At 45.9% G+C, this 72,089-nt stretch overlaps 1 protein-coding gene across 1 annotated transcript; it reads left to right on the top strand.

The window, feature by feature from the left end:
* The first annotated feature begins 38,466 nt into the window (after nt 1–38,466).
* BLK (BLK proto-oncogene, Src family tyrosine kinase) lies at nt 38,467–59,578 on the top strand. The gene is made up of 12 exons (XM_045799375.2): nt 38,467–38,575; nt 41,317–41,368; nt 43,148–43,241; nt 44,172–44,270; nt 45,434–45,537; nt 50,006–50,152; nt 50,534–50,686; nt 51,380–51,559; nt 52,765–52,841; nt 55,639–55,789; nt 57,006–57,137; nt 57,869–59,578. Exons 1-12 carry the CDS (start codon nt 38,468–38,470, stop codon nt 58,072–58,074), a joined length of 1,503 nt encoding a protein of 500 aa, XP_045655331.1. The 5' UTR covers nt 38,467; the 3' UTR covers nt 58,075–59,578.
* The last annotated feature ends 12,511 nt before the right edge of the window (nt 59,579–72,089 follow it).

Below are 72,089 nucleotides of genomic sequence, written 5' to 3'. Positions count from 1 at the left end.
ACCCAGGCCTACAGTAAGGACAGGAGAGGCTTAGCCCCCGTGTCAGGGCAAACACATGCTGTGAAATCGCAGCTTGCAGTACCACACGCAGCAACAAAGCAGAAATGGACAGCCAAGGAAGGAGGAGCAAAGGGTGGCGCTCGCTTAGCATCCGGGAAACCTCTGGCTGAGGAGGCATCTAGCACCAGCTTGCCTGAAGAAATGGCTCTCCAGAGAATGCCTGTCTTGTCCTGTAGGCTGGGTCAGCACCTGCCAACTTGGCTTTTCCCTCTCTGGATCAGCATCACCTGCGTCTACCCAGCAGCTCAAGCCTCCTTGACATCTTGTTCTTTTCTCTGTTGCTCCCCACATCTGTCCGCCCTTGGGGATAGGCCCTGAGGACACGCATGAGAGTGGCCAAAGTCAGACATGTACAACCATCCTCCTCACCCCAATCTGTCTGTGACCAGGCTGTCCCTGAGGTCCTGCCACACGCTTTGGGGCCATCTGATGAGGGAGCCACTCATTGATCCAGGGGCCAGGAGAGCCACAATGGAGGAGTTTAGGAGGACGGGTTTCTCAGGGCCCAAGAGACCAGCTGAGGGCTTTGAGAAGGAAATGCTGGGTGTGCAGCGTGGGGGCAATGCTCCCACTGCTCACGTCCCCCAACTGCGGGCACCTACAGGACAGGGAGGCAGCTGGCACTTGGCCTGGGAGCAGTGAGCCAAAGCACGTGCTGCCTTTACTTGGGAGGCTTGGTATTGATGAGTAGTGTGCTGACCGTGACCTTTAAGAAGGTCGAGTGGCCTCCTGATGGCTGGAGCTGCTACCCCTTCAGCAAGCTGCACTTCGGGAAGCTTTTCTTTCTTTCCTTTTCTTTTCTTTCTTTTCTTTTTTTAAAGCTTTTCTTTATTTATTGGAGAGAGAGAACGAGAGCACAAGCTGGGGAGGGGAGTTGCAGTGAAGGGATAGAGGCAGAGGGAGAAGCAGACTCCACGATGAGCAGGGAGACTGATGCAAGACTTGATCTCAGGATCCTGGGATCATGACCTGAGCTGAAGGCAGATGCTTAACCCACTGAGCCACCCAGGTGTCCCCAGGAAGCTTTTCCGGAATTGTCTTTTCAGGTCTGTTGTGAGAGCAGCCAACCTCCCAGCACCCATGGGGTCCCCATGTCTGTTTCCAGCGCCAGCAGGCATCAGACAAGTCATTTACCTCGGACTCTGTGGGTCAGCCCACCTGTGCATGGCATGAATCAGAACACCAGAGGCTCACATGGGTTTAGTCACGAATGTCCTCAGGCTGTTTGAATGAACCTGTCTCCCCATTGGCTAGCTCGGATGCCGAGGACCTAAACCGTGGAGGGTGGTGATGGAGGGTGGTAGCAATGAATGTGTTCTCACTGCTCTTTCAGTGGCAGGCTTGGTTTTGTGTTTGGGGGGGGAGTCTGGGGGAACTCTGACCTGGTCTGCCCTGCCTGCCCACCGTCTCACCCTGCTCAGAAGGGAAACCCCAGAACGAGCCACTGCTGGGAGGCAGGACAAGGCCACGGTCATTTGGAAGAACAGGCTGATTTTGTACAGATTTATCATTTCTCTCCTTACTTGACAACTGTAAACATTAGATAATACCCCAAAAATTTGAAAACAGATACAAATCATCAATAATTCTACTAACCTCACATTTTTCTCCAAGAGCTACTTATCTTGTTCATGTGATACAGTTTTTAATAGCTGGAAACATAAGGAGCATAACAGTTTGGATTCTGCTTTTCTTCCTTCCTTCCTTTTTTGCATCATAACATAAGCATCTTTTCCGTGGCAACATGTCTTCACGATGATCATTTTTGTGGCTATGTAACATTTCATCGTGTTAACTCTACTTCACCATTTCAACTGGACATTTGGTTTGCTGCTGCTGCTGCTGCTTCTTCTTCTTCTTCTTCTTCTTCTTCTTCTTCTTCTTCTTCTTCTTCTTCCACATTATAGAGGGCTATGATTAAAAACAAAATAACATGTAGTTTGCAAAGCCATGCTGAGCCCCATGACGCAGCTGAAGGCTATTCTTTCCTAATCCCTCCAAGGAACGCCAATTACCCAGAGCCGAAATGCTCATTTTGAGGGTGGAGTCGGGTGGACTTTGAACTGCATTTTACGTCATGGTGATGGTGGCCTGAGTGCTTCATCCTCTCCCATCCAGCTCCTTGTGGTCGGCAACCCTATTTGTCAGCCACGGAGACCAACGTGGTCTTTGGCCAGAGAACAGGTTTCCTGTCTGTGAAATGACGTGACTCATGAAGAAACAAAACCGGGGTGCCTGGCTGGCTCAGTCGCTTAAGCGTTGGACTCTTGATTTCGGATCAGGTCATGATCTCAAGGTCGTGAGATCGAGCCTCCTCTTGGGAACTCTGTGCTCAGCAGGGAGTCTGCTTCTTTCCCTCTTCCTGTGCCCCCCCAACTCTCTCTCTCTCAAATAAATAAATAAGTCTTTTAAAAAGTTAAGAAATAAAACCCAAGTCTTTGGTCTCATCTGTCCCAAGGTTCTTAATCAGAGGTCTGCGAATTGCTGTGGGGGCTTTTAGAGGGAAGGGTGCCGAAACTGGGCACATGTGTGTACGAAAGTGTATTTTCTGAGGAAAATCTGTATTCACCAGATTCTCAAAGAAGGCTGTGACCCCAAAATTGTTTTAAAAGACATCTGATCTCTCTCTCTCTCTCTCACACACACACACACACACACACACACACACACACACTCCCACCCCACACGCTCCCCACAGCTCCTTTTGGGAGGCTGGGATTAAAATGAAAGAATCCTAAAGATCTGTGTCTATATACAGAGGTCCAGTCATGTGATGGAGAACATATCATCCCCATTTTAAGGATGAGAAAACTGAGGCTCAGAAATACTTCTAAGGGCATACAGCTAGCATGTGGGGACCCTTGGATTTGAACCCATGTCTGTTTCACCAAGCAAGTCTGTATATGCATACCCATTATGCTAAAGTGCCTTATGGTTAAGAGAATTGTTTCTATTTTTAGTTCTTTAACCAAAGTGAATTGCTATGTATTAAAGAGAGAGATTCTGCTATGATTGTGGCCATCCCCAGTGCTTAACTAAAGGAAATATTTTGGCATTTTTTAAAGCCTTGCATTTTTCTCCAGGGAGTCAGGCTGATACAGAAATATTTGTGGTTGGTTAATTGTTCTTTCCTGCTACAAACATTAACCATAGGAGATGCTGTGTTTATCAAACTGAAATGTTGCCGCTCAAGGCTTAAGGAGGTGAAGAAACTTTGAAATTCAAGAGACCAAATCTGACAGTTCAACCCAACGGGTGGGAGATTTTGGCTCATGATTCCCTGAATATAACTGGGCCTTTTTCAAACAGATGTTTTTATTAACAACAAAATATTTGGCACCAGTAAGTGACTCTGGTTTCCTAAATGTGTTTGATTTCCTTTCTCTTAGTATTCCTGTGCTAAATCTCCTTAAACTCCAGTACATACCTGGAGGCAAAGAAGGTGGGCATAATTCCATTTCACTCTCCTTGCTTCCTCTGGGAATCTCTGCTAGATTAGCCACTTATTATTACTGAAAACTGGCAGCCCTTAAAGGGGAAAGACTTCCTCAATGATGTTGTAAGTGTTGCGTGGTGACAGACGGTAGCTACACTTTTCGTGAGCGCAGAACACATAGCGTTGTCGAATCAGTACATTGTACACCTGGAACTAATGTAACATTGTTGTGTCAACTAGACTTCAATTTAAAAAAAAGAAGTGATGGGGAGACTTCCTGAAATATGGGAAACAATTATGCAATAAAAGAAAGGAAATTATAATTTAATTTTGGGCGTCTTAGATGTAATACAACATTAAACATTAGATCAGTGTGCCTTCTTGATCCCAAAGTGTTGGTTAATGATCAATAATCGGTATTTAAAAATAACACTGGCTTTGGTAATAAATGACACCGTTCTATCATTGTCCTGGTAAATTAAACTGTTTGCTCTTCATGGTAATGAAGTACTGGATGGGGGATGGATAAAAAGGCATTTTCTGATGTCTGGGTTTCTCTGATTAATTAATTAATTCATCCATTCATTCAAAACAAGAGAAAGATTTAGTGCATATCTCATATGTTCCAAATACTAAGAATGGCCCTGAAGATACAAAGATTGAAAAAAAAACATTCCCTTCCCTTGAGGCACTCACAAGGAGTCTGATTTAGAAGGCGGGCATTAAACTAAGGGCCAGATATACCGTGGTGGGTGTTGTAAGGAGTGCTGTGTGCACAGGGGAGGGATGACAGGACAGCGTGCCAGGAAAGGCCCCCCAGAGCTGGCCATGCCTGGACTAAGTCTTAAACGAAGACTCGTTCTTCTATCAGATCCAAGGAACGACACCCAAGAAAATCATGTTGGGTGTTCTTTAGCTCTTTTCCAGAACCTATTGTCATTTCTTAACATGGTGTAATCAAGATCATTCACACGAAATCCTCATTCTAAACACTGCACTGAAGTCAGCCTGCCAACACGTCAGTTATCCAACAGCAATATGGAGAGTCTGAAGACTAATGGTTCTGAACTTTTGGGCTTTGAAACTATGGTCTCAACAGAGGTTTTTCTATGGTACTTTAAGGTTTACAAATTAATTAATGATTTAATTTGGTCCTTTAAGGCAAGTGGGAAACCCCATTGTATAGATGGCCCCATTGTATAGATAAAGCAATCTTTGAGGCTCAGAGAGATTTAAAAATCTCTTCCTAGGGGTGCCTGGTTGGCTTGGTTAAGCATCTGACTCTTGATTCATGATCTCAGGGTCGTGAGATTGAGCCCCACGTGGGGCTTGTGCTGGGCATGGAGCCTGCTTAAGATTCTCTCTCTCTCTCTCTCTCTTTGCCCCTCCCCTGCCCCTGCTCATGCTCTCTTAAAAAGAAAAAAATCTTGTCCCAAATCACACAGACTTCTAAATAAATAAATATGATGATTTCTTGCTGGCTTAGAGTCACTACTATTATTGTGCCATGCTATAATATTAATAATAATAATAATAATAGTAACTGACATTTATTTAGTGCTCACTATGTGGTAAGGTACTATTCTAAGTACTTTACATATTTCATCTTATTTAATATACAGCCATTCAGGAACTTCCCTTCATAAAAGCATTTTTGGCTTTCTTTGTCTTTGCCTTATCTTACAAATGAATCCAGATTATTCACTTTCAAGGTTTTTCTGGGCAACATAACATGATTGCTTTTCTAAAAAATTATTTACTCAAGGAAGTCTGAAGTGAGTTTCTCTCAACATTTTTTGGCCCTCGGGAGAATATTTCTTTTTGTGTTTTATCACAACCTACCTCATCCTTCGCCTCCACACCCACCTCCTGGACTAGCTCTGACGTCCACACCCTGGACCTGGCTGAGGCTGCTGATGACACTGTGTGGCTGGTTTAGGAACCAGGACTCCGAATCTTAGAATGAGTGACAACAGGTTGGGCAGTGGAGCTGCCCAAAGCAGGGGAGCAAGCCAGAAGGCAGCAGAAATGAAGACACTGTGATTCATGGACCGTGATGAGGGTAGCGGGAGTTGAGCAAGGAAGAGAAACCAGGAGAACCATTTCCAGTGGGATCTCTGAGTCACTGCCCTGGGCGCTTTTGGGCAATGAGAATTCAGGGGCTGGGCCATCTCTGTATTTCGTACTCGTTCTCAGGAGCCCTCAGCAGAGCCCGGGTTCCCCCCAGGACCCCCTGTTCCTCTGCCCCTCCAGAAATGTGCAGTGGGATTGCGGGCCCACCACACACTAGGGCTGAGGGCTGAGCGGTGATCATCCTTCTAAAGTCCTCGTCATGGGGCGCCTGGGTGGCACAGCAGTTAAGTGTCTGCCTTCGGCTCAGGGCGTGATCCTGGCGTTACGGGATCGAGCCCCACATCAGGCTCCTCCACTATGAGCCTGCTTCTTCCTCTCCCACTCCCCCTGCTTGTGTTCCCTCTCTCGCTGGCTGTCTCTATCTCTGTTGAACAAATAAACAAAATCTTTAAAAAAAAAAATAAAGTCCTCGTCATATGGATGAGGAGGGGGAAGCAGAGAGGGGAGGTGACTGCCCGGAGACCGTGCCATGGGTTGCTAAATGGATACTGAATGACCCAGGGGCACCCTGTAGGCATTATAAGGTGCTAAAGTGCCTTCTGAATACTCAGAAAGAGGTAGGACATGCTTGAAACAGGTTGGGAGCATTTATTAAATTCCATGTTATTTAAACTTGGTCAGTTGGCAGACCACATATCTTATGTTGTATGTGGAGGCCGTGTGAGAGCAAGACTTTGGGTAAACAGCACAACCCACCAGCCAGCCAAGCCGGGTCTCAGAGAAGCCTATGCCTTCGAGGGTGTTTAACCCACTGGTGTTTTGTGAGGGAAATATTTAGGATTTTTAAAAAGATTTTATTCGTGTATTTACATATGTATTTATTCACGTAGAGAGTGCAAGTGGGGGGAGGGGCAGAAGGAGAGAGAGAATCTCAAGCAAACTCCCTGCTGAGCACAGAGCCTGATGTGGGGCTCGATCTCACAACCCTGAGATCATGACCCAAGCCAAAATCAAGAGTTGGACACTTAACCGACTTCACCACCCAGGCGCCCTTAGGATTTTTTTTTTATTGGTCATAATGACTATGACATTTTACTATATTGAACCTGATGAAACCTATAATGACAGCTGGTCTGTTGAGCTATCTGGACTTTTCCCATCTGGTACAAGGGACCATTTTGTTTCAGCAGCTCAGGGATTTTAAGGAAAATCCTCTCTTTACATGAATAGGGTCTGAACACGTTCTCTGTCCCTGATCACCTTCCCCGTGTGCTGCTAATTGCTGACTCAAGGGGTCATTCCAGCTCAACTGAAAAGCACAATTAAATAATAGGGCCACAGTCTGTCCACAGGGTTCTCCCATCACTGCTCAGTTCACTTTGAGAAAAGCCAGTTGTCAAAAGAAAGAAAGAAGAAAGAAAGAAAGAAAGAAAGAAAGAAAGAAAGAAAGAAAGAAAGAAAGAAAGAAAGAAAGAAAGAAAAGGGAAGAGAAGATAAAAGAAAAGAAAAGAAAAAAGAAAAGAGAAAAGAAAAGAAAAGAAAAGAGAAAAGAAAAGAGAAAAAAAAGAAAAGAAAAGAAAAGAAAAGAAAAGAAAAGAAAAGAAAAGAAAAGAAAAGAAAAGAAAAGAAAAGAAAAGAAGAAAAGCCAGTTGTTCTTCTGTGAAGGATGCATTCATGTCTCAGTCTCACTCTTAAGCCATAGTTGTAAGCAGAACTAAATATCGGGACAAAGGTGTCCAGGTGCCACAGGTAAGAGACCTGCAGTGGCCTCCCTCAGGGTGTCCCTAGTTCTTGTAAGTTGAAGAGCAGGTCTGAAGAGCAGAGTGAGGGACCTTTCTGAATTCTGAGCTCTGAGTGGGGGGGAGGTGCGGGGGTGGGGGGGGAAGCAAGGCTGAGCAGATACACTCCTGGCTGCCCTGCCCTGTGGACCTTCTCGGCCTAACCCCCTCCTCCTAACCCCTACAACCTTCCCATCTGCCCACCTCTGGGCTCGAGTAGCCCCTACGCCACTGTCTCCCAGCAGCTTTTCTGGTGTGTGCACAACAGGGCTGGGGTACTGGGTGGGAGGGCTTTAAAAATACAGATTCTTGGCCCCACCTCAGACTTTCTGAATCATGTGGGGAGCCCAGGAATCTGTTATGGCCCCAAATGGCACCTAACACAACAGCCAGGACGCTCTGCCTGCACAGGGATCGGGACCCACTGACCTCACCTCTGCCCCACATGTTCCTGGCCACCTCCCATTCCAGGGTCAGTCACACATGGCTTCAGCCTCCTTTGGAATCCTCCCACCACTCCCGAATCAAGCGTCTTTTCTGGGACTCCTTCCCGTTTGCCCCCTGTGGGTCCGGCGGTCCCCACGAACACCCACAGGCCTCATGCGTGTGTCTTCAGGGTTTTGCTGTCTTGCCAGTAGGCACCACGAGGAAGAGATCCATCCGTGGGCTGGCAGTGGAGGTGGCCAGAGCAGAGGAATGCAGGTGGATAAGCCCCAGTCTGCAGCCCGGCCTGACCCCACACCTGGCTGAGGGGTCGCAGGCAAATTTGCTTGGGTCATCCCCCTTTTTTTAAATATATAAAGTGGCTGCCTATGAGGGGTGGCAGGGGTGGGTGGTGTGGTGTGAGGATTAAATGGAAGCTGGAACATAATGTGAACTCAGGGAGCTTGTCAGTGGCTTAATACCACATCCCCAGGGCCTGACAGAGTGCCCAGAACAAGTAGGTCCCTGGCACTCATGGGTTCTCCCCTTGCTCCTTTTACCTTGGCATATTTCTCACGACATGACTTTCCTCTCTGTTGCTTCTTTGTTTCCTGTTGCCCTAATCTGTGCATTTTGTTTTCTCCTTCCTTCCATTTTCTTTGACTTCATTCTTTTCCTTCTTACCTCGTTCATTTGCAGATCCTTGTCTTTTCTAATAGTAGTGTATGCATTTAAAATATAATTTTTCCTTAGAAGGACAAAATTTTAGCCCTGACACTCCTTTCTACCTTGTACTCTCCACAGCTGTGTTGTAAGAGGCAGGGTGCTGGTGGGACATCGACAACCTGAGCCACTTCCTTCACCTCTCTTTTCTTCAGAGCAGTGGTTTCAAATGAGGAATCATGGCCCGTTAGTTGTTCATAGAATCGATTCAGTGGATTGTCACAAGCCTTTAAAACATGAAATAAACTGAGGGCTTCAGAGGGGAGGGGGGTGGGGGAATGGGATAGACTGGTGATGGGTAGTAAGGAGGGCACATATTGCATGGTGCACTGGGTGTTATACGCAACTAATGAATCATCGAACTTTACATCAGAAACCAGAGATGTACTGTATGGTGACTGACATAATATAATAAAAAAATTAAAATGAAAAAAAACATGAAATAAACAGAGAATAGGAGAAAATATTTGCAAATCATCTTTCTGATAAGGGATTAATATCTAGAGTATATGACAAACTCCTACAACTCAACAACTAAAAAAACAACCTGATTTAAAAATGGGCAAAGGATTTAAATAGACATTTTCCCAAAGAAGATATACAAATGTCCAACCACATTTAAAGATGCTCAACATTACTAATCATTGGGGGACATGAAAATCAACAGCACAATGAGATATCACCTCCCACCCTTTAGGATGGCTACTAACAAAAAAAAATAGAAAACACGTGTAGGCGAGGATGCGGAGAAGGGGAACACTTGCGCACTGTTGGTGGGAATGAAAAGCGGTGCAGCCACTCTGGAGAACAGAATGGCAGCTCCTCAAAAATTAAAAATAGAAAGACCCTATGATGCAGCAATTGCACATGTAGGTATTTCCCACAAAAATTGAACGTGGGGTCTCAAAGAAATGTTTACATATTCATGTTCATAGTGGCATTGTTTATAGTAGCCATGTTTGAAGGGATAAACAACGGGTAAGGAAATTGTTGCATATTCATACAATGGAATATTATTCAGCCTTAAAAGGAAGGAAATTCAAATACATGCCACAACCTGGATTAACCTTGAGAACCTTACGGTAAACGAAATGAGCCAGTCAGGAAAGGACAGATTCTGAATGCTTCCACTTACATGAAGAATCCGCAGTAGTCAAATTCATAAAGACACAAAGTAGAGAGGTGGTTGCTGGGGGCTGGTGGAGGGGGAATGGGGAGTTGTGCTTTAATGGACATAGAGTTTCAATACCGCAAGATGAAAAAGCTCTGGAATTGGTCCCACAGCAATGTGAACCTACTTAACATCGCTGCACTCCACACTTCAAAATTAAGATGGTAAATTGTATGTTATGTGTACTTTACCACAATTAAAACTTGAAAAAAAATGAAGTAGACTAGACTATAGAATATCCTAATGCATTGCTTGAAGTAAGGGTGAAAAAGGTTTCATGAACCTTTGTTTCATGGTGGCAGGGGTGTGTGTGCCTTTGTGCGCCTGGGTACATCCCAGCTCAGAGATGTACAGTATTTCTTACTGATGGCCACAGTGAGAAAGGAAAAGAATTTTGACAAACACTGCTGTGGACAACCTCAGACCACAGAGCGCGGGGAGGGCGCTGGCCATCTGTGTGGGGCGCTCTCCTCTCCCTGTGTGGGGCAGCAGAGAGCAGAAGTGGGGCTGCTGGTGATCTTTTGTCATTTCCCAGGGTCTTCCTGATCTGCTCAAGAAACGCTTATTGATGTCTTTTGAGAAAAGATAATCTCGTAGGTCTTATACATTCTTCATCTTTTTCCATTTGTCCCAAGATCTAAAATCAGAACACTCAATGGGTGTGGAAGGGAAAAGAAATGACAAGTATTTAGCACACTCAGTAACTCTGGAAGGAGGGAGGGAGGGAAGGAGAGGAGGGAGAGAGAAAGGGTAGGAGGAAGGAATCACAGAAGGAAGGAAACAGGTGGGGATAAAGATAGATTGGTCTAGATTTCCCAGGCTTGCAGATTTTATGTAAACCCTCTGTACCCTCAGGAAGCTAAGAGGCTCATTGGAAGCCTTCCCGAGGGGAAGAGGGAACAGAGGTCCGGAAATCTCAGGTGTGGTCTGCAAAAGAGACAGGGAGAAGCACTCCATGCTTCTGGGCCTTCAAGACACTAGGTCTCCTCTTGGGGAAGGAAAAGAGGCTAAAAACTGCCCTAGCAGCATGCCCAGAGGGAGACATTCTCTCTCTCTAGCAATTATGGAGGGGAGCCTATTGAAAGTGAAAGCATGGAGTGTGTGTTTAATAAAGCAGCTATCATCAGCATGTGGTTTATAAAGTCTGTAGAGTGCAGCACACAGAAGATGCCAGAAGCTCTCCGAGTGGCTCCCAGATGAGCAGAGTGCAGACCTGCAAAGAAGACTCAGAGCTGTGGCTGAAATGCATTCACTGTGATTTATAATCCCTACTCTTCCAGCTATGGTGGGGAAAGTGACAGCAGTGGTCTTGGCCATGAGGTGAAGAGAAAAGGCAAGAACTAGAGTGAGGGGGTGGGATTCCTGATGCATCATTGCGTCTCCCCAAGCTCAGCACCCTCCCCTCCAGAACCTCACAAGGCTGCTGCAAAGACCACATTCGATGACATGTGCAATTGCCACCATAGTTGTTAGGACAGGCGCCATGTTAGAAGAGGGGCCATCCATTCATTGACTCAAAAACATCTGTGCACGGCTACTACGTGCAGGCCGTGGAGTTACATCCATGGGCAAAAACAAAGGCCTACCCTCGTGGGGCTCCTCTTCCGGTGGGGGGGAGAGGACACTGAACAAATTAGTAAATACACAGTGTCAAGGGGCAATCGGGGCTACGGAGTAAAATAAATCCAAGTGAAGTGCCTGGGGTGGGAGTGGATGGGGCTTGTGTTATCTTCAGATGGCAGAGATGGTCCTGCTGTTACTCAGGGGACATTTGGGCAGAATCAGAAGGAGGTGAAGGAGCCAGCAATGTCTGGGGAAGGATGCCACAGGCAGAGGAAGAACGAGTGTAAATGCCCCAAGGTGGGAGTGTGTGGGCTTGTTGAACATCCAGGAGGGAAGCCAGTGTGCTGGGAGCAGTGTGGGCACAGAGAAAGCGGGAGGAGACCAGGAGGGAGAAGGGAATGGTGTGGATCACAGGCTTTGTCTTACATAGTAATAAGAACTTTGGTGTGTGTATGTGTGTGTGTGTGTGTATGTGCGTGCACACACATGGTGAAATATACATCATATAAAATTGATCATCTTAAGGGCACAGTTCAGTGACACTAAGTACATTCCCATTGCTGTGTGACCCATGACGATCATGCACCTCCCAGCCTCCAAGCACACCCGGACCTTGCAGACACCTCTAGAGCCCAACCTGCTGTCGCGCTTATGCCTTGCTCCTCTGTGCCTCACCTGCTTTCAGAGCATATTTGAAAGAGAGTTTTCCTTGGGCTTGTGGGAATGAGTGACACCTTGTAAGGGCGGAAGCTCGCCACCCAGCTCCTGAAGACCATGCTCCTTGCCCGGCCGCTCCAGCCACCCAGGAGACCCTGCCTATCACCAGTACAGCCCGGTTCTGCAGTCAGAGCTCTCTTAGCCCTGTGAGATGGTGGGGTTCTGTTCCCCAAGGGCCCAAGAATTGGACCCTGAGTCAGGGGCCCCCCTCTCAGAGCTGAGAGTGACTCTTGGAAAGCCACTTCTCCATAGCAGCCGCAGCTAGAGCAGCCCAGCCCTGTGCCCACAGTGGAGGTTGGGGGGTTGTGGGGGGAGCCCCAGGAAGAGTCATCAGAAAAATGTGAGAGCCAGGCATCCTCGGATGGCTGACGGTCAGTGAATACCATGGTTGCCAGGCTCTCAGAGCTCACTTCCCAGAAGAGGAAACAGAGGCCGGGAGAGGGCAAGGGAATGTGCAGGGTCCACCGCCCTTTGGAGGTTGCATCAGGTCTAGAACCTGGTTCTAGTTGCTGCAGAGCTGGCATCCCCCCACTGAGCAGCCCTGGGGCTTCGCACAGGCACAGGGTTGGGGGGGGGGGCTTCATCCACAAGGCATAGACCAACTTTCAAGTTCAGGCTCCAGCTAAGGCTTTAGATCGGCTTCGCAAATCAAGTACCACTTTCCCGTGTGTTTATTCAGCGCGTTCAATGTTTACAAATGGACCTGTCCAATCCCTGCTGGATACTGGGTTCTACGTCTGAATGCAGATGCCCCACAACAGGGGGCAGGGGTGCAGCAGAAGGTTCTAGTTCTTCACGAGGTTGGAGGGGTATCTCTTTCCTCTCCCCTCCCCACCACATCTGAAAGTCATCCTCACCTTGTCATTGGCACCTCACCGTTTCTATGCCCTTCCCCCACTTCCACTGACAACACCCCTGTCCCACTGCTTGTCACCGTGCCTCCTGGGTGGCCTCCTACCTAGCGACCCTGCTTTCAGGCTCGCACTTCACAATCTCCTCCACACAGCAGCCTCAGTGATCTTTCTAAAAGGTAAGACAGCCTTGCTTAAAATACTTTAATGTGGCATTTTGAAAGAAAGCCCAACTCCTTCTTCCTCTGCGCCCCCTTCTTTGCCTTCACCTCCCTGGCCTCCCTGCTAGCCCTGTTCCAAGCACACAGACCCCCACCCCGCCACCACCACCTTGGCATGCCCTCCTCAGAGCCTTCCCCACTGCTGTTCCCACTGCCCTTCCCAACCTTTGCAGAGCTGCTGCCTCAATTTAAAAATGTCACCCCCTGGCAGAGGTCTTTCCTCGTCATCTGAATAACCTAGCGGTAATTCTATCATACTGTCCTCTACTTTCTGCCCCGCGCTTACCTCTTTTGGAAATGATTGGCCATTTACTTATTTGCTCTCCGGCTTCCCCTTCCCCGGCCACCTGTCAACTAGAAAGCGAACTCTGGAGGGGGAACCTGGGCTGTCTTGTTCCCACTCCGTGTCTGGCACCCACCCCACAGCATGGCCCAGGGTCTGTGCTCAAAGATATTTGCTGGTGGCAGAATGAGGTCCTCACGGGGAGGAATGAGATGGTTCTGGGCTGCCAGAGGCCCCTGCAGCAGTCAGGTGGGGCTCGTTCTTCCATGCAGCTGCTGGAAGCCCACATCGTCATCGTCTTTCTGGAAAGCAGTTTGACAGTTTGGATCAGGAATCCTGAAACAGTTCCACACAGTACTGACCCAAAATAGTTTTCTTTCTGAGAACCTAAACCAAGGGGGGAAAAATCTGAAATGTAGGCAGCAATTTATGCACAAATATTAGATAAAGCTGTATACATATGTGTGTGCACACACATGCAGTAGGGGGAAATTTAAACATTGTGTTTATTGTAAGTTTGAATGATAAAAAAAGCCTACGGTGTAGCATTCAGTGATAAGAGGAATATAAAAGCGTATGTACAGCCCGGTCATAGCTAATATGTATTTAGAGGCTATTTGAGCCAGGCACCGAGGACTTTATTTATATCTCCTGCTTCTTTCCTCTCTCCCCGTGAGGCTGTTATTATTATTTTACTGCCTGGGAAAATGAGATTTCAAAAGATCAAGGATATTGATGATAATGGTGTAGTTTATAAATCATAAAGTCAGGATTTAAGTCCATTCCAAAGATTCCATTTTCAACCATGCTCCACACTGATTTCATCTTTGGAAAAGCCCCCTCCCCCACGCCCAAAAAGGACTAAGACGAAATACACCAAAATATTAACAGAGGTTTTCCTCAGGGTGTTGGGATTATAGAAGATTTTCTTCTTTGGAACTTATTTATATTTAAATTTGTTGCTATAATGAGTACATATTATTTTCATACAAAGTTTTCAGTTTTATTAAAAACTAAGTTGTCACACACAAAACTATAGATAAATTTGGCTTATCAATATAGAAGCAAAAATATTTTTAGAAAAGTGATTTGAGTCAAATATGATACGTAATATAGTGTGACTAAGTAGAGTTCATTTCATCGTGAAAGGAAAATTCAACATTAAGAAAAATATTAATCTGTCACATCAGCAAGTCAAAATAGAAATGTAATTGTTGATAATTGTCCTGATAGATATTTTGAAAGACATTAAACAGAATTCAGTGACTTTCCTGCAAAAGCTTCTTGTAACATAGGGGAAGGGAAAACTTTCCAGATATCTACTGAAAGCCAACAGTCAAATTCAAGATAAATGAGACATGCCTAACGTTGGTATTATTTAACTTTGTTTTGGAAATTTTAGCCTGTGTAATATAACAAGACAAAGCAGTAAAACTACATATTTAAGGAAAAGACATAAAGGATGATATATTTGTCTTCCTAAGAAATCTAAGACAAGTAATTGAAAAACTATCAGAACTAATAAAATAACTCAAATATACAAACACCAAAGCTTTCTTTTTCCAATAATAACATTAGCAAACCCATTTTCCAAAAATAATGTGTGGATTTAAATGTAACACCAAACAAAAATTAGCACGGTCATTTTTAACTTATCAAAATTATTCTTAAATTATATTAGAAAAGTGAGCAAGAAAGAATAATAAAGTCTTAAAAGAAGAAATTGAATTGTATTATTAAACAGGAGTAGTTAATATGTGTGGTTCTCTGCAGGAACAAATAGAGTCCAGAAATAGGCGCATGAATATGTGGAAATTGAATATGTGACAAGCAAGCATTTCAAATCATTGAGAAAAATTGATTTTTAAAAATATTTTGTTTGTTTATTTGGAGAGAGAATGAGAATGCAGGAGCGGGGAGGGTGGTGGGTGCAGAGGGAGAGGTCAAGAGAGAATCCCAAGCAGACTCCGCACCAACCGAACCTGATGTGGGTCTTGATCCCACGACCCTGAGATCATGACCTGAGCCAAAATCAAGAGTCAGGCACTTAACAGACTGAGCACCCAGATGCCCTGAGAAAGATGTATTAAAAATATATATATCATATAATATTTGATTTGTCAACAAAAATATTTCTCTTCATTCTTGAAATAGTCCATATATTTCTCAAAAAATTTTAATTTTTGCCCTTGATGTTTAATTCTTCCATCAATTTGAATTGGACAGTTGAGTGCAATTGTAAGGTAAGGATATACAGTTTTGTGTTTTTTTCTGTATGGAAAACCAGTTGCCCTAGCATCATGCATTGAATAGCTCATCATTTTCTTGGTGATCTTCTGTGTCTCTTCTGGAATGGACTATTTTCCATGTGGGTGAGGGTTCACTTGGGTCCCTCTATCCCATTTCCCTGTTCTATTGGTGCACCTCCACTCTTAATTGCTACAGCTTTTAATAAGCATTGCTATCTCATAGGGTTCTCCTATCTTATTCTTTTTCTTCAGGGATATATTTTCTGTTCTTGGGCACTTGCTCATGGGTAAAATTTTATTTATTTGTTTATTTTAAGATTCTATTTATTTATTTGAGAGAGAGAGAGAACACAAGTAGGGGGAGCAGCAGGGAGGAGGGAAAATCAGGCTCCCCACTGAGCAAGGAGCCCAATGTGGGGACTGACTTCAGTACACAGGGATCATGACCCGAGTCGAAGGCAGAGCCACCGAGGCACCCCGGTCATGGGTAACATTTTAGAACCAGCTTATAAAGTTCCTCAAAAACAACAGTTGGAATATTGACTGAAAACACATTCAATTTTCGAGTGATTCAGGAAGACTGTACATCTTCAAGATATGTGTCTTCCTCATCATGATCAATGTGTAGCTCTCCTGATCTTTAGGATACTTCTTCAATGTCTTCCAATAAAGTTTATATCATCATACAAATTTGCCCATTTTTGTTAGATATATTTCTAGGCAATTAGATTTTTAGTTGTTATTAGAAATGAGTTCTTTTAAAGAAAAAAAAACCTGGCTTTTTCTAAATGGTCAAAGAATATGAAGGCCATACACAAAGGGAAAACTCATGAACAAAAAACATCTCAGAAGTAATCAGGGAAGGGCGCCTGGGTGGCACAGAGGTTAAGCGTCTGCCTTCCACTCAGGGTGTGATCCTGGTGTTATGGGATCGAGCCCCACATCAGGCTCCTCTGCTATGAGCCTGCTTCTTCCTCTCCCACTCCCCCTGCTTGTGTTCCCTCTCTCGCTGGCTGTCTCTATCTCTGTCGAATAAATAAATAAAATCTTTAAAAAAAAAGAAGTAATCAGGGAAAAAGAAGTTAAAACAAAAAGATTCCATTTATCACCCATCCAATTATAAAAAGTAAGGCCTGATAACAAGTTTGGCGAGAATATGGAGGAAATGAGAACTCTTAGGTATTACTGATGGGAATACAAATTGGTACTCTGGAGACCATTTTGGGAATTCATAGTAGAGCTGAAGGAGCTCACCTTACTGCCCTGTAAGTCCATCCACAAAGTCAATTAAAACTACGTTGTTGAGAGAAGTTCTCACAGATGGGCACAAGGGAACACGCTCATCACAGTGCGATTTGTCATTATGAAAAAGAGGCGAGAACAGCTCTTTAGTAAAAAATGAATAAATGTATAAATAAAATGAGGTTTATTCACTTAATGCAATAAGATAAAAAAATATAAGAACTAGAGATCTATGTAGCAAAATGAACAAATCTTAAAATCACAATTTTGGGTAAAAAAAAAGCAAGTTGCAAAAAGGTGACATGCATTATGAAGTCATTTTTTGCAAAACATACCAAGCAAGAGTGTATATTGTTTGTGGCTGTTTATCCATATGTCACAAACATATAAACTTGTACATGGTAAGAACACTCACTAACTTCAAAATAATTATTATTTTTGGAGACAAAGGAAGGGAAAAATAATGATCAAGTTTTAGTTTATCTGTGACATAAAAAGAGAAGGGAGGAAGAAAAGGGAACCAAAGTAAATGTACATAAGTATCTGTTTGATATTAGTGCTATTACATTACTGTCTGTGCTTTTCATATATATAAAATATTCATAATTAATAGTGAAAAAATTTTAAAGTAGTTGTATATTTCTATCATCTTGGGGTTCAGAAGACATTTCTAAGTGTGAATACCAAAGGCCAAAATTGGTAAGAAATATTAATAAATGGACTAGATAAAGACGATACCCTTTTATGTACAATAAATACCATAAATAAAAAAGCAAAAGATAAGTCGAGAAAAATATTTACAATATATATGACAAATTAATGTATGAAATAAATATATAACATCAAAAGGGGTCCTGTATATCATTAAGAATATGATAAACACCTCAATGTAAAAATAAGGAGAGGATATGGACCGCCATTCATCCCATGAAAACTACAACTGGTTGATAAATACAGGATAAATATTATTAGAAAATGAAATTAAAACTGTTATCACTGTGAGTTGAGCAGCTTGACAAAGATTTCTTTAAATTTTGGTAAAAGCCACTGATGAAGGGCTAGACAAACGGGCTTCCTTCATTGCTGTGAGAATGTATATGTGCATTACCTTTGTAGAGATCAATCCAGCATTAGAGATGAAGATGCTTACATCTGTGCGTCTTCTTTGACTTAGTAATTCCACTTATAGAAAAACAGCTTCAAAAGTATTGGACCAACGACTAAACATATATTTTACAGAGACATTTATTACAGGTTTATTTGTAATGGTCAAAGGTTTTAAATAACTTATTTGACCAACAGTGGTTAAATAAATTAATGCTGAGTCTGTACAACAGCATGCAGGTAATAATATTGGCTCCAAAATTGTATTTACTTATATGTAGTTTACTGTATTATTTACTGAAATAACTATAATACTGTATACACAGTTTGGCCCCATTTTTTTTAAAAATTTACTTATTTATTTTAAAGAGAGAGCAAGAAAGAGAGAGCATGAGAGCATGCAAGCAGGGGGAGGAGCAGAGAGAGAGAATCTTCAAGCAGACTTCCCACTGAGCGCAGAGCCCCACAGGGGGCTCCATCTCACGACCCCACAAAATCATGACCTGAGCGGAAACCAAGAGTCGTATGCTTAACTGACAGAGCCACCCAGGTGCCCCTGGCCCCAGTTTTTACGAAGTGTATATACATCTATAAAAACTCTGGAAATTCATCACAAAAGCGTTCGTAGTGATTCTCTGTATGTGGTGGGTTTACAGGTGATTTTTATTTTGTTCTTTGCATGGATCTGAATTTTTCTGACTTTCAACATGTATTACCCACTTATGAAAAAACTAGGTTAAAAAATAAAAGACAACTTTTTAAAAATAAATTAACTTAGTATAAACAGAATAATAACCTTTATCAGAGAAAGTACAGGGAAATACATACTCATATACTGTGGTATGAAATGCCTGAAGGCTGATTTGGCAAAATAGATCAGAAGACTTCAAAGTGTAATGGTCTTCGTCTAGCAATTCCACTTCTAGGACTTTTAACCTCAATCAAGATTAATGGGGACATGAACAAGGATAAGTACATGAGCAAAGGGCATCCTTGCAGCATTCCTTCCGATAGTAAAAGATGGAAACAGCTTGGGTATGTACAAAAGGAATGGGTAAAAAGTATGGTTCCACATTCTGATAAGATGCCTTGCAGCCTTGCAATATATGCTACAGGCAAAATGGGTAAAGCCAGGAACAGATGGCCATGATACACTCTTTTAAAAGCAGGTCACCAAACAGGATGTAGATAATGATCCCAGCTTTGCTTTTTTAAAAAAAATGGCAATGGAAAATTGCATACCAGAATGTTAACAGTGGTTATCTCTCTGGATCATGGTGTTGTATGTAATTTTTGTCTTCCTCTCTACTTTCTGGATTTCCTGTAACAGAAGCAGATTACTTGTGTAAAGAGGAAAGCATTTTTGATGTGATTCATAAAAGGAGGCTGAGTCCTCCAAGCTTGGATGGAGCACAGAAAGGATAGAATTCCTTCTCCTCATTCATTCTTTCCAATGTTGCTCAAGGGCACACATCCCCAGGTATTTTTAGGTAATTGGCTAGTTTCTTTTTTTTTTTTACTTTACATTTTAAAATGATATTTAATGGTAATGTGTATTTAAGCATATTGCTTTGTGTTTAATCCAAACTGCACTGAGGTATGTAAAGCAAAAATGTAAAGTCTGGGGCTCCTGGGTGGTGCCGGCGGTTAAACCCGGGACTCTTGGTTTTGGGTCCTAAAATTGAGCCCCCTCTGAGTCCTGCATTGGGCTCCATGCTTAGCAGTGTCTACTTGAGATTTTCTCTCCCTGTGCCCCTCCCGCTCGTGCTCTCTCTCTCTCTCTAGAATAGATAAATAAACCTTAAAAAAAAGAAAAAGAAAAAAGTAAAGTCCCTCAATCCTTTGGCTTGTGAATTTCATTCTCAAGAAGTGGCTCTGTTAGCAGTTTCATTTACATGAAGGGCTTCCAGACATTTTCTTTTCAATTGCAAATATATTTCTACATTGCCCGCTCCCCCCCAACCCCAACAAGGATCATATTATACAAAGCTCCTGCAATTTACTCTTTCAATTCACATTAATGTATACTGGATGTTTTCCTTTGTCAGTTAGATCTCTTTTATTATTTTACTAATTAATCTACCCATTCATTTACTGAATTCAATTTTATTATTATATAAGTTATCCATGAGTATTGTGTTTCCAAATGCAGAGAGAGCCTCAAAAGGTCTAAACTGAAAAATGAAAGTTTGCCTCCCCTGCCATCACCACAGGAATAAGCAGTAAGAGCAGGTTTTGCAGTGGGCACCTGGGTGGCACAGTCAGTTGAGCATCTGAATTGGTTTTGGCTCAGGTCGTGATCTCAGGGTCGTGAGCTGGAGCCCCCACGTTGGTCTTTGAGCTCAGCATGGAGTCTGCTTCCGACTCTCTCCCCTTCTGCCCGTGCCCACTGTGCGCTCTCTCTCTCTCTCTCAAATAAATAAATAAATCTTTAAAAAAAATAATTAAAGAACCTTAAAAAAGTAATTAAAGAAAAGAATAGATTTTGTGGCCGAATCTCTTTCTCATTTCCTTTTCAACTTTAAAGAATACTAACACTTTTAAATATGTCTCTGGGCTAATTATATTGATTTCCACTCTGAAATATGCAGAGCGCACCTCCTTACCTTCCTTCCACCTCTACCCTCTCCTCTCTCACCCCTCCATTTTTATCAGTTATTTTTCATCCTTCTAATGATTGACTTTATGATTTAAAACAATATATTTAAATCTTTATATCTCAATTTATCAACTTTAGACTATATCTACTGACCTCCCCCACCCCCTATGCATTCTCCTTTCAACTTCATATCCTACTTTTTGTTCTATTACTGTTTTTACATAGGCTCCCAACATTTATATTCTGTTCTGTGCCTTTATTAACTTTACTGTGTCTCATCGACAGGTTCATACTCAAAATTCTTAAAACTGAAAAACAGGCAGTATAATGATTTGGTCACATAAATGTTTTCTGTAAAATCATAGAATAATTGCATACACAGGGAAGGACCTATGACACCCTGTTTCTAAAATTTGTCATTTGAGGTGGAATTTTCCAAATATCAGGGTTTAATGAAGCCTCTTTTATTTTCCCTTATGCATTTGGAGTCACACTCAGTTGCCACTATTTCTCTATTTTTTTAAAGTTTATTTATTTTTTTTAGTAATCTCTACACTCAGTGTGGGGCTCAAACTCATGACCCTGAGATCAAGAGTCACATGCTCTACCAACTGAGCTGGCCAGGTGATCCTCTGCCTCAATTTCTTTTATCTCATATGCCATCCTCTTTCTTGGATACTTTTTTCCCTCCAATTTTTCTGGAGTCATTTATTTCATAACAAAGCATCATTAGTTTTTCCCTGTGGATGTGTGTGCCATGTGCGTGTATGTGAGGGGAGATTTCATTGCTATTAAGGCTTAATTTAAGATGCTGGGACAAGAATAAATCTTTTCCACCATGCTAAGAACTCAACATGCCACGGAATATGCAACTCAACACCCTTCAATGGCTTCCAAATGCTCTTTTTTAAAAAATCAGCTTTAATGAGGTATAAAGCACATTTTATAAAATTCACCCATTTTAAGTGTATAATTATGAGTTTTACAAATATATGCCCTTGGGTAAAGACCACAATCAAAATGGGGAATATTTCCGTCACCCTGAAAAGTTTCCTTAAGCCCCTTTTTGTTCAATCCCCTGACACCATCCCCTTGCCCCTGAGAACCACCGATACGCTTTCTGTTACTGTAGTTTGGTCTCATACAGAGTTTCACATACATGGAAACATAGAGCCTTTTGGTGTGTGTTTGGCTTCTTCCTCTTAGCACAATGCTCTTGAGATTCACCCGTGTTCTTATAGGTATCAGTCGTCTGTTAAAACCATAATTGTTTAAATCCATTGATCAGTTAATGCATGTTTCAGTTGTTTTCAGTTGGCAGCTAATATGAGTAAAGCTCCTATGACCAGATGCGTACAAGTATCTCTGAGGCCATATGCTTGCACTTCTCTTTGAAGAATAACTAGAAATGAAATCCTGGGTCACAGGATAAGAAGTTCCCAGACTGTTTTCCAAAGTTTCCGTTCCGTTTCACCTTACCATCAACGTTGTAAGAAAGTGGCAGTGTCTCCACAGCCTTGCCAACACTTGATGGGGCCAGTCTTTTGATATTAGCCATTCTGGTGGGTGTGTGGGGATATCTCATTGTGATTTCAAACACATTTCCCTAAAATTTGGAACTATTGAGCACCTTTTCGTGTGCTTATTTGCTGCTCATCTATCTTCTCTGTTCAAGAATTTGTTCAATTGAATTTTTGTCTTCTTTTATGAAGTTATAAAATTTAATTATATATTCTTATGTCAGATATATATTTTTTAAATATTTTTTCCTGGTCTGTGGTTTACCTATTCATTTCCATAATAGTGTCTATATATATATATATATATATATATATATATATATATATATATATATATATATATATATATAATTTTTTTTCAGAGAGAGAGCATGTGCACAAGTGGGGTGTGGGGTGGGGGAGCACAGGGGGAGGGAGAGAACCTTAGCAGGTTCCACAAACAGTGTAGAGCCCAACATGGGGCTCCATCTCACCATCCAGAGATCATGACCTGAGCCAAAATCAAGAGTCGGATGCTTTACTGAGTCACCCAGGTGCCCCCATTATAGTGTCTTTTAAAGTGCAGAAGTTTTTAATTTTGAAAAAGTCTATCAGTTTTTCTTTTATAGTGTATGGTTGTGTGTGTGTGTGTGTGTATGTGTGTGTGTGTGTGTGTTTATTGTATTTATTTACTTGTCAGAGAGTGAGAAAGAGAGCACAAGCAGGGGGAGCAGCAGGCAGATGGAGAAGCAGACTCCCTGCTGAGCAAGAAGCCCCATGCAGGACTCTATCCCAGGACCCTGGGATCATAACCTGAGCCGAAGGCAGACACTTAACTGACTGAGCCACCCAAGCATCCCTATAGTGTATGGTTTTATATTCTAAAAGATTTTTTACCTAAGCCAAAATCACAAAGATTTTCTGCTATGATCTTTTTCTGGAAATATAATGTATCTATTTTTTAGCAGCTTTTATGATTTTTTTCTTTTTGACTGGGTTTCAGCAATTTGATTTTGATAAAACAACTTGATGTTGTTTTCTCCATACGTGAGGTTGATTGACTTTCTTGAATCTTTGGGTTTATGCTTTTCAACACATTTGGAATTTCCACCTTTCATATCTTCAAACATTTCTTTTTCTCATCCAGCCCCTTTCTGATAGTCCAATTACTTTTGACCACTTAATACCATCTCATTGCTCACTAGAGCCCTGTTCCTTTTTCCCAGTTTTGTATCTCTCTGTGCTTCACTGTGGATAGTTTCTATTGTTATGTCCACAAGCTCACTGATCTTTCTTCTACAGGGTCTAATGTGCTATTATTCCCTTCTAGAGGCACTTTTTTGTCTGTTTTACAGATCACATTTGCATCTGTAGAAGGTTGATTCAGGTCTTTTTCATCTTTTTTTTCCTCGTCCTGTTCTATTTCATGATTTTCAATTATTTATATAATTTGTATTGACTTGTCTTAAAATTCTTGTTGACTAATTATACAGGCTGTAATTTCTGGTTCTGTTGCTTTTGATTCACATTTCTCCCGGTTACAAGTTATGTTTCTCTGTTTCTTTGTATGCCTAGTAATTTTTTCCTTTTTTTTAATAGTATGATTAAATACAATGTTGTATTAGTTTCAAGTGTACACTATAATGATTCAATAATTCTATACATTACTTAGTGCTCATGAAGATAAGTGTACTCTTAATCCCCATTACCTAGTTCACCCATCCCCCACCCACCTCCCCTTTGGTAACCACCAGTTTGTTCACTGTATTTAAGAGTCTGGTTTTTTGTTTTTTTGGTGTTTTTTTTTTTTTTTTTGCCTCTTTTTCCCTTGGTTCATTTGTTTTGTTTCTTAAGTTCCACATATAAGTGAAATCATATGGTATTTGTCTTTTCCTGACTGACTTATTTCACATAGCATTATACCCTCTAGGTTCAACCAAGTTGTTGCAAATGGCATGCCTACTAATTTTTATTGGATACCAGACACTGAGTTTTTTTAGTGAATGTTGAATATTGTTGTTTCTTTAAAGAGTGTTAGGCTTCATTGTGGCACACTACTAAGTCTCTTGTGGATCAATCTGATCATTTCAAGGTTTGCTTTTTTTAATTCTTGGAAATCATATCCATGTACCTCAATCTGTTTTGGACTCCTCTGCTAGCATTAAAGATAGAAATGAAATCATTAATTTGAACCAAAAAAAAAAAAAGAGTCAACATCAAACCCAGGGTCAACTAGATTTTCTTCTATATTATCTTCTTTGAGTTTATAATTTCATGTTTTATATTTAGGTCATGATCCATTTTTAGTTAATTTTAGTGAAAGGTGTAAGGTTTGTGTATAATTTTTTCTGGCATGTGGGTGTCCATTTATTCCAACACTGTTTGTTGAAGAGAATATACTTTGGTCATTGAATTGCCTGTGTTCCTTTGTCAACGACTAGTTAGCTGTATTTGTGCAGTTTATTTTTTGGCCCTCTGTTCTGTTCCATTGATCTATGTATCTATTTTTCACCAATACCACAGTATCTTGATCACTCTATCTTTATAGAAAGTCTTAAAGTTGAGTAGTGTCAGTCCTCTGACTCTTCTTCTCCTTCAATTTTGTATTGGTTATCCTGGGTCTTTTGCCTCTCTAAATAACCTTTTTTTTTCATCTTTATTTTTAAAATTTTTAAATTTAAATTCAATTAATTAACATATGGTATATTATTCATTTCAGAGGTAGAGGTCAGTGGTTCATCAGTCCTATATAATACCCAGTGCTCATTACATCATGCCTCTCTATAAACTTCAGAATCAGTTTCTAAATATTCACAAAATAACTTGCTGGGATTTTAATTGGGTTTGCTTAAAATCTTTAGGTCAAGTTGGAAAGAACTGCCATGATAATAATATTGTGTCTTCCTGTCATTGTACATGGAACATACCTTTATTTATTTAGGTCCTCTTTGATATTTTTTTATCAGAGTTTTGTCATTTTCCTCATATAAATCTTGTTCATATCTTGCTCAATTTATACTTTAGTCTTTCATTTGTTTGGGGTAAATGGTATTATGTTTTTAATTTCAAATTTCAATGCTTTATTGCTCTTAAATAAGAAAGCAATTGACTTTTGTATATTAACCTTTATCCTGCAAATTTGCTATAATCACTTTTTAGTTTCAGGAGGGTTTTTTGTTGTTGGTTCCCTGGGATTTTCTACATAAACAGTCATATCATCTGTGAACATTTTTCTTTCTTCCTTCCCAATCTATAAACCTTTTATTTCCTTTCCTGTCTTATTGCCTTAGCTCAGACTTACAGTATGGTATTGAATAGGAATGGTGGCAGTGAACATTCTTGACTGTTCCTGATATTACATATTAGTCTTTTAATGCTATTTTCTAGGATATTGCATGACTTTATACTCTGGATCATTAACCTGGAATTCCCACTCTATCCATCTTAATATTTTCCAATCACATTTTTAGTTTACAAGAACTCCTTTTTTCTGATTTTTCTTTTTTCACATCAACATATTCCTTTTAAATTTATACAATATCCTGTATAATCTCTCTGAGGACACTAATTAGGTTTTCTTAAAAGTTATTTCCTGCTCTCTGTCTCTGCTTTCTCCTGAATTATTCTATTCATTTATTTTTAATCCTCTCTTTAATATTGCTCATTTTCTTCCGATTCTTTTGACGCTTGGTTGACTGTTTATATTTATGCATAAAGGACATTTTTCTGTTATTGATAGTTGAAATGGATTTCCTCTACAGCTGTGCGAGACTGTTTCTCCATTGGCCCCTTCCCCGAATAGGATGACAGACTGTGCATTTTGAGTAAGTTGTGTGGGCTCTTTCAAAGGTGTGAAAAATAAGTAAGAAGGAAGTGAGATTGGCTTCCTTAAAAAGCAATACAAGGTTTGTAAAGCTAACTGTAGTTAGTGCCTGACACCAATAATCATGTTAGTTGCTATTATTGGCCATGGTGGCTGTGATGGTGGTTGTATCCAGATTTGTGAACTTAATACCTACTGGCACATCTAAGTCTTTTCCAGGCAAAAATTGCTGCTTTTATGAAACACTATCTACATGCCAACCTCTTATATATACTCTCTTTATTCCTTATAGTAATTATGCAAGGTAAGCATACTATTTCCATTATGCAGATGAGAAAACAGACGTTTGGAGTAAATAATCACCTAGCCTATCAAAACAGCTATTAAGCAGCAAAGACAGGATTTCACACATTTCTATGAGCTCCCAAAGTCAGGAAGTGCTCTCTCCATCACACCTGCTATGTTGTCCCTCACACACTATTACTGAGTCAGGCCTCTCTGCTATGGTGCATCACTGGTTGATTTTTTGGGCCTTAACTGCATGCTTTTTTACTCTTATTTTAATTCAACTTGTTAGTTTCAGGCTCTCATTTCTGAGGGATTTTTAAAAATCTGGCTCTATTAGTTTTTCCTCTCATTTTATATCTTCTGATAATCTAATGAACAAAATTTTTGAGTCTGCATACAAATTACTGACAAAAGATTGACTTTAAAAGGCTGAAGATAGAACCCTGAAGCATGCCACTATAGTCCTTCCTCAATGTGAGATTAATCTATTACTTAGCACCACTCAGTAAGGTGGCTCACTCAGACAAATTTTCTGGCCCTGGAATAACAAAACTCATCCAGAATGAAACTTACAACAGTAATTACAAATAAATGAATAACTTGAAAATCTCCAAGATGCTCATCCTACTCTAAAATTCTACCAAAATCCACCTTTACTTGTCTATCACTCTCACATAATCGAATCAGTTTCACATTCTTCACAGATGTCATCACAAGTGTCTTATTTTCATTACTTCCCATGCTTTAGAACAGAGTAGGATCAGTCAGACTTCAAAGCCAGGTAGAATTGGATTTTAAATATATGGTTCCCTGTATGGTCTTGAGTAAGTCCTTAAACCTCATTGATCCTCAGTTTCTTTGTATGTAAAATGGGAGGGACTATGTCTGCTGTCAGGCCCAGATATACTATGTATGAAGCACACAGCATAGTGTCTGCCTTGAGGAAGAAGGAGTTCTAGGCACTGCGCTAGTAATCGTTAGCATTCATATTTTCATGTAATAGGCAAATCCTACAACAAAGAGTTTTATACATTAATTTTAAATCTCAGTGTCTCTGGACATCTGTGTCTCTAGATCCATTCAATAATTACAATTAACCCAAATATATCAGAGGCCTAAGACTTTTTTTTTCGTTTATTTTTCTATCTTTAATCTTTTCCAGCTTCATCTCTGAAAGTATAAAATAGAGCCAATTTTTCCAGTTCAAGTGTGTGCCCCCTGCCTCTTGAAGCCTGGTGGATAGAAGTGCTTCTCTGCACAAGCCTCCCTTCTGTTTACAAACTCCATCTCTGGGCTGTGTTTAATAAACGTTGGAGAGGCGGTTCGAAAAGACTGAATGATGGATAGTGTCTTTTTTTTAGGGAGAGAGAGTGTGTGTGTGTATGCACACACGCTTGTGAATAGGGAGGGAGAGTGGGAAGGGCAGAGGGAAAGGGAGAGAATCTTAAGCAGATTCTGCGCTGAGCACAGAGCCCAACACAGGGCTCGATATCACAACCCTGAGCTCATGACCTGAGCCGAAATCAAGAGTCAGACACTTAACTGACCGAGCCACCCAGGATGCCCCAGATAGTGTCTTTTTAAAGAAGTCCAAGTCGTGAACAGACTGACCTAGGAAGATAGCTGTGAGCTCAGCAGGAGAGAACAAGGCTTTGAAGACAGAGATGACACTTAAATCCCTGTACCTCAATTCTGTACCTCAGAATTGTACCTCAATTTCTTTACCCCTCTGCCTTCAGTGTCCTGCTGAGGATGAGGAGGATGATGGCGATTCTGTTTAGCTCATAGGGTCATTTTGAGGTTTCTAAGATACAGTGTGTGAAAATGCTTTGCGAGCTGGCAATATCATAAGGATGCTAGCTGGTATTACAGAAAGGGAAGTTATTTCCCTCATGCTAAAAACTTGCAGAAATAGTTTAATACCTAAGGGATATATGTAGGGAAGATAGAAAAAATTCATTTCATTTAAAAACAAGAGGATCACCAGTAGGAAAACTACAAGCATTATTTATGAGGGGCTCATATGAAGAAACACCCAAGGTCTGCAGGCCTGTCTTTTTAATCTTTTCTACAAGCAATACTTCAAAAGTACAGCCAAATTATGAAAGAGTCTTTGTGAAGTGGGGTTGGTGAACCTGTCTGCATCAGTATCGTTGGGGACACTTGTTAAAAATGGAGACCCTGGAGCCCCCCCTGGCCCAGATGTCAGAACTGCTGGGGCTGGGGCTGAGGAATTTGCAAACTCCCGGTTGCTGTATTGCAAACTGAGGTTTGAGAACAACTGTGCTAAGGAAGCATGATTGACTCCATCAGGCAGTAGTGAACTCATGATTTGATCTTCTGTTCCAGTTCTTAAAGTGAAAACAATGCCAAAAAATTTAGAAATTAAAGTAGATTAAGGTCCATAGTCCCTTCAATACGAAGTATAACAGTAGTTGTATTTATGTTTTGACGTATCAGTGGCATGCTTTAATTATCACTACTGTGGGTTTTTTGAAAATATAAATTTGTGTGCTGTCTCCAAATAAATGAATTTTATCCACAGGCTAGTAATTATAACAAGAACTTTGATATCAACACATTGCCATTTTTCCTCATAAATGCCTACCAAATTTCAAGCTTCTCTATGTCAGCAGAATCACATGTGGGTGACTCAGTCAACATGTGTCTATGTTTTACTTAACACAGATTCACAAGAATGCTGTCTTCCTTCCTGAAGCTTGCTCAGCACCCTCAAACATTTTACCACTCAAAAATCTTTTCTATTAACTCTACCATGGTGGGGAATAAATTTCCACTGTGGAAATATTTTCACTCTAAAAGATTGAAATAGCCACATGTGTGTCTCCTCTTCACTGTCCCTAAATTGGCAGCCACTTTGACCAAGAAGCACAACCATGTCACAAGTCATCACTTCCAGCTTGCCCCCTGGCAGGGGTTCGTACGTGCCCCAGGGGTTCCATGTGCTCAGCCAGGAATTATAACTCATATATATGTATATATTCCTTTATCAGTACTGGACAAATACGCTACTAGTATTTAAAAGTATTGCCCAAGGTAACTGAGGTTTCTTGGATAATTCTGTCATATGCTCTACAATCCAGCCAATGGAAAAAAACTCTGTTTCCTGAGCAAAGAAAAACACTATTTCTTTATATCTAAATACTAACCAACCATGGTAGAATTACGCATGGCGTTGTTTGTTTGGTTTTTTTTCCAATCCTTTACTTTCTCAACTCCCCACTAACAAATGTGGAAGGAATGATGAAATTAGAGCATCAGTATTTAGTAATACTTAGTAACCCCTAATGGAAACATTATTTGAAGTGTTGATGGGAAACTTGTCAATGGAGAGATCAGACCGGCATCCCTTGAACCCAGATCTGTTAGCATCACTGAAGTAGTACAGCCGGACAGTGTAAGCCTCCTGATAGTATGTGATGTGGAGCACGTGGTCCTTCCATAAGGCATCCCTGCGAGAAAAAGATGAACCTGGATCTAATGGAGCCCAGAGAGTTAATGCTATGTACCAGGAATACGGGGATAGAGAAACAAAGCATCATAAGGAAGCAAAATCCAAAACGCAGAACATTCTATAGGACCACCAACCTGGTTTTTACAAATGATGGCATGAAACTAACCAAAGTGGGGGGTGTGGGCTACTCCAGTAGAGGGAGAGGTAGAACCATCATATGTGATGTATGAAGCTTGTTTGAATCCCTGATAGGACAAACCAACAGCAAGAAGCCGTTTTTATGACCGTTGGGGAAATCTGAGTACAGATTGGATGTTAGAACATCCATGGAATTATTGCTAGCTTTGTTAGGTATGATAACGACATTGTGGTTATGTGAGGTATGTCTCCACAGTTTAGTGACGCATGTAAAGTATATGGAAGTAACAGGGCATGTTTCAAGCCATTTGTTTTATTTCATTTCAGGAAGTTTCAATCCTTTATTTATAAAATGGTTTGTCTTACTATTGAGAAAGTAATGTACAATTATTGAATGTGGATCATGAGTATATGGGTGTTCATTCTACTCCTTATTTTTTATACCTTGAAATTTTTCATTAAAAATTGTTTTCATCTTAAAAAATTACATCTGAATTGTCCTTTAAGGTCTAGCTAGTGTTTTCTTCCAAGTGGAAGTGATTTCTTCTTGCTGAGCTCACAAAACCTCTTTTCAGCGTGTAATTCTACCTACCTTGGATTGTTGTGACTTGGGTATATGTCTCACCTCTTCATCCTACCACGAGGCAGACTCCTTCCTTGTTTCCTCTCTCCATCTTTCCCTGACACAGTACACAGTTGACAGCGACTGAAGGAACACAAGGATATAGAGCGCCAAAAGCCAACACCACTACTATTTCATGTTCGCATGTGGAGGGAAATATGAGGTAGCCTCATTCAAGTTGAGTTATCTTGAAGTTGGGACTCAAAAAATGGGTTTCAATTCAAGTTCTTTGGCTTCTTCTCTGATTCAGAGTCACAGGGCCATTACTATACTTTTCTCATCTAGGAAATGGGTGAAGCACTAATGACTTCATGGGGCCAGGACTTGGAATGCCTAGATGTCAGCAAACACTCTGTGAGGGAAGAGAGAACTCACTGAAGGAAAGACATTATCTCATCATGGCAGCCAACACCTGGGCTGAGCCCTGGCTTTGCAGATAGGCTAACCTGTTCCACCTTGATGCTGCCTACCCATGCCTGACAGGTCAAATCAGAAAGGTAAAGCAAGACAAGGTCTCCAGATTGCAGACCCAGGAGCCAATCAGAACTGGATGTAAGGCGGGCCCCACAGCTTACTAGCTGCATGACCTGGAAAAACACTCTATGTCCCAAGTTCATCTCTCTGTAGAAGAAAGTAGTAATGCCTATCTCACACTGTTACTGAAGATCTTATCGCTGATAATTTGTATATGTGGAAAAATAGTAAATCATTTATTAAGCACTGACTTCAAGCCAGGCACTGTTCCAAGATGGCCTAATAGCCTGTACTAACTAATTTAATCCTTGCAACACTCTGTTGTAAACAGTTATTATCCCAAAACTAAGAATCAGAAATGTTAAGCAACTTGCCCAAGGATATACAAGTAGAAAATAGTAAAACCAGGATTCAGAGCTCAGTATTTTGTCTCCCGTGCTGCAAGGTCTCTCTCAAACACGACAGTGTATGTGCCATGTCTGGCTTAGTGTCTGGCACACGGGAAACACTGAAGATGTTATAGTACCTGCTATTTAAAAAAAAAAAAAACTAGAGTCAACCTGAGTTTTCTGTTGTGAGAATGTATGTGTTCCACAACTTCATGCATGAGACATTTTTCAACCATCCCCCTGCCTCTAAAATAATGTGCCTGGGCTTCCAGACCAGTGAGGGCAGTGGAGGGACTCAGAGCCATCAACACTTTCCTGAGCTGCACAGCAGCCACCATCTACATTGGCCTTTGTGCCCCTGCCCACCACCCCCAGCAAACGCCCTGGCTTCCAACACCAAGCCCTCAGAAACACCTCCAAAAAAAAAAAAGAGTGGGAATCTCAGAATCCCCGAAAAAAGGCCACCTTTGGGCATCATAAAACTCTGGAGACAGAAAGTATCACCCAAGTTGTTCTGGGTGTCCTCTAGTTAATATTTATTTAGCATTTTCTGTCCTCTGTTCTTTTCCTGCCCTCAGCTTGTTGGTTCGTGTGACAACCATGAGAATTATGTACAAGCTGTTGGTCTTGACCTTTAGAAAACCTACATATTTGTATGTCCCAAAACATTTTCCATATGTTGCATTTGAACTTGAGCACGTCAGCTGGTGAACGAACATTCTCAGCATCAGGGGGGCCTGTGACCGCCTGGCAACCGCTGAGTCTTGGCAGGACAACCATATTCACATAGGTAGTAGCTTTTTGCACAATTGGTTTAATATTTTGGTGCGTTTTTCTCTAATTTATCACAAACAGTCAAATAGTCATTGAAATTACGCCCATAATGATGGTTGAGTGCATAATTTATAAACATCTGTGAGAGGCTGAAAATAGATGGTGAAGATTTGTGAAATAGACAAGACGTAATTGAGAATTTCGTAACATGGCTTAATTCTGCAGAAAACTCCCCTCTTCCCACAAAACAGCAAAGTCAATTGTTTGATTTTTTCCAGTGTTCACCATTGAGTATGCTTTTTCAGGAAGGCTTTATGTATGAAACAAAGAAAAGTTTCATACCTCCCCATTTTATAGTTAAGGAGACTGAGACTTGGAGAGATTAAGGGATTTGTCCATGTTCACAAGGCCAATACGTAGCTTGCTTTTGAGTCCAGGTTCCTTGAACCCCCGACTCCCCACACCACACCAGGGAGTAGGGAGAAATGAAGTTATCCCTTATTTGGGATATGGTAGGCCTGAGTGTGCCCGAACTCCAGAGGGGCACACAATCCCCAAGACCTCCCCATTCCAGCAACAACCCCGGAGGTTTGTCCTCCAGATGGAGGGCTTCCGAGGCAGGTGGCAGCCCCCACGGATGAGAGAACAGCGTATCTGAACCTGAACTTGAACTGTGGGTCAAAGGGGATGGAGCCCCAAATGAAGCATGAGAGACTATGGACTATGAGAAACAAACTGAGGGCCTCAGAGGGGAGGGGGGTGGGGGAATGGGATAGACTGGCGATGGGTAGTAAGGAGGGCATGTATTGCATGGTGCACTGGGTGTTATACGCAACTAATGAATCATCGAACTTTGCATCAGAAACCAGGGATGTACTATATGGTGACTAACATAATATAATAAAAAAAATTAAAATAAACTTTTTAAAAAAGGGGGGGATGGAGCCCCAGGTGGGGCCACCTGTGCACCTGCTTTGAGCAGCGAGTTCCAGGCAGTACTGGGCAGAGAACACGCTCCAGCTCCTGGCTCTACCACCTCAGTGTGACCTTAGCAAGCCACTTTGCCACTCTTATCTTCAGCCATAAAATGAGGATAATTGTAACCAACCTATTGATGCTTTCCTGAATATCAAATAAATCATATATGCCAAGTGCTTTTCTACCTGTGAACTGCTGGGCAACTGTAAATAAAGGGTTTCTAGTTTCTCTATTTTTAGTCGCTGCCTCCACCACATCCCCTGTCAGGCTGCGGCTGTGTGGCAGGCTTTGAGTGGCTCCCCTGGGGCAAACACTGACCTCCCTGCTCTGGTCAAAGTCTGCAGAGGGGGGTTGAATCCATTCCAAATAAATAAGGAGAAGTCCCTTGCCTCACCTTCCTGTCCCCTTGCTAGCTGCCCCCCACTACACATACACACACACACAAGCACACATGACATGGATACATGCACACACTTGCTCTGTCACACACACACACACAGGTGCACATCTGTACACCCTGCCTTCTTCCCTCCCTACTCCGTCTCTCTCTCTCTCTCTTTCACGTACAAACACACACAGACTCACACCCTTCTCCCATCTGTCCTTCCGTCCTTCATCACTGGAAAGGAGGCCAGTGACTTCTCGGTGCAGCAAAGCCACCTGGAGCCACCCAGGGCCTGAACGTGTTATACTTTGGTTTTGCATGGACTTCTGCATTTCCTGGCTCCACGCAGCCTGAAACTGTTAAAATATCACAGCAGGGTGGCAGCTCCAGCACCCAGACACAGCTCGAGTCGTCACATGGCCTCCTGAGTAGCTCTGGTCTCCAGTCAGAGCCATTGGGGTGGAGGCACCCATAGAGAACCTATGTATGTATAAAAACCATGGAAAGTCATCTGTATATACACTATTAAGGAGTCGAAGTACAACAAAGTGTAAGTATGGGTGATTTGATTTTAGGAATTTTACTTTTTGTCAAGTTATTTAAACATTCAATTATGTTTTTGAAGAGGACATAAACGTTTGCTCAGGAAGTGTAGTATTGGTGGCAATATGGCTGACTGGATATGGCTGATCATTTGGGCAGTGGCAGAAGCAGGAGTCCAAGTTGGGAAAATTCTAGAAGCTGCTGCCTGCTGATCCTTCATTGCACCAAGAGGTTGTGAGAGGTCAGGAAAGGCATGAGGCTCAGGCAGCCCTGGTGGCTGCTCAGTGGCTGTTCTTAAGAACCGGGGCTGGCCCTGGCTCCAGGCCTTATGCCTCTCTGGTGCTGGACAAGTCATGGCATTCTCTTTTTCTGCTTGTACTAATAATATATGCTTCCTATTAAAGAATTCAAGGAACTATAAAATTATATGAAAGAAGGTAGACATCTTATGAAGTCCTATCACCTGAGATAAGCAACATTAACATTTTAGGAAATATCTTTTTGGGGCACTGCTTCACAGGAACACCCACAATACACACACACACACACACACACACACACACACACGCACGATTTTTATAATTTGGTTTTGTTTTGTTTTTGTTTTCTACCTCCCTTGTCTATCTCTACCTCCCCCACCAATAATGAAAGTCAACAACTTTGTGTTCAGCCTCCCAAACCACTCTTCATGTAACATAAAAATGTGTTTCTTTTCTTATTCTTTGATATTTCCAAATATGGGATAACTTCATGCACCTCTGTGCACCTTGCTTTTCTCACGTAACAGCATGTTCTCGAAATTCCTCTTAGCTTCACTTGTAAAGATCTAGTACATTTTTTTAAGAGTTGTGTAATATATTAGAGACCGTTAGAGTGCACATTTATTCAACAATTCCCCAAATGGTGAGCAGTTACGAAGTTTTTTTGTTTTGCTTTTTGCAGCTACAAACATTGCTGCAATAAACAATTTTATATCTCATATATTTCTATATAATGATGCTCGATTAGTCTCTGAGATTCCCAGAAGTGAGATTGTAAATTTAAAGGTATAAGTATTTTTAATTTTAATAAAACTGGAAAATTTTTCTATACTGTCAGTAATATTTCATATTTTATTTGTCCGATAAATATTTATTAAGCCCTTACAACTTTCCAGGTACTGTTTTAGCAATTTGGATTCAACAATGAGTAAGACAAAGATCCCAGCCTTCATTGAGGGTTCATCCTAGAAATACAATGGGGAAGAAGAGATGAAAGAAAAGTAGCTATAATAAATACTTCCATACCAGAAATGCATGAAAACACAATTCTCCCTTGCTTTACCATCAACAATTGGTATTATCATTCCTTTTATTTTTTCCCCAGTCTTATTGATGAAACATGATATTTTATTATCTTAATTTGCATTTTCCCATCAGTAAGTAATTTTAACATTTTTCACATGTTTATTTAGCTACTGGGATTTGTGTTGGATAAACTGCCATTTACAATCTTTACTCATTTTTCTATTGAGTGGGTTGTAGGCTAGATTCATATTCTTGCTAATTTTCATGAGCTCTGTGTATATTATAAATACACATTTACCTGCAGTATGCCTTGCAAATCTTTTCCCCAGTCTATTGCTTATGTAATTACTTCATAATGGTTCCTTTTACCATATAATACCTTTTGTGTTTATAAATTTGACTTTTTGCTATCAATATGTCTTTTTGTTTTTTCAGCCTCTGGCTATTCTATCATTGTTCATTGTTATCTCCAAACTCTGGGTCATACATATAGTCACGTAAATTTTCTTTCAAGTAAATTTTTAGAAGCGTTTTATATTTTTTTAAGTACACATGAAATTTATTTTTTAATATGGTGTGAGGTAGGGGTCCAATTTCTTTTCTTCTAGGTAGACAACCATCTTCTAATACCATTTATTAAAATCAACCATCAGTTCTCCATTGAAGTAAAATGCAACCTTTTTTATATATGCGGTTCCAAATGCACTGGAATCTGTTTGCATGTTTATTATTCTGCTCCACTGATTATATGTCTAGATTAAAACTTTATTTGGCCAGAGAAAACTTCAGATAATTTTATCCAATTAAAAAATGTAATTATTATTGGAAGTTCATTTAATTTATATTAGGAATAAGAAAGAGGACATAATAAAGAAAGAGAAGAGGTTAAAATAATTATAAGACAATACTACATAAAACTTTATGACAACAAACTGGAAAATGTGAGGGAAAAAATCTCCTAATAAATCATGTAAATCATCAAAATGGTGCAAGGAGGAGGAAAAATGGGAACTGGCAAATTCCTGTAGAAGAAATTGGAAATTTACTTAAAGTTCTACTTTTTTTTAAAAGGACCCCATGAACAGATGACTTACTGGTGAGTTCTAACTAGCCTTTAAAGAGCAAAGAGTCCCAGGGTTATTAATTCAAGGCCATAGGAAAAAAGGTGGACAGCTCCTTTGTATGTTATGAAGCCAGCACATCTTAGTGTTAACTCCTCATACACAGAACCCATTTGGAAATATTGATTCTCATTTGAAACTAAATATTGGCAAATAGGATCCATCCATGTACCAAAAGACTAAAGAACTATAATCAAACAGCTTTTATTTCAGAATGGAAGGAAGTTTCAGTAGCAGAAAATTTATCAACATAATTCATCACATCAACAAATTAAATTATCATATGAAGAGATACTCAATAGGTACCTGATAAAATCCAATATCAATTCTTTTTTTTTTAAAGATTTTATTTTTTTGAGAAAGAGAGAGGGGGGAGAGAAAGAGGGAGAGTGAGAGGGAGAAGCAGACCATCCGCTGAGCAGAGAGTCCAATGTGACACAGGGCTCAGTATCAATTCTTCATAGAAACCCATAATCCGGGACACCTGGGTGGCTCAGTTGGTTAGGCGTCTGCCTTCGGCTCGGGTTGTGATCCCAGGGTCCTGGGATCGAATACCACATCAGGCTCCTTGCTCAACAGGAAGCCTGCCTCTCCCTCTTCCTGCAGCTCCCCCTGCTTGTGCTCTCTCTCTTTCTCTGACAAATAAATAAATAAAATATTTAAAAATAAGAAAAGAAACCCATAGCCCCTTATGCAAAATTCTGATACCAAAAAATCTCTGAAAACTGAAATGTTGGCCTGTAACTTTAGCACCAGATTTCATTTTCTGCTCAGGTTTATCTGAACTGACATAAAGAAACTACTTAAAAACGAAAAAGTCCTGTTCTTTACAAATATGAAGTGTTGCATGCTCTATATGCAAGGCATACTCCAACAAAGTATTTATGGATTATTTGTTATTGTGTCTGTCTGTCCTATATTTAAAATTATTATAGTCTTTCTTTTTTTCAAGGTGAGTTTAAGGAGAAGTAGTATGAGACATGTGCTCTCAGCTTTCTGGAAGAAAAACATCACTGCATTTTCATTAAATCTAAGACACCACTGTTTGGAGGGCTAGTGTTTAGCACAGGGAAAAAGATGCTGCTAATTACTTTATGAATCATCAATTGTAAAACACATCACGGTTTCAGAGATAGTGAAATGTGAAAAAAGGTGCATCTTGGAATCAAAGAAATGCTGTGAACACATTTGAAAGCAGTCAGGAGCTCTCCACCAACCGCATGGCCCTTAAGACAAGAGCAGGAACTCAAGGTCCTTTCCTCCAAATAACTGCATCTTGGGGATGGGCCAGGTGTGAGGTGGAGTGTGGTGGTATGGGGTCAGCCAGGACTCCAGAGTTGGCTCTTCAATGGTGAGGTGACCGTGAACCAGCTATTAAACATGTCAAACCTCAGTCTGGGACAGTGGTAATGCCTACTCACACTAACTTTAGAGTGAAAAGGGTGAGGAGAAACAGGGTTTGTGAAGTTCCTGGTCAAGTGTAAGGCCTTCCTGAATAACCAACCCTGGAATGGAGGCAATGCTGATGTGGTGGTGATGTTGGCTGTGGTCTCTAGCATCCTTCCCACTTCTGTCATTCTATGATCCTTTACCCAAGAAAAATCTTGGCCATATTTCTCTCACCTCTAAGGAAGTTAACCTGAGATTACTGAGAAGAGGCAGTTAGCTTCAGATATCTGAACTATTACTGTGCCCTGAATTTACAGCATCTCACCCGAAAATCTAAGTGGGGAAGAACCTCAGACATGTTCTTACATGGGCTGAGAGAGGAACATGACCTTCCCATGTACTGCAGCCCGTGGCAAAATGAAGACTAGAACCCAGACCACCAGACACGTTGTCAGACTCTTTCTGGATGCCAGGGCTCCTGTCCCCAGGGCACAGGGATCCACCCCAGCAGGTTGTGGCAGTTTGCTCAGATGATCTCTGTGTCCTAAATACAGTCATTCCTCCTCTCTGGACCACTTCTTCCTGCTCTGGGGGGAAAAAATGATGCAAGCTTAGCCTGCCAGACCCCTACTGACTCCATGTTCTGATTTTGACCTTCATTGCCCCCCCTCCTTCCCTCCTCCCCCCCACCTTTCTAATTGGCCATCCGGAAGGGGTTGGGGGAGCTCTTCTGTACTGAGGCTCTGAAGACCTACTCACATCACCACTCTGTGGTGTGCTCTCCGACAGGATGGGAGTGGTGAGCAGCAAAAAGCAGGTGAAGGAGAAGAGTAAGGGCCGATGGAGTCCTGTGAAGGTCAGCACCCAGAGCAAAGACCCCCCACCACTGCCACCCCTGGTGAGTGACAGCTGTTCCCAGCTGGAGAGGGAGGGGGAGGAAAAGAGCAGAGAACATATGCAACTCCCTGGAGGCTGCTGCTTCTCCAGCCAGCGCCAGGGCCATTTCTAGATAATTCAGGGCTCTGACAAATCGGCCCCTTGCCCCTGCCACCAAATGTGGCACCCACCTCATGTTGGTGTGACAGAACATTTAGCAGCCAATTGCCGGTGTTTACATCGATTAGCTGTGTGCTTTGAAGCAGGTTACTCAACTCCCCTAAGCCTCAGTTTCTGCATCTGTAAAATGGGTATAGTGAAAGTGCCTTTCTGATAGGGTTGTAACAATATGTGATGTATATACAGCCATGCAATTCCATAACATACTACCTTTAGCACAAGATCGGGCATGGGTAGTCCCCAGTGATTCTTAGGCAGTTTTCATTTCACAAGGGCAGCCTTGAAGAGAAAAAGAAATCAAAAAGGTCAGCTTGAGAAGAGGGTGTGGTGGGAAAGGGTCTGAGGCATTTAGCAACATCTGCTGCCCCCACCCTTACCCAGAAGCCCCTGGAGATCAGTGTCCCCTTCATGGCGCTGCTGCGGGCATTCTAAGGAGCTTACTCTCTGGGGATAAGGAATCCTAAGACTATCCACACCTCCCCAGCAAACCCTCAGGGCCCTGAGATGCAATTCTGGCTGGTTCACAGAGCAATTAGAGCCCTTCACGGAGGCTGCTGCATTCCAATGATGCATTTTTAGATGATTGTTTGTGACACCCCCACCCCCACCCAGCCACCTATCTTTGGGGCAGTTGGGAGTCATGCCTGGAACCTGTTCTCTCACTCTCTACCTCCAGGGGCACATTCAACTGGTCATACTTTAGTCCAACAGTGACCTAATAGGATATGGGAATGGCTAATCCCATTTCTTAGACAAACGAGGCATTTTATCTACGTCCCAACTTAGTTTAGGGCTTGGCACAGAACAATGAGATGTTTGTTGAATCAGTGAATGATGGCCAGAGCACACTCAGACTTAGACTAATTTCTCCAAAGTTACATGCTAATAAGTTATAGAGCCTGGAATGTTTTTAACTTTATTTTTTTTTTAAGATTTTTTATTTATATATTTGAGAGAGAGAGAGAGCATGAGCAGGGTGAGGGGCAGAGGGAGAGGGAGAAGCAGAGTCCCCATTGAGCAGGGAGCCCAACTCGGGACTCGATCCCAGGACCCTGGGATCATGACCAGAGCCGAAGGCAGACGCTCAACTGACTGAGCCACCGAGGCCCCCCAACGTTTTTCACTTTTAAAAAATTCACATCATATATACTAATTATGGGGAAAAATTATAAATACTCATTATCCCACTAACCAGCGATACCCAGAGTTAGCACTGCGGGGCTCCTGCCCCCAGACCCTTATTCTCGATGTTATTTATATGATGTGTTTATATTTTCAATGGAGCCATACTGTACATACCATTTTGCAAAATGCAACTTCAAAATTGTTTTCAATAAATATGGAGTACAAAAAAAGAATATTCATAACACAACCGTCAAATTAAAAGAATAATGAACACCCAATGCAGCCCCTCTGATCTTAAAGGGGAGAAGGGACCATCATCCCCCTTGTCCATCCCTCACCCCAGGCTCCTATCCTGAATGTGTTCATCATTCCTTAGCTTTGCTTTTCTGTATCATCACATGTGTGTATACTCCTAAAGACTGCTTAGTTTAATTTTGCCCATTACGTACTTTCAATCAAATCAAGCAGCATGTATTCTTCTGAGACTTGGTTGTCAGATCTCCGTTATGTCTGTGACCTTCAACCACATCGACGCACGTAGCTAGAGCTCAGTAGCTCCCACAGTGGTGTAGCATTTCCTTGCATGACTGAGCCCCAGTTTGCCTATTTTTCTGTCATTCGTTGTAAGGATGATTTCCACCCTTTACAATTCTTATGTATTGTTGTAAGTTTTGCTGAGATCATTCTCATACAAGGTTCCTAGCACACACATGCAAAAGCTTCTTTACAGGGTATATACCTAGGGATAGATTGGTTGAGTTTTAGGGAAATACGTTTTTATTTTTTTATTTTTTAAAGATTTTTAAAATTTATTTCAGAAAAAGAGAGGCAAAGACAGCATGAGCAGGGGGAAGGGGCAGAGGGAGAGGGAAGGGAGAAGCGGTCTCCCCACTGAGCAGGGAGCCCAATGCAGGGCTCGATCCCAGGACCCGGAGATCATGACCTGAGCAGAAGGCAGACGCTTAACTGATTGAGCCACCCAGGTGCCCCGGGAAATATGCTTTTAAAATAATTTTCCCTGAGAACCAATACCCTTTTGCAGCTTCATCATTTAATGGCAGAGCCAGCATATGAATCCAGGTGATCTGACTTTCCCCCCATCCCCTCCTCCCCCCCCCCCCGCCATTCCACAGCTGCCTCTTACAATGCTGGGGCATCCCTACACCCTCCTCCTCTGACCCCGTGTATGGTCCAGGGGCTGTGTGAGATGACGCTGGTACCTAAGGAGTTGTGGCACCCAGTGAACAATTTACCGTGCAACCTCCTGTTGACAGAGCAGCTCCCTACAGAGCACCCAGCTGACAGGTGCAGCAGCCTTCCTGCCCAGGCCTTAGGGGTTTGAACTAACACAGCACGTGTGTGTGTGTGTGTGTGTGTGTGTGTGTCTGTGTGTGTGTGTGTGTGTCTGTGTGTGTGTCTGTGTCTGTGTGTCTGTGTGTCTGTGTGTTTCTGCTCCAGGTCCTGTTTAACCACCTGGCCCCTGCACCTCCGGACACATGCCCAGACCAAGGTAAGAAGGGGCTGCTTTTGAAGCCGAGGCTCTACAGGCCATCTGCCCTGGGCCAGGGCTGCATGCAGGCAGAACAGGGGCCCAGTTGAGAGCAGCTTCCTGGAGAGAACAGGGAAGCCCTCTAGGGTCAGAGAGGAGGCGTCTGTGTGGGGAGGGGCCTAAACAAGGCACAGCGAGGGGTGTGGCCCAGCTCTGCCCCAGGCTTCACCTGCCCGTGGGGGCCCCTCCAAGAACCAAGCCCCAGTTCCTGTATCTGAGCCTGGGTGGTTTTTTGTTTTTTTGTTTTTCAAAAAAGGACTACAAACTGCAACTACGACAAAAAGAAAAACGTTACAACAAATACAAACAGCATAAAAACGAACCCAAGTTTTCAAAGATTCTAACCCCAGCCTCAAAGGGTGAGGGCTGATGGGTCTGCATCTTCCCTCCTGCCCTGAGTCTGCTCCGTGTATGGAAGCACCATCTTTCTCCCCACTTGCCCACTTTCAAAGTCGCTTCCCACCTCTGACTACTCACACCACCCTCCCTCACCCCCAGTCTCTACTGCCACTCTGGTGAGTAGGACAGTGGGGGGTCACATAATGAGTGACCTTGGCCCTCCTGGGTCAGGGGTTTGGACCTTGGGGGGCCTCACAGGATGGTAGCTTCCTTCGGAATTGGCTTGCGGGAGAGCAGCCCCTCCACACAGCACCAGGAGCTCTGCCAGAGCCTCCGTCCCTCATTCCCCCACCAGGTATGCACTGAGTGAACAGTACCCAGAGCCTGGCTCTGTCCGAGTACTGGAGAGGCTGCAAAATTGGGTAAGACATGGCTCCTCAACCTGAGAGAGCTCAGAGCCTGTCAAACGCCTGAGCAACAGGCTGAAACCAGATGAGTTATCTTACCTGGTATTTCTCACCCTGCTGGAGATCACCATTAGTTACCACAGGGCTTGTCCTTCACTTCCTACCAAGGGGAAGCCCTGGGGAAAAAATAAACTAACTGCCTTTGGTGCAATGACTTGAATCTCAGAACTGGAGGGGGGGTGCTGTCATCTATTCCAATCCCCTCTACCCCCTATAGGGAGGTGACTAGCTCATCACACCACACTTCAGTGACGAAGCTGAGTCATCTGCTCCCAGGTGAGCTAGGTGGTCTCCAAGTGACCTTTTCCAGCGGCTCTTGGCTCCCCAGAGCTGTGCAGGAAAGTCCTCCTCACCAGCAGTGGCCGTTCAGACGTCCATTCCCAGGACCAGCAGCAAATCAGGGGTACTGCCTGCCAGGAGCACTGTGATAGGGCCTTGGGCACGGTGACAGGTCAAGGTTACAGCGGCCATGTTCCAAGACCACTACCCCCTTTGGAATAGAGGTGGGAAGGGGAAGAGAAGGGAAGCTCATGTGCCTTTAAGGCAATAAGGAATCAGCCTATGCTCATTCCCAAACTTGGGACAGCAACCATCAGCCCAATGAAGCCCATCTCCCTAGATCTTTGGGCTAGCCACTCCCTGAGAGGGTAGCCCTGGCCAGAGCTTTTGATGTGGAGACCAGAAGGGAAGACAGGACAGGCCCTGAGGGGCAGCCCGTCCTTGTTCCCAGCAGCAAAGTCAGGAGGTCAGTCTGCCAGACAAGAGTTTCCTCTGCTGTGTCAGTGAGCGAGAAAGCACACCACAGCTTCCCCTCTGTCCCTGTGTCATCCTGACCTCATGGCAGCCAGAGATGGCCCACAGCACAGACTTATCCAGCCCCTGCCCTCACTCCACTGGGCCTGAGCAGTGCCCATCTCTTCCTTGTTCACTCTAGAGGAGCATTTCGTGGTGGCCCTGTACGACTACAGCTCAGTGAATGACAGGGACCTGCAGATGCTGAAGGGGGAGAAGCTGCAGATACTGAAGGAGTAAGTTTCTGGAATGCGGTCCTATGGTCAGAGGCCTCTGTGCCTCCCTATCACAGCAGGATGGCCACCCAACCGTCCACCGCCTCACTCCACCCCACTCCCACCCTCCATGAGTATCTCTTCCATCACTCCACCCCCAGCCCAATCAGCTACCATTTCTTTTTACCTTGACCCAGTCGTCTTCCTTCTACTTATCGTTCCAAAGTCTTTCTCACAAGGTGGTTTCCATTCACTATCAACTGCCCCACTGTCAAAATCCTACTCCTCCTTCAAAACCCACCTGGAACGTCACCTCTTCCGTGAAGCCCTCCTGATGGGCACAGCACTTGCCTGGCTGTGTCTCCCTTGCCAGACAAGACCTCGCACAGGATTCTACTCGTGAAATCAACTTTACTTGATTTCCAGGTCTCCCACTCAGAAACTCCTCCAAAGTCTGCTCTCTCTCAAAGGTCTGGCTTGTTCTGTGGACCCCTGAGGTTCTGCTTTTGTTCTTGAAGTTCTGAAATGGTCTTGAGACAAAAGTTTGAAAGCCCCAACCTTCTGGGCATACGTGGGCTGCCCGGCTCCTCCTTTGGGCAGCAGCTCTCCTCCTGCATTTGTCTTTCCTGTCTGGTCCCAACTCACTCACTAAACTCTCAATCTGTCCCATTAATCAAGAGGAAGGCTACTCACGGAAGAGAGGGGCCCTCTGGGGTGGTCAGGCTGTCTGGGCAAACTCTTCCCCTAGAGGCTTCATCAACCCCTTCCTGTGAGATGCTTGGCAAGTTAGCATCCCCCTCACTGAGCAACTCGTCCAAGCTCCCTCTCGCCTGCACTCTGTGAATCCTCTGCCTCAGGGACAAGATCAGAGTGGAGGGAGGGCTGTGAGTGGCCCCTGGGAGAGGCCCACAGGGGCTACTATCCCATTCTGGTTTCCCTCCTCCTCCGTAGAGTTGGAGACTGGTGGTTGGCCAGGTCTCTCATCACCGGAAGAGAAGGCTACGTGCCCAGCAACTTTGTGGCCCAAGTGGAGACCCTGGAAGTGGAAAAGTAGGTGGACACAGGGAAGGCCTTCAAAGCGGAGGCTCACTTGCTGCTTCTGCTCTGGGGGCCGCTGGGCAGGGAGTGGTCAGAAAGTGGCTGGAAGGTGAGCCTCTGTGAGCCCAGCATGGAGGGAGCAGAAAAGGGGCAAAAACTGGAACTGCTGGGGGAAAGCTTATCCACCGTCCCTGGTCCCTGACAACCTGGTGCTCAGGGAGACACCCCTCCCTGCTCACTTCACTCCTCCCCTCTGTGAAATGGAGCTGCCCCTCCCCTGGCTCATTTGGATAGAAACAGCCCTATTGGCCCATGGCCTTGCAAGCTAACATCGAGGCATGGTGATCAGCTCCCTCTCTTCCCAGTGCCTCCAGTGGGCAGGCCTCAGGGGGACTCACAGCGTGGTGGCCTCATCCAGAATTGGCCTCCAGAGAGCAGTACTCCCCAGCAGCCTCATAACCCACTTCCACACAGCACCAGTCACTCATTCCCTCCCACAGCATGCGCTGGGCAAACAGTACCTGGACTCTGACTCTGTCCAAGTACTGAGAAAGCAGTAAAAATGGGTAGGATGTGGCTTTTCCCCTGAAAGAGCTCGGACTCTGTCAAACTCTTGAGCAAAGTGCAGGAACCGGGTTAGTGGCCTTACCAGGTGTCCCTCATCCAGCGATGGTCGCCCCTGGGAAGGTTCTCTGTCTGGCACTCCCAGCCCTGCGCCTTTCCCTGGAACAGTGTGTGGGGCCATGGGCCCACTTACTTCCACACTGACTGGTCCATGCTTGAGAGGAACATGGCAGGAATATGTGCTCTGAGAGTCTCAGCACTTGGTGGAATTCAGACTTGACCTCAAGGAGGGGGTGCTTTGAGAGAAGGAGGTCGGGTGCCCTTTCCCAGAGTAGAATTAACAAAGGGCACCCAAAATATGTTCTCAGTTCAAGAAAGCAGTAAGTCTATCCTTTGATGGGAAGTGAAAAGAAAAGGGAGCGCAGGGACCAAAGGGCATTTCATGAATCAAGATGTGAGGAGTATTGTTAGCTCAGGTTAACCTGAAAACAGGAAAACACTATTTTATTTTTTGGGGTGGGGAGGCGTACAACTGAGAAGGGAGGTACGGATAAGAATATCTGAGGAGCATGGCCGGCCTCTGATGTTTGCCTGCCTTTGCTCTTTTCCAGATGGTTCTTTAGATCAATTAGCCGGAAGGATGCTGAGAGGCAGCTTCTGGCTCCAATCAATAAAGCGGGCTCCTTTCTTATCAGAGAGAGTGAAACCAACAAAGGTAAGCATGGTGCCCAGCACGCCCTCCTGTGCAGTCCCCAGGAAGCCCCCCCGAGGCTGCTTCTGGGAGGGGATGGTGGGTGGGGAATGCCAGCCAGGGGAACCCGGCGGCTTCTGGGGCTCCCGTCTCCCTCTCAAGTCAGGCCCTGCCCGGACAGCCTGTCTAGTGCCTAGTCACTGAGTGTGAGACCGTGGTGCCAACAGGTCTCCACTGGCCAGGCTGGAAATGTACAGGGAGCAAGTAGGAGAGGCAGTTGGAGAGCCGCTCCCGCCCTGGCCACTGTGCATCATCTCTGGCTCAGTGGGGGCACTGAGGCTGGCAGGGTCGGAAGAGGGGGCACGACCCAAAGCCATGTTTTGGAATCAAAGGATTTGGGAGCTGATAGACTTCTTAGAGGTCATCTCAGCCAGAGGCTGTGACCTCAGACACTTACAGGATCCTGGAAGGTGACAGAAGTTTGGAGAACGGCCCATGCCTGGCTATGAAAGAGGAATGTGGCTATTGTGGAGAAGTGGGAGCACTCATGGATTCAAACCCCCGAAACATTTCTCCTGCCACCCGCAGGCCACCGGGCTTTCTCTTTCTCTTTCATTTGGTTTTCTCTCCTTCTTTCCTTCTTAAAATTCCTTTTGTTATGACATGTAAAACATATAAAAGTTGCATAAATTATAAGTGAGGGTACAATTATAGAGTCATAATAGGTAAACACCTGTGTAGACACAAGAGAGGGAACATTCCAGATGTCCACAGCCCCTCTCACTGCTCCACTTGTGCTCCTCTCTGACTCAACCTACCCACCCCCACCCCCAGAGAAGTCACTGCTATCTCAAGTTTTAGGGAAATCCTTTTTTCTTTTTTTTTCTTTTTTTTAAGATTTTATTTATTTATTTATTTGAGAAAGAGAGAAAGAGCATGTGCACAAGCAGGGGGAGGGGTAGAGAGAGAAGCAGGCTCCCCGCTGCACAGGGAGCCCAATGCAGGACTCCATCCCAGGACCCTGGGATCATGACCTGAGCTGAAGGCAGATGCTTAACGCACTGAGCCACCCAGGCATCCCAACTTTTAGGGAAATCCTTCCTTGCTTTTCCTTACGGTTTTGCCACCCATGTTTCGTATATTCAACGTTATGCAGGTGGAATCGTACTATTTTTACTTTTGTATGTCTTGTCCCTTCCACTTGACATTGCATGTGATGTTTTATATTAATTTGCTAGGCCTGCTGTAATAAAGTACCAGAAACCAGGGGCTTCACAGAAATGTACTGTGCCACGGTGCTGGAGGCTGGCAGTCCAAGGTCGAGGTGGTGGCAGGGTTGGTTTCTTCTGAGGCTTCTCTCCATGGCTTACAGATGGCCACCTTCTCCCTGTGTCTTTCCTCAGTCTGCGTCCTAATCTCCTCTTCTAACAAGGACACCAGTCATATTGAATTAGGGATTCCCCTCCCCAGTGACCTTAGTAGTTTCCTTTATAAACCTCTCCTCTCCAAATAGAGTCACATTCTGAGGTACTGGAGGTAAGGACTTATACATAGGAATTGGGGAGGGACACAGTTCTGCCCCTAACAGGTCCCCTCATTTTGTCGAGGAGGGCAGTAGTCTGTTCACTTTCACTGCTATACAGAACCCAGTATATGAACATTCTTAAGCTGTTTCTCCTTTCTGATGTTGGGAGACATGTGCTGTTTCCAGTTTGGGGCAGTTATGAATGTGCTGCTCTGAACCTTATCATATCTGCTTCCTGGTATATGTTTGCCATCTTTGGGATGCTAAGTCAATACCCCCATTTGAAAGGTGAGGAAACTGAGTCCCTAAGGGAGGAAGTGACTCCCATGAGGCCAACAGTGAGCAGGGGTTGGAGGTTCAGAGCCCAAATCATCTAAGAGGCTTTACAAGCTCTACAGTGTGTCCAGCTGGCCTGTCGTGGGCTGATGGAGGGAAATTTCCAGAACAGTGTGAAGAAAGCCTCTGTTCATCAGGACATGGCACATAAGGACCTCTTACATCCTTGTGGCCAATTTTTTACTGGAGAGGAGGTGGTGACAGTGACATCAGAGGATGAAGGGGAGAAACGGTGGCTGAGCTGCAAGTTGGTTCCCTGTGGTTGGGGCAATGAGAGGAGACAGATGTTCTGCTTAGTGGGAGCTCTCTGCTGCCTTGTCCCTCAGCACCATCATGGCTTGAGAATGGCAGTGAGTGGGAACATCAGAGCAGCTAATGTGGGACGAGGAGAGCTGCTCGTTATACCCTGGGAGGCTCGGGGGAGATCCCGACCCCTCCCTGCCGTTCAAAGGGTCAAGGCCAAGTTGAGGAACAGGAGGGGTGCATTGGTAAGTTGGGTGCTCTACAGAATTTCTGGAAATGCACCAATAGATTAAATCTATATATGGATATATATATATATATATATATAGCCATATTGCCACTAGTCCATTTTAACAGCAAAGCACCTTTGACCAAGAAACCATATGGGAATCACTGGAGATGACATGCCTGTTTTGTTTTTATAGAAAATTTCAAATATGTACAGAAGTAGAAAGAATAGTATAATGGAACTCCTGGTACCCAACACTCCGCTTTGGCAATGATCGCTCAACCCATCTCCTTTCCTATGTATCCCCACCCACCCCTATTAGGCTGACACAAAGTCCCAGAATCATGTGATTTCCCCCTGGACATGACGTCTTAGTCATGGTCTATTGCTAAGGTGCCCTCTGGAGAGAAAGGAACCCCCGACCTCAGGATGGAGGAAGGGGTTCTCTAAAGGTGGGGGTATTCCCTCCTGTCCTTGCCCACCCTGGGGAAGCTAGTCCAAGCTGGGAATTGGCCAGATGTAGCCAGGGCTGCAGGACTGCCCCAGCATCATCAAGCCCACACACATGTCTACTCACATGTCTACTCACATAGACACTTGTGCACACGTGCTCCTCAGAACTCCGAAGCAAGTGCTCTCCGTCTGCATCTGAAAACCACAGGCAGTGAATGTGAGACAGGGAAGGAACGCTGCCCTCAGAAGCAGGGGAAATGAATTCCCACCCCCTATTGCCTCCAGGACGTCCCATAGCCTCTCAAGCCTCTGTTTATGGGTATCTGTGTGAGGACCAACTAGTTTCCCAGTCTGAAGGCAGACAGTTCTGCGGTGTTAAGTCTCAGTCTCTGGGAGCCCTGAACCAGCAGCGGATAGGATTTGGAGGTCCCCTCTAAGAAGAATATTAAACTGTGAAAAGAAATCGGGGACAGGCTCTTGGATGAACCCAGGCAAGCGGGAGCCCCTAAATCATGAGCTCCTGGAGCAGCATCGTGGGGAGGAGAGCAGGGTGTCCTAGGCCTCTTATGATGCAGCCTACACAGGGTACAGTTGAAAAAAAAGGTGGAGGGAGAAAGGCCCTCTTCCTCACTACGGGCTGGTGCGAGGTTGAATGGACTCACTAAAGCCACTCTCTGGTTTCTTAGCGCTGGAACACGGACGGTTGCACTTACCCGGGCGAGGCGGGGGAGACAGTTTGCAGCGCACAGGGTGGAGCTGGGGTCGCGGCTTTGGGATGGGCCTGGCGGCGGCGAGGTGCACACACAGCTTGCATCCTTTTGCAAGTAGGTGATGAGAGGCGCAATAACTAAGGCAGACGAGAGGGAAAGGTGGTTTTCGATGGAGACAAACAGCACGGCGGGAAAACCAGGCGTGCACACCCAAAGAAGAGGCGTCCGAGCCTGACACCTAGCGGGAGAGCGTGGTATCGCTTACCGCAAAAGCGTCCTCAAGGAGGATGGGGAGCCCTCAAGCCAGCCAGGGTGTTCCCCTTCCTGGCCTCAGTTTCCTCATCTTCCTATAAAGAGTGGCGGTCGTGGTACCCAGAGAGCTGGACAGAGGCATTTTATAAAAACATCAAGTTTGTGGAAAGACATTTCTCCAGTGGAAACGCTTGCCTTTAGCTCTTAACCTTTAGCATCTGCCACCCTTTGTCTGCGGGCAGACAGTAATATACAGGACAAGGTGCATAAATGTGTATGAATTGGGGAAATAAGTTATTCTGCTCTCCTCCACGGACATGAGGGCTTAAGTTTGGGATTTGCTATTCCTTGTGGGGTCGGGGCCAGCCTTTTCAGCTAGAATGAATGAGTGAATGAATCCATGAATCAATCCATCCCCTAGTTCCTCCAATAACTCTACATTTCTCAATAGTCCATGGCAAAGGGGGTCCCCTGAATGACCACGTGCCCATGCGGGGACAGCATGTTTGCTAAGTGAACATCCTGCCTGCTCCAGAGTGAGTCTGAGAAACTGGGGAAGAAACATCAAGGTCTGAGTTTAGTGGAGAGGATAGGGAAGGCTTTCTAGAGGGTTAAGGTTGAGATGAAAGAAAGGTAACTTATGGTGGAAAGGGTCAAAATAGGGAGCAGAATTTGGGGAGGCTTTGAAATGAAGCCCAATTCTGATTTTCCCTCTGTATGCCTATGTCTTTATTCCTCCTCTAGGTGCCTTTTCCTTGACTGTGAAGGACGTGACCACCCAGGGGGAGATGATCAAACACTACAAGATCCGCTCCCTGGATGAAGGGGGCTATTACATCTCTCCCCGCATCACCTTCCCTACTCTCCAAGCTCTGGTGCAGCATTATTCTCGTAAGAGGGGAGGATGTGATGGGGGGGGTGTCGGGTGGAGGAGCCCTTGGATCTATCCCTGAGATCTCAAGATAATGGGAATCACTGGTGCTATCTTGGGGTGGGGGATTCTCCCAAGGCTGGGCAAATATCAACGTAATGATTCAAAGTCTATGTCCCTAACCCCTTCTCCTGGCTGGCTCAGCATATGATCTCTTGGAGAATAACAAGGATTTTCAATCTTAGAGAGAGCAGATCAGTGCAAATAGCAGAGTGTGTGTAGTGTATGTGTACTTGGACATGGGAGTGTGGTTGACAAAAACAAGGATTTGGTTCCCAAGGGAGAGCTGTGATCTGGCTGCTCTTGTAATCTCCAGCCCCATCTCTTCTTCCCTAATGCAGAGAAAGGGGACGGTTTATGCCAGAGGCTGACCCAACCCTGTGTGAGCCTGGCTCCTCAAAACCCCTGGGCCCAGGATGAGTGGGAAATCCCCCGGCAGTCTCTCAAGCTGGTCAGGAAACTTGGGTCTGGGCAGTTTGGCGAAGTCTGGATGGGTGAGTATGTGGCAGCCAGGAGCCTCACTCTCCCTGCCCTGTGTCCAGGAGGCTCGGGATAATACGCAGTGCATTGTGCTTCCCCAGAAAGCTTGTTCGAGAGAAAGGATGGAGGTGATGGTACCCATTTTACAGATGAGGTAATGAATGCAAGCCTGGAACATGAAGGGACTTGCCCTCAGTTGTCAGGACACCACAGTGGGGCAGTAGGAATAGACTCCAGCTCTCCCAGCACCTAGCTGGTTCCCTCCCTCAGTCTTCACTGCCCAGGGCTAGCCTGCCATGGACTGATGTGTGAACTTGAACATTTGGCTCACTCCTCTTAGCTTTGGTTTGCCAGATGGAATTACCTCTTACCTTTCAGTGTGGGTGGGGGGCTTGATGGAGGGGAGGGAGAATGTGGAGGTACAGTGGGAAAGGAACGTCACAGGCACAGAAAGGAGGGGAGGAGGCCTACAAGCCACCTCTGCCTCCCAGACAATGTTGCCACGGCTGGGACGCTCATTTCCATACTGAAGCTATGGTGTGGTAGAAAAGACTCAAGTAGGGAAAGGGCAGCTTGGGCCTCAGTCCTCCACCTATAGAATTAGGATGGCTTCTGGAAGCTTATATACATTTTAGTGAAGGGATCACCTCCCACAGTGTCTGAGTCTTCTGAATGGCTTCTTTATTCTCTCCCCGACCCGGGCTCAGGTTATTACAAGAACAACGTGAAAGTGGCCATCAAGACCTTAAAGGAGGGAACCATGTCTCCGGAGGCCTTCCTGGCGGAGGCCAACCTGATGAAAACTCTCCAGCATGAGAGGCTAGTTCGTCTCTACGCTGTGGTTACCAAGGAACCCATTTACATCGTGACCGAGTACATGGCCAGAGGTGGTACCCTGCATGGGGCTGCATCCCTCAGATGGGGCAGGGAGGGGTGGGGGTCCAGGCTTGGGGGGCCCAGAAGGCTGAGACTCATCTGCTGCAGTGGGTCTCCCGGTCAGGGGACCTCCGTGGGGCATCCCTGGGCTATGGGCAGGATCCTAAGGTCTCAGGTATTCCACGTGCCTGGGGGCAGAAAGGAAGGATGGTGAGAAACAAGATGGGTCAGTGGTTCTCACAGAGCTGTGTCCCCCACTCAGGAGTACTTCACCCACCACTTTTGGAGGACAACTTCTGTGCCCAGCACTGTTTGATGCCCACTAGGGAGGGCAGGCTTTGCCAAGAGTGGTCGACTGGGCATCCAGATGTGGGTTGTGGTCCCAATTCTGCCACTCACTAGCCATGGACCTTTGACAACTATAATTGACAACATGGATGAAAAGAGAATTTGGGCCAGCTGGCCATGGAGGTCCATGGGGAGGAGGGGACGAGGTTTCATGGGGCAGTGGGCCAGGGGGTCGGGCCTCAGCCTGTGACATTCCTCCCACCCCTCCTGTGACCCTGATTGCCCACTGCTTCCTGTAGGATCCTAACCTGCCACATTAACCTAGCTCCTTAGAAATCATCCTGCAGGGGCCGCCATTGAGCTGGGAGCACAACGGCTACCCACCCCACCCCACCCCCCCACCTCAGCCCCACCTCAAGTGACCACCCTCCCAGCTCTTAGATGCCATGATGGAGCAGTATTTGCCCCCTGCACCAAACCCTGGGAGGCAGGTCTCTCTGTTCTGGCATTTTCTTGCACCTTTGGTCTTCAAAGGCAGAATTTCTGCCAATAAAGGGTGAAGGGGACAAGAAGACACTTTGGAACGTCATGCCAGGAATAGGCACTAAACTTAAGAGTCGGAAGAGCAGGTTCTGCTCCTGGCTTCCCGGCTGGGTGGCTCTGAACCTGGTTGAAACCGAACGTCCTCTGAGCCCCTGGAAGCAGAGTAGCTGCCCCCTGGGATGCTCTGACGACCGAGACTCGAATTTCTGTAAAGCAGAAAGCACTCCGCCGCTGTGGGTGGTTTGATTCTTTGTGGATGAGCGATCTGACCAGGTGCCCCGTGCTTCCTGACGCCAGGCGGGGAGCAGCCCACACCTGGGAGAGGCTGGCACAGCTGGGCTTGGATCCTTTTGCAGAAGAGCAGATGCAGCTTCTCTTTCCTTAGGATGCTTACTGGATTTCCTGAAGACGGATGAAGGTAGCAGATTGTCCCTCCCACGACTGATCGACATGTCAGCCCAGGTTTGTGAGCTATCCAGCACAGGGGAGCCCAAAACGAATAATGCCTTAAGGCACCCAGGCTCTCTCCTCTGTGCCCTGTGGCTTCACGAAATTGGCTATTCAGAGATTGTATCCATTCAATTTAGGCTGAGCTGGGAAGGACAGAAAACCCAAAGTAATCATGGTTTAAATTTGTAAACATCCAGAGGTGGGCTGTCTGGGGGCAGTCAGGTGGGTGTGCCCCTCAAAGACACAGGGACCCACGTTTCTTCACCTGCTGGGCACTTAGCCTGTTGTCTTCTCACCCAAGATGGCTGCTCACACTTAACTATCTTGTCCTCTTCTCAACTGGTGGAAGAAGTAAGGAGAAAGAAAGCCCACCCTCTTCCCTCCAGAGACATCTCCCTGAAGTCACCTACTATCCTTGCTTTCACATTTCTCCACCCCCCCCCCCAACCCCCAGCCCTGTCACCTGGCCACACCTAAGCTGCAAGGGAGATCGGGAAATGTAGTCTTTATTCTGGGCCATCAGGATGGAATGAGGTGAGTCCTATTACTCACGAAGAGAGGGAGAACGGATAGTGTGGGAAACCCAGAGAGTTCACATGAATTCCACGTAAGGGTGCAGGCAGGTGTTCTGTTGTGACCACCTTTCTTCCTCAGATCGTGCCCACAAATGCCTTCTCTAGCAGGTGAATCACAATCCAGACTTCAAGAGCAAAATGGAGAGGAGGAATCTTTCCTCCCCAGGGATGTTAGCTGAGAGTTGTAACTGGCAGGAAAACACATCTGGTGGCCCTGAGTGTGTGTGTCTGTTAAAACTGGAACTCTCAGCAGAAAAGCTCTGGTCTGTGGTCAGCCGGTGAGACACAGAAACACACACACATCCGCCTCCAGAGAGGAAACCTCCCCCTCACCCACACCACCCCATCCCCACCTTGTCTGGTATTATCTGTTATTAGTATCAGTGCAGGAACTGATGTCACGATGCCCTTTTTCCACTGAGGTAAGCTCAGATGGGTTTGAGTAGGCTGCTGAGTGGTCTCGGAAAATTAACGCGGGTAACCCGTTTCAAACCACATAACAGTGGTAAGCGTGTCCACCTCTTCTTTCTTTCTTTCTTTGCCTTTTCTCACTCTCCTCTGTCTCTTTATCAGTCCCTGGGGAAATCTTAGGTCCCCCAGGGGCAAACGATGTGAAAAGCCACCTGCATTTATGCCTAGGTGTGGCCAAGTATCGAAGGGTTAGGAAACCAGAAAATCAGAACCTTCTAGGTGAACAGCTTCTAAACCACATTCTAATCATGCTAGCGCCTCGCCATGCAAGCGTGTGGACACACACACCCCCTACCCTTCTGGGCGCTCCCTTTCCTGCTTGCAGGTTGAAATGCAAATCTCCCCTACAACCATAACCCATGTGCCCTACTTTGCAGCCCCACAGCAGCCCCCAAATGTCCTGTCACACCCGTGAGCCCTCGCTCAGGCTGCTGCCTCCGCTCAGAATGCCTGGGCAAAATCCTAATCGATGTTTAAGACCCAAGTTAAATTCAATTCAAATTCCCCTGGACAGGAAAGTGGCAGAGAGCACTTAGTGCACGAGTTTCTGTTAGCTTTGCGCATGGCGTGGTCTTCTTGAAAGCAGGTCTGGATCCCACGCAATCTTTTTTTTTTTTTTTTTTTGGTAGTATTTCTAGTACTGCTCAGTACATATTTGTTAATGGGAGAAGTACTGGTAAATGCTGTCCAGATACAAGATATTTGGTATTCAGCTTTTTAGTCCCCACAGTAGCACACCAATAAATGTATATTGATGCAATGATTTATAAAGGAAAAATAAATGAATGACTAAGTGAACGGAGTGCAGATGGACACATACGGAGACGTGGGATGAATTCCAGCGCTGCCTTCTTGCCATCGCTGGTCTGACGAGGTACACTGGCATTCTATTCTCTGCCTTGATTTCTTCATCCATTAACTGGGAGTGCAGTGAATAAAGCCTGAGTGAGTTTCCTCAACTACAAGACACAAGCGACACACAAGCAGCTATTCCTGGCCCGGTGCTGGTGATCGGGGACCGAAACAGAAACAGCCCCTGGTCCGTTGGGATTCTGCGCGTGCCCTCCGAGTGCCTGCCTCAGGCGGTGCTGGGTTAGGCCCTTGGCCACATGTCTTGTGTAGTGCCCACCTCCACTCCACACCCTGGAGACCCCTTTCCTCATGTTCCAGGTCAGGATGGGGACCCCTCAGGGAGCTTAAGCAACTCCAGTCCAAGGCTCCCTGATCCAGAACCGTGCTTCCGACTTGGCGAGGAGATAAAATCCTTTCCTTCCCTCCTTCCCTGCCCTTTTCTTCCCCTGCCGCTTGAGAGACCTTCTCCTGCTTTCATTCTGCTGTCTTCTGCCCCTGCAGACACTTGGAAGGAGACAGAAGTGGGGGAGGGGTTCAGGCTGCTCTGGCTCTGACGCCAGTGTCTCTGCCTTTCTGGGCTTTTTGAGGGCTGGGGATTATGGCTTGGTCAGCTGAGGAGCAGTTGAGGGCAGCATTCTTCTCCACTCAGGAACCTGCTCCTTCTCCTTCTCCTTCTCCAGCAGCACCCGCCACCCCCTATGCACCTGCCAGCAAACACGAGCACGAACACAAACACAGACCCCCGAGTGTTCCTGCCCCTTCCAGGCTGTGAGGGGGTGAAGGCTGGCCCTCCAGATAGGTGGGCAGGGTCCTTCCTCTCCTGATAGGGGCTGTGCAGGGGACGCTGGGTGGGCTCCATCCTTGCTTGGAGGTCCCTACGCTGTCCTTCACTGTGTGGCCTGTTCCCTCAGATTGCCGAAGGAATGGCATATATCGAGCAAATGAATTCAATCCACCGTGACCTGAGGGCAGCCAACATCCTGGTGTCTGAGACCCTGTGCTGCAAGATCGCTGACTTTGGCTTGGCCCGCATCATTGACAATGAATACACCGCCCAAGAAGGTGAGCGGAGCCTCCACCTACGAGGGAGACCTTGGGCCTTACCTTCCCCAACTCCCTAAACCCCCTTGGGCTTCTCCTTGCCACTCCAGAGCAGAGCCCTATGTGAAGAGATCTGAGAGCTTTGTGGTTTTCCCAATTCTGGCCTTACTCCCGGGTATATCAGCATTTCCTTAAAGGTGCTCTGCAGAGCACTAGGGCCCAATGACGAATGGCTTTGTGATGATGCAGGTTTGGAGATGCTGCATAGTCTGTCCAGACCCCCTTTGGAGATCCCTGGTGCACACCAACGTATTAAAGGCACTGAGAGGTCCTGCAGCAAAGAAACAGTGTACATTGGCTTCACCTGGTCTCTCCCAAACTAATTGGAGCCCAAGATACTTTTTCCACTTAGCCTCTATTAACCTCCAACAGAGCTAGGGTTTCACAGAACACACTTAGGAAAATACTTTTCTGAAGCATGAGGAGCAAAAGCTTATACCTGAATTAGGGTTTCCACAGAGCACTCTGCTTTCCTTTGTTTGGTATAACTGAGGTAAAAAAAAAAAAAAGCCTCTCCCCTAGAGGATTTGAAATGGTCAAACCCATTTATCAAGTTAGTTAGCAAGCCCTATTAGCTGACGATATGAATCAGTTGGTACAGGACAAGGATCAGCAGGGCTTGTTCCCTGAGGAAGCTTCAGGCTGGCTGGGGAGACCAAGAAAGCAGGGCAAGGAAGGAGGTAATCCAGTGCTGAGCTACATGCCGTCTACTCTGCATGCTGACCAGGCTGCAGCCAACCACAGGGCTTCATGGGACAGCAGGATTGGAGTTCCCTCCTCACTGTGACCCGAGGTGGTACATGAGTCGTCTGACATTTTGCAGGTAGGAATTAACTGAGGCAGGGACAAGTTAAGGTGACTTGCCCAAGCCGTGGATTCCTGTTATTAAACACGTGAAGTGGAAAATGACTCTTCTGTCCCAGGTGGAAACACATGTGGGCAGCTCTGTGTAGCCCACTGAGTCAAGACCCAAACAGGGTGACAGAGCTCATCTTTTGTGCTGTGGACCCCAGTGTCTGCACATGCCTGCTCCTGTGTCCTAGGGTCTTAGTGGTTCTCTGCAAGCATCTCTGTACAAGTTGTGTACAGTGGTCCAAGCCCTGCGAAAGGGAGGGAGGGACAGGGGCATAGGGAGTCAGTCATGGCCTCACAAAGATGCTCGTGGCTTTTCTCACAGGGGCCAAGTTCCCCATCAAGTGGACTGCCCCAGAGGCCATCCATTTTGGGGTGTTCACCATCAAAGCAGACGTGTGGTCATTTGGAGTCCTCCTGATGGAAATCGTCACTTATGGGCGTGTACCCTACCCAGGTAGGTGGCTTGGTCCCTCAGTGACTAGGTGGGCTCCCTGCCTTCCAGAAATGGCTGCAATGACAGATACCCCCCGCCTTGGTGCCTGGGGTTGCCCACATCCACACCAGAATGGGGTCCCCGCAGGCGGAACAGAGACCCATGCATGTGACTCTGGGGACAGAGGTTCCGCCCCTTTCCTCAACATGGCTCTTGGCAACAGGGCTGTTTCCCCTTCATTCAGCAGAGGTCAGTAAACCCCAAACCTGGAATTAAGTGACATTCAGTGTCTGAACTCAAGTTTACTCCAAATTGGTTTGTTCTCAGTTGAGGACAAATTGTCTCTCCCTTGGCCTTCCACCCTGGGTGCAGTCCCGAAAGCCCTATCCTGACTGTACAATCTGCCAGCCCCAAAGGGCTTGGGCCGCTCAGCAACCTGCCGGGGGGCAGTCTCCCTCAGCCGGCTGGTGCAACTTCACAGAGCACCTGCCCAGTGAGGGGTGGGCTTGGGGGGCGTCGCCATGGCAGATCAGCAGGACAGGGTCCCACACACGGAGGAATTGCCCTCGCACTAAGGAGACCATCCACAGCCTCACGTCCAGCTGTTGTCCAAGCAATGACAGTGGATAAAGGAATGTTTCTCAGTGCCACCAGCCAGGCAGCCAGGTGACCTGCAAGGGATGAGGCGGTGGTCTGTGCCTCACAGGCCCCTGCCGCCCCTCAGCCGCGCTCTGTGTCCCCTCCGCCTGCAGGAATGAGCAACCCCGAGGTCATCCGCAGCCTGGAGCGGGGCTACCGCATGCCGCGCCCCGACTCGTGCCCGCCCGAGCTGTACCGCGGTGTCATCGCCGAGTGCTGGCGGAGCCGGCCGGAGGAGCGGCCCACCTTTGAGTTCCTGCAATCTGTGCTCGAGGACTTCCACACGGCCACCGAGGAGCAGTATGAGCTACAGCCCTAGGCCCTGGCGCGGGGACATGGGTCCGGCGCCCGCGGGGCCGGGGGATGGCTCGCACCTGCGGCCCAGCCTGTAGAACTGACCAGGCATGTTCACCTCGCAGCTTTTATGACAGCGCCAGCCAGCCTGGAAAGGCAAGGAGGATGGTACGCCCATTTCTCAGATGAGGAAAGTAGAGGTAGGGGCGGCCTGACCGGTGGATCACACAGCATGGACTCGGGACATCCAATCGCAGTCCCACCCTTCCTGGCTGTGTGACCTTGGGTGAGTCACAGCCTCTCTGTACCTCCGATGTCTCATTTGTACAGTGGGGAAGAACCATAATAGTACCTACTTCGTATGTTCCTCAAGACGATTACATTAGTTAACTGCAGTAGATGGTCAGAATAGCGCCTGGCACGCCTGGCATGACGCAAGACTCCTCTGTGCTGGCGCCAAAATCGAGAAGTCGGCTACAGGTGGCTGGGACACCTGCTGCTCCCACCTGCGCCATCCGCGCCCCTGTGCTGCTCCCTCTCTGCTACCCCAGAAGCAGGACTGGGTCGTCCGAGATGTCCGCTCAGGGAAGCGTCCTCCTGCCCTGATCTAGATTGCGCTACGTGACACAGGTGGTTTACATGCGTGGCACAGCGAGGGACTCGCGGAGCCCTGGAAACCGAGACCCCAGCCCCAAGGACAACACCGCAGACCCAACGGTCATTGCCTTTTAGGGGAGGCTTGAGCAGGACCAGCAGGTGGCGCCCTCACCTCAGAAATCCTTGGGCTCCAGGTCCGAGTCGGGGATCCTTTGCTGAGCAAAAACACCAGAGCTGACAGTGGGAGCCACGCCTCTTGGGGGTACGCGCACAGAGGGGCATCAACGATGTGCAGATGATGATGGGATGGTAACACCAAAAACGTTCAAGGCTTCGCACTGTTCAGGAGGCTCGCTATTTGTCTTTTTTTTTTTTTGGTTTTATTTATAATAGATTTATTATAATAGATTATTATTAAATAGGTGTATTATAATAGATTCTTTTGAGCATTTAGGTTCACAAAAAATAAGTGGAAAGAACAAATAATGTCCATTTACCCCTCACCCCCACCCCTCAATTTCCCCTATTATTAATATCTTGCAACAGTGTGGTACGTTTGTTACAATTGATGAGCCAAATTAGCACATTATTATTAACTAAAGCATTCACATGAGGCTTCACTCTTTGTGTTATGTTGTATGGGTTTGGACAAATGTGTGATGACGTGCCTCCAGCATTACACAATCCTACAGAACAGTTTCGATGCCCTAAAATTCCCTTGTGCTTCTATGCATCCCTCCCTCCCCCCCTCCCTCTGAACCCCTGGCCATCAACCTGCCATGTTTTGACTCCTCTTTGACCCAAGGAGATAGGAATATTACAATGCCGTGTACAGAGGAAGAAAGCCAGGCACAAAGACTTTGGGTAGTATTCCCAAGTCGCACTGCTCGTTAGTGGTGGGAGGGGGATGTGGACCCCAAGCACAGCCGCTGAGTATCAGCCGGGTGCTGCTGGGCTAGGAGAACCTCACAGCAGGGCTGCCTCTGCAGGGGAACAGAGGAGACAGCGCAAAGAAGAACACACGTCTGGGGGTGCCTGGGTAGCTCAGTCATTAAGCATATGCCTTCAGCTCAGGGTGTGATCCCAGGGTCCTGGGATTGAGCCCCGCATCAGACTCCCTTCTCCGCTAGGAGCCTGCTTCTTCCCCTCCCACTCCGCCTGCTTGTGTTCCCTCCGTCTCTGGCTGTCTCTCTCTATGTGAAAGAAAGAAAGAAGAAAGAGAAAGAAGAGAAAGAAGAGAAAGAAGAGAAAGAAAGAAAGAGAAAGAAAGAAAGAAAGGAGGGAGGAAGGAAGGAAGGAAGGAAGGGAGGAAGGAAGGAAGAACACATGTCTGTAGAGCCTTTGTGGTTTCCGGGATACGTTCCCACACTGTCTGTAGATTCTCAAACAGCTCCGGAAAGGCATCACCATTGTTATCATGCCTATACTCCTTTCCACACAAGCAGTACATGGCAGAGACCCCACACCACGAAGCTTGTCCAGAGGCTTAGCTGACCAGGGCTGGACCCCAGATTTGAACCCATTCTTTGTTCCCAGCCCCTTGCCATAAACTACTACGTAGGCGAACGCGACCCTCTCAGGAACAGGGCTGCTGGTACAGGTAGGTCAGGCAAGGGTAGGTCAGGCAGGCTCCCTGAGCAAGTCTCAGGTGGAGCGTAGTGCATGTGTGTGGAGCCGGCAACGTGGTCAGACTGGGGCTTGGACACATCTCCCCCAGGCAGTCCAGGATTTGGGAGGTAGAGGGCTCCAGGGACAGGGAGCCTACAGGAGGCCTAGTGCCCACACCCCATCTCCCCAGAATCTCTGGGAACTGGGGCTGTCCGGCCCAGACCCTGGGATAAAGGCATGACTGGAGGGAACTAAGCTGGAATTCAGGGCACCAGAGAGCGGACTGCCCCTGTGGAGGGTGGGAGAGGGCACCAGATGGAAACAGATCTGAGCCCATAGGACTCAGAAATGAGCGGGGCTTTGAGAGGACCTAAGGGTGCCTTTGGAGGTAGGACTGGAAGGAGCTTGTATCAGCAGGATAGGAAATGAGTATCTCCTTCCAGCTTGGCGCCTGACCTATGGCCTGGGCACCACCTCCCTGCCTCTCATGGCCCCTCTGAAGTAGTTTCCAGCAACTTGGGCCCCAGCTTTCCACGAGCTGCAAGGCCTGGGGCTGGCTCATCATCTCCCTGGACCCCACCACCTTCCCATAAAGATGAAGGGGGTCTCCCAGCGCTTTGTAACTGCACTACTTCTAAAAATCACTTCAGCTCCTTGTTTTGAAAGACTGGTTTCTTGGGGCACCCGAATGGCTCAATCGGTTAAGCGCCCGACTCTTCGTTTCAGCTCAAGTCATGATCTCATGGGCTGTGGGATCCAGCGCGGCCTTGAGCTCCGTGCTTAGCAGGGAGTCTGCTTGAGATTCTCTCTCCCCCTGCCTCCTTCCCACATGTGCGTGCTCTCTTTCTCTCTAAAATAAATAAAACTTTGAAAAAAAAAAAAAACAAATAAAAGACAGGCTTCTAGTCTCTCTCTGAGATTCCGATCCAGCAGGTCTAAGGTAGGATCTGGAAACCTCATCTTTCCTAAGCACTTTAAGTGATTCTCTAGCTCTCAACCCTGGCTGCCGTTTAGATGACAGTGGGGCAGAGGTCAGGCCATGACATGGGGGTGGGCACATCTAAAAATACCAGTGCCAGGATTCCAGGCGGGGCCAACCATCGGCACATTTTAGATGTCCCTAGCTGGTACTAGAGTTCAGCCAGGATTGGGAACCACTGGGCTTGGCTGTGTGGGGTTTGGAAGTACTCTTCCCAGGAGGGCAGGCTGCAAGGCACCTGGGGTTCCAAGTCTGATGCTCAGGTCCTGCAATTACAGGACCAGCTCACGTCTGTGGCTTTGCCAGTTCTCTAGCAAGATCTAACCTGCAGAAACTAGAAAAGAAACCCACAAGCCCGGTACCTTCTTAGACGCACATTGTCAGGCACACAGAGGTTCCTGGGGGTGAGGCTGGAGGACCTTGAAGAACCAGGGAGACTTTCTCCCACCAGGAGGTGCACTTGCCTCAGGGGTGCCTGGAACCGAACCTGAGGGCGGGGGCAGTTAGGACGAGAAATCCGTTTATAAAGGACAAGAAGCCTTTCAATTCCCAGCCAGAAAGTGAAGTGTGAGAGGATGTGGAGAGAGATACAGCATGACAGAGAAATACAGAGATAAAGACGAGAGCGAGACAAGACGGAGAGAAACAGAGACGCAGAGAGAGCATGAATGGGCCAAGGCGACATTTCCTGCTCTGGCAATTTGTCTTCCGAGTGGGAGGGCAGCTTACTCAGGCCTGGGGAGGCCATATTCTCCCGCCAGGATCCGGACGTGGGAGGAGATCACAGGGAGCGCCTGGGCCTGAGAGTTTGATCGCTGCCCTTCACCCTGAGCTCTGGTGAGGAGCACACGCGGCCTTGGACCCAGACGTCTTCCTGCCTGTGAAGTAGACCATGCCTTCCCTTCCCTCTCCCACCACAGAGCCAGGGCACGCGTGCAGTGCTGTTGAAAAACGAAGGACGGCAAGATCTTTGGGGTTAGACAGACCTGGGTGCAAATCCAAGCACTTCCTTTCCTGGGATGTGTGACCTTGGACACTTGGCTTGATTTCTCCGAGCCTCAGTTTCTTCATCTACAAAATGGACATAAGATTAAAACACCCAAAATAGGGGCGCCTGGGTGGTTCCGTGGACTGAGCGTTGGACTCTTGATTTTGGCTCAATCGTGATCTTGGGGTCGTGGGATGGAGCTTGGCATTGGGCTCCACAAGCTGAGCCCAGAATCTGCTTGAGATTTGCCTTCCCTCTCTCCCTCTCCCTCCCCGCCCCCGCTCACACTGTAAATAAACAAACAAACTTTTTTAAAAAAACACCTAAAATATAGGCTTGTTTCAAGGTTTAGACAAAATAGTACATGCGAGGCATTTATCCCAGTGCCTGTGTTCTGGTGAAAGCTCGGAAATGTTAGCTCTTATTATTATTAGGATAGCCCCCGAAGAAAGGCCCACAAGGATGCTGACCCACAACCTCCAACACCTTCCCTAGGTTTCCCTGAACTCTGTGGTCTGTCTCCAGGCTTGGGCTTCTGATACCGCTAATGTTTTGTTCTCCATCTGTTGCTGTGATTTTTCTTTGTCTACTTTCATACCCTCCCATCCTCGAGGAAGCACTTCAAAAACAGCACGGGGAATTTGAAGTCAAGGACCTGGGTTTAGCTGGCACTTCCCAGCTGTGCAACCTTGGGTAAACAACTCAGGTTCTCTGAGCCTCAACTTCCTTGTCTGTGAATGGGGGAAGAACAAGGATTCCCTTGCAGGGTTGTCTTAAGGATTCCCTTGCAGGGTTGTCTTAAGAGTACTTTAAACATGGAATGGTATATCCGGCTGCTGTAACAAGTACCACGGGCCGGGGGACTGCAAGCACAGAAATGGATGTTCTCATGGCTTTGGTGACAGAAACTCCAAGACCAAGGTGTCAGCAGGATGGTTTCTCCTGAGGCCTCTCTCCTCGGCTCCCAGACGGCCACCTTCTCCCTGTGTCTTCACATGGCCTTCCCTGTGTGCGTCTGTGTCCTAATCTCCCCTTCTTCTAAGGACAACTGTCAGATGAGGGCCCGCCCCGACGATCTGGTTTAATTTCATTGCTTCTTTAAAGGCCCCATCTCCAAATACAGTCCTAAAGTACCGGGGGTTCGGGCTTCCACATAGGAACTAAGGGCAATGCAATCCAACCCATCACAAATAGTAACATATAAAGATAATAATTATTTCTTCTTTCAAATCTGCTATCTCCACCCAGAAGTGGGCACACAGTAGGTGTCAGTGTATTTTCGTGGCTGACTAGTTTCAGAAAAAGAATATTTGATGTGCTACAAATAATTAAGATCCACAGCTGAGCTGGAAGAGGAGTTGACCGGTTTCTTTTTCTTTTTTTTTTTTTTTTTAAGGTTTTATTTTTCAGTCATCTCTCCATCCAACATGGGGCTCGAACTCATAATCCGAGATCGAGAGTCTCTGGCTCTACTGGCTGAGCCAGCGACGTGTCCCAGCAGAGCACCAGCTTCCAGCAAACCCATCTGGGACAGTCCAGATTTACACAAAAGATAAAGCTGTCCGTAATGATTTATTTTATAAAAGGTTCCATTTCATATTCCTTTAGGTACTTTACAAGTAGTATTCGAGTTTCCTCAGACCTTGATTTGGGCTTTGGTTTTAACTGTGGGGAAATACACACAGCATAGGATGTGCCTCCCACCCTAGGCACTTCTTTTTTTTTTTTAATGATTTTTTATTATATTATGTTAGTCACCATACAGTACATCCCTGGTTTCCGATGTAGGGCTCGATGATTCATTAGTTGCGTATAACACCCAGTGCACCATGCAATACGTGCCCTCCTTACTAGCCATCACCAGTCTATCCCATTCCCCCATCCCCCTCCCCTCTGAGGCCCTCAGTTTGTTTCTCATAGGCCATAGTCTCCCATGTTTCATTCCCCCTTCTGATTATCCCCCTTTCTTTATCCCTTTCTTCTCCTACCGATCTTCCTAGTTCTTATGTTCCATAGATGAGAGAAATCATATGATAGTTGTCTTTCTCTGCTTGACTTATTTCACTTAGCATTATCTCCTCCAGTGCCGTCCATGTTGCAGCAAATGTTGAGAACTCGTTCTTTCTGATAGCTGAGTAATATTCCATTGTATATATGGACCACAACTTCTTAATCCAGTCATCTGTTGAAGGGCATCTCGGCTCCTTCCACGATTTAGCTATTGTGGACATTGCTGCTATGAACATTGGGGTGCATATGGCCCTTCTCTTTACTATGTCTGTATCTTTGGGGTAAACACCCAGTAGTGCAATGGCTGGATCATAGGGTAGCTCAATTTTTAACTTTTTAAGGGACCTCCACACTATTTTCCAGAGTGGCTGTACCAACTTGCATTCCCACCAACAATGTAGGAGGGATCCCCTTTCTCCACATCCTCTCCAACAATTGTTGTCTCTTGCCTTGTCTATTTTTGCCATTCTAACTGGCGTAAAGTGGTATCTCAGTGTGGTTTTGATTTGAATTTCCCTGATGGCTAATGATTTTGAACATTTTTTCATGTGTCTGTTAGCCATTTGTATGTCTTCATTGGAAAAGTGTCTGTTCATATCTTCTGCCCATTTTTTTATTTGTTTATTTGTTTCTCGTGTATTGAGTTTGAGAAGTTCTTTGTAGATCTTGGATACCAGTCCTTTATCTGTAGTGTCATTTGCAAATATATTCTCCCATTCCGTGGGCTGCCTCTTAGTTTTTCTGACTGTTTCCTTGGCTGTGCAGAAACTTTTAATCTTGATGAAGTCCCATAAATTCATTTTATCTTTTGTTTCTCTTGCCTTTGGGGATGTGTCATTAAAAAGGTTGCTTTGGCCGATGTCGTAGAGGTTGCTGCCTATGTTCTCCTCTAGAATTTTGATGGATTCCTGTCTCACATCGAGGTCTTTTATCCATTTGGAGTTTATTTTTGTGTATGGTGTGAGAGAGTGGTCAAGTTTCATTCTTTTGCATGTAGCTGTCCAATTTTCCCAGCACTATTTATTGAAGAGACTGTCTTTTTCCCACCAGATATTTTTTCCTGCTTTATCAAATATTAGTTGCCCAAAGAGCCGAGGGTCCATTTCCACCCTAGGCACCTCTTAAGTGTACCATCCAGCAGTTTCCTTGCTGTGCAGCCATCGGCTCGTCCATTTCCAGAACTCGTTCGTCTTCCCAAACTGAAACTCTGTCCCCACTGAACGCCAACTCCCCACTCCCCTCCCGCAGTGCCCGGCCGCCCCCATTCTACTTCCTGTCTCTGGGGATTTGAGTGCTCCGAGGACCTCGTGTAAGTGGACTCCTACAGCATGTGTCCTTTTGTGTCCGCTTATGTCACCTCGCACGATGTCCTCCAGGTGCATCCGTATCGTGGCATGTGTCAGAATTCCCTCCTTTTTAAAGGCTGGATACGATTCCACTGTGTGTTGTCTATATTGTATTTTGTTTGTCCATTCACCTGTTGAGGGACACTTGGGTTGTTTCTACCTTTCGGCTGTTATGAACAATGCTGTTATGAACATGGGTGTACAAATAGCTCCTCAAGATTCAAGCCTGGGAGCGCCTGGGGGGCTCAGTCGGTTAAGTGTCTGCCTTTGGCTCAGGTCATGACTCTGGAGTCCCAGGATTGAACCCCACATCGGATTCCTTGTTCAGTGGGGTATCTGCTTCTCTCTCTGGCCTTCCCCCATCTCATGCTATCTCTCACTCTTTCTCTGAAATAAATAAATAAAATCTTTAAAAAAAATAAAGATACAAGCATAGAAGCTTGGATCATTGAGTAGTTCCATTTGCTTTTTTTTTTTTTTTTTTTTGATAGAGCACATGTGCACGAGCCATGAGAGGGAGGGGACTGGGCAGAGGGAGAGGGAGAGGGAGTCTTAAGAAGACTCCCCGCTGAGTCTTGGACCTGCGATCCTGAGATCATGACCTGAGCCAAAATCAAGAGTCAGATGCTTAACCGACTGAGCCACCCAGGGTCCCCTTTTTTAAATTTTTTAAGGAAGTGCCGTGGTGTTTTGCACAGCAGCTGCCCTGTTGTGCACTCCTAGCCACAGCCCACAGGGGCACCAGTCCCTCCACACTGATATCTTCTGCTCGTTTTGACCTCACCCTCCTACTGGGTGTGAGGTGGACAGTGTCGTTTAACAGCAATAACCCAGCTTCCTTCAAATATGGGCCCCACAGAACCTCAGCCCTCTCTGGCATACCCTCAGGTGACCCAGGGGACTCTGAGTTTCTTAGGGGTGGGTTGTTCCCTCATGTGTGCTCGTGACAAACCGCTTCAGGCCAATACCTCTGCTGTCTCCCATGGGCGCTGGGGCTGAGGGGCTTTCGTGGGCCTGGCTGAGAGGTCCCAGGTGGGTGGAGGTCCCGAGGCAGGGAACACCATTCTATTCTGAGGAAAGAGCCTCTCGGCTTCCCCCACCCAGGGGAGTTGGCCCCAGCTCCGCCTCAGGGTGGCCTGGACTTGCCCAGGGCTCTCACCAGCCGTTCCCCAGTGGGCCTGCACCCTGCTGGACACGCGCTCAGGTGTTCACGAGGATTTGTGTGACACAGAGCACCTCTGCCATCACAGGGAAGAACCATGTCCAGTTTGGGGCCCTCGGCCATAGGGGAGAGAGCAGAAGGCAGCGGCCACAAGGCAGATCAGGGAAGACTACAGACCCCTGGACCTCCAACAGGCTTGCAGTGAACGCTGTGGCCAAGCTGAGCTCTTCATTCTTCTGGAAAAGACAGCCAACCTTGATACCATGTTTAGAATCTTAGAGAGCTGAGGGGTACCTGGGTGGTTCAGTCACCCAGGGCGTGATCCCAGGGTCCTGGGATTGAGCCCCGCATCGGGCTCCCTGCTCCACTGGGAGCCTGCTTCTTCCTCTTCCACTCCCTCTGCTTGTGTTCCCTCTCTCGCTGGCTGTCTCTCTTTCTGTCAAATAAATAAATAAATAAAAATCTTAAAAAAAAAAAGAATCTTAAAGAGCTGAACAACACCTTCACGATCAGTCACATTTATTGAGTTTAAAGTGCCATCACAACCTGGAAATGTAGGTCCTGTGATCCTCATTTTATACATGAGGGAACTGGGGCACAGAGAGGGAAGTAACTGGCCCAAGGACACACAGCTGATAAATGGTGGAGTGAGGACTCACAACTTAACCATTCTTCCAGAAAGAATCTGGTTAAGATGCTCCAAGCTGGGCTCCTGGGAGCTTTGGGGCTCTATGGTGGGGTGTCAGGCGTAGGGAGCTCACAATAGGACTGAGGTGGGAGTCAAGCAGGCCCCGCCCACCCACCTCAGGCCCTGAGGCCCTTCTTAACATCTCTTTCCTACATTCAGCTGCTCCACAAGGGTTATTCGAACAGCAGCGTGGCTTTAAAATTGTTTGGCAAACCGTCACCTAGTCCAACGCTCTGTCCACCCTCTCCATCTCACAGATGGAAAACCGAGGCCACATGGGGCCCACACACTAGGGCCCAGCCCTCCAGTCACTTGGCCAGGTCCTTTCTCTATCTACCCCAGCACACTCAGTTTCCTGGTGGACCGATGTTCGTTGACTGCAGGTTTTTCTGAATACAGACATCCTTATACCTGAACACTCCCCAAATCCGGTTCGTAGATTCCCTAGACAACCGCGTTCCGTAGCCGCGCCAGAAGAGCTAGTGATTTCTTGGAACACAGCAGCGTCTTTAACGGTTACTCCTCACATTGGATTCAGCGCTTGCCACTTACAAAAGGGTGTCCTCGCTTTGTGCCTCCTGGTGTGTTTGCTTCGGTTTCTCTTCATTCAGGCCAGGAGGAAGGCCGTGATGCTGGCACGTCCCCTGCCATCACATCATAGAGAGTGGAGGGGCCAGAACGCAAATCCTGGGCTCCTGGCTCTGTGCCCAGCACTTGAAGGACCCAGCAAGTGCACTGAGATTACATGTGCTCTTGAGAAGTGAGGAAGAGGGCGGACACAGCCTGCACAGGTCCCGTTGAGTGGCCCTCGCAGGGCAATCCTTTTAAAAAGGTTATTAAAACTGTTCCAAGAGGATGACAGGGGGGTTTTGTGAATGCCTAGTGGAAAAGAAGGAGGGAAGAGAAACATCTGGCACCGAGGAGGCCACCAGGCTTAACGGATTCTCATCCTTGAGACGGTAATGCAGCCCCTGGAGAGGTGAGGTGGCCAGAGTCCCCAGGCATGAGGTCAGGAACTGTGCTGATGATTCATAGAGTAACAACTCTGCCTGACATCAGCTGGAGACCTAAAAATAGCCACCAGGGAATGTCCAGAAGATAATGGGGGAAAGTTAAAATTTGTGGGCAGAATGGTGGGTGCACATGGCAAATGTCTCACTGGCACATGTTGGGACCTCTCAGGTCCTCTCTTGACCCTGAAGGGATACAGCAATGGGTAGGACGAGAACCTACACCCAAAGAACTCTTAGGTATGCCCTCAGCCATGGAAGCTTAAATCTCACATCACGCATGCTCAGAATCAGAGGATGCTGGTAGCAATGCCATCTACCGACATTATGTGTCAGACACTTTCCTTAAGTTGTATGCACACAAACTCACTTAACCCGCAGGACGACCCTTAGAGGTAGGTCCTGTTACTAGTCCCCTTTTGTAGATGAGAAAACCAAGGCTCTCAGGCTCTCAGGGGTGAGGTCATCTGCCAAACTCATGCAGCTAAGACTCAAGCCCAGATCAGCCTCGTGCAGAGCCTCCCCCAGTGAGAATTCCCTAGGAGGGGGAGGGAGCTGAGGCTTTGAGGCTGCCCACCGCACAGCAAGCTGGACGCAGAGCTGGAGCTGGCCCCAGAACCCACTGGTTGGGGCTTTACCCGTACCCCTTTGGCCTCTCTCCCTTGACCATCCCAAATCATGTTGCGGACAGAGAGGCTTTGCAGGAATCGGGCAGAGTGCTCACTTCACCTCTTGGCTCTGCCTCTTAACTGGCTATGGAATCCCTGACAAATTATTTAAACTCTCTGAAACTCACTTTCGTCATCTTTAAAATGGGCACAAACATACCTCAAAGGGAAGCTGGGGATGAACTAAACTGAGGTAATGTACATGAAGCTTTGGGTATAGGGTAGTGCTTGCAGTTGGATGTCAACACATGCATACTCCCTTCCCCCAGTCAGAGCTCAGGCCAGACAGCATCTTCCCTGGGGTCACCTGGGAGCCAGTGTGGGAGACCAGCCTGCCTACGCCCATCCCATCTGCCTCCGTCTCCAATCAGCAGTTCGTACCCTAGGCTACCACGTCCCTGCTGGCAGCAGAGGGTGACAGGGGTTGATGGGAGCCAGTCCCAAGGGGTCTGAAGGCAGATTACTGAGGACTGATGAGGTGAAGAGGGACAGCTGCCATGAGCTGACAGCATTGCCTGGGAAGATGGGAAGGCAAGATGGTAAGGGGGTTCCCTAATCTCAGCCTGATGTCTTCTGGGAGGGTGAGGGTACATTCTGGGGGCATCTTTCCTTCGTGCCAAGGTCACTCTGCATCTCTTGGTTAAAATTAGCTTCCTGCTCATTGCTCTGGACAGAATGGCTTTTTCCCATGAACCACCAGGACTTGGCCCGGCACAGACAGGGGCTGGGCTGTGCCCTCTGCTCTCCAGGGAGCAAACAGGATATGTGCTTCCATTCAGGAGACTGGACAAGAGGGCGGGGTGCAAGCATGAGAGTGTTCACACATGTGTGCATATGTCTGCACACATAACCAACCAAACCAGGGCACCCAGGAAGAAGTTTAAATTACAGAGTTGTGCAAGCTTCTCATCGTTGGCATCATTCTTTTTTTTTTTTTTTAAAGAAAGAGAGTGAGGGGAGGGGCAGAAGGAGAGGGAGAGAGAGAATCCTCAAGCAGATTCCCCACTGAGTGCAGAGCCCTCAGGACCTCAATCTCAGGACCCTGAGATCATGACCTGAGCTGAAATCAAGAGTTGGATGCTTAACCCATTGAGCCACCCAGGTGCCCCTATCATTCTTTAATTGTATTCTTTCTTTCTTACTTCCAAGGCTCCCATGTGATGTCTGGTGACATCATCTTACTCCTGCCTAGTTCCTAACATTAAACAGTAGGCCAGACCCATCCCCATGCAACACACTTGAATCCCAGGAGATTCACAGATACTTGTTAAGTGAGTGAACAAATGACAAAGCAAAATGAAGAATGGTTTGGCCAGACTGTACCCTCTGTTGAGGTGGGCTGTGTCTTTACCCACCATGTCCCCAGCTCCTGGCACAGGAAAGTGCGTGGGGGACATGGGAAGTGGATATTTGTCAAATATATGAATGAATTGGGACAAGCTGCAATTTTGCTGTTTGCCCACATCCCATAGATAGTAACATACAAGCCAACACATGTTCCATGAGGGCCAGGCAAGGATGGTTTGAGCCACATTCGAGATGGAGGCTGAGACTGGGAAGAAAGGATCACAGGGGTTGAGGCTTTGGAGGTTCAAGTGCTGCTCAGCTGAGTGGCTAATTCCTCACCAGTCAAGTGCATCCACCAGTCAGGGGCCCATACCTGGAGCGGACGAGACAGTGCCTCTCCAGCCCTCTGCACAATGGACAGTCAACATAAGGGTAACTGTTAATATTTTTATCAGATTTCCATCAGAGAAATGTGGGTTAAACATCCAGAAACATAAGATGCAAAGGAGAACCTCATGAAGGCCTTGTGAACAAGTTAAAAGCAAATATTAGACTGGAGAAAACATTTGTGGTAGTTATATCAAAAGCATTACTACAAAGAAAACCTAAGGAGCTCTTCCCATTCTCAAAAACCTGAAACAAATGGACGTATGATAAGACACAGAAACTGCACAGAAAGAGAGCTCCAAACAGCTAATAAACGTAGGAAAATGTGCCCAACCACAGCAATAAATGGAAAAATGCGAATTAAATACCAATGCAATATTTTTTTGCCCTCAGAATGGCGAAATGGCAATACTGCTAATATCCATTCATATTGGGGAAGGTGTGGGAGAATTTGCCCTCATCAAGTGTTGCTGGAAATGTAATTTGATAAAGTCTTTTGGGGGAGCATTTTTGGCAGCACCACCCCAAATTGGAGATGCATATACTCAGCGATAGAGCAGTTGCCCTTCTAGGTTATCTTGCCCGAAAACATGCCCTTGTTCCTAAAGATACATGTGCAATACCCTTCACAGCAACACACCAACAGCAAACATTGAGAACAACTTAAAGGCACAGTAGTAGGGAAGATGTAAGTCTTGAGGACAGATTTCTTTCATGAACTACCGTTCTGTCATTAAAATGAACAGGGCACTTCTCTAGGTACTGATATGGAAGCATAGCCAAGACATGTCAAGGAGGGGAGAAAGGTGGAGGAAAACACATATGGCATGATTTTACACACACACACAATTTTATAGTTATCACACATGCACAGTTATGTGTCTGTAAATATGCAGCAAAGGGATCCAAGTGATACCCACCCAGGAGAGCCCTGCGTGACCTCTGGGGGTGGGGTGTGGCTAATGGCAAGAGCGGATAAGGGAGGGCACTCACATTTTATTCTGTCCTTCCGAATTGCTCCAGACTTTTAGTATGAGAATGCATTAATGCATTCAGAGAAACAAAAGAGACAGGCAGAGGTCAGTGATGGATTGCTCGGTGCAATTGTGCCTGGTGGCAGAGAATGGATGACGTGACCCCTGGGGTTGGGTCCGGCCCTGGGGCTATAAGCAGCCTCCTGATGTTGGGCCTCCCTTACCTACCCGCCCCCCACCCAGTTCCAGCCTATTTCCTGTCCAGATAGCGCCCTCCACCAGGTTATCGTCCGCCCCCGAGCCTTGCGCCAAGCCTTTAATGTGCCATCACGTGGC

The sequence above is a fragment of the Ursus americanus genome, chromosome 13 (assembly GCF_024610735.1).
Source record: "Ursus americanus isolate L20-20 chromosome 13, mUrsAme1.1.p, whole genome shotgun sequence".
Lineage (NCBI taxonomy): Eukaryota > Metazoa > Chordata > Mammalia > Carnivora > Ursidae > Ursus > Ursus americanus.
Note: the sequence above shows the minus strand (reverse complement) of the source record. Positions and strands in the feature narration are given on the sequence as shown.

Coding starts and splice junctions, on each gene's coding strand:
- BLK (XM_045799375.2), top strand. CDS start 38,468: ATGGGAGTGGTGAGCAGCAAAAAGCAGGTGAAGGAGAAGAGTAAGGGC. Junction 38,576..41,316: donor CCCCACCACTGCCACCCCTG/GTGAGTGACAGC, acceptor TTTCTGCTCCAG/GTCCTGTTTAACCACCTGGC. Junction 50,687..51,379: donor GTTTGGCGAAGTCTGGATGG/GTGAGTATGTGG, acceptor ACCCGGGCTCAG/GTTATTACAAGAACAACGTG.